At 36.4% G+C, this 72,089-nt stretch overlaps 2 protein-coding genes, 1 non-coding gene and 1 pseudogene across 3 annotated transcripts; 3 read left to right on the forward strand and 1 right to left on the reverse strand.

Annotated features, from left to right (window-relative positions):
• Positions 1-630: 630 nt before the first annotated feature.
• On the reverse strand, positions 631-6,236 carry LOC148550810 (uncharacterized; annotated as a pseudogene).
• An 8,455-nt stretch (positions 6,237-14,691) lies between these two features.
• LOC107610072 (protein DETOXIFICATION 48-like) lies at positions 14,692-17,015 on the forward strand. Its single transcript, XM_016312143.3, has 3 exons — positions 14,692-14,951; positions 15,035-15,587; positions 15,914-17,015. The coding sequence occupies exons 1-3, from the start codon at positions 14,817-14,819 to the stop codon at positions 16,897-16,899; spliced, it is 1,674 nt and encodes a 557-aa protein (XP_016167629.1). The 5' UTR covers positions 14,692-14,816; the 3' UTR covers positions 16,900-17,015.
• A 14,685-nt stretch (positions 17,016-31,700) lies between these two features.
• Positions 31,701-32,498, forward strand: LOC148550811 (uncharacterized). The gene has a single exon (XM_088494628.1). The coding sequence runs from the start codon at positions 31,701-31,703 to the stop codon at positions 32,496-32,498; it is 798 nt and encodes a 265-aa protein (XP_088350754.1).
• A 38,797-nt stretch (positions 32,499-71,295) lies between these two features.
• Positions 71,296-71,403, forward strand: LOC148550812 (small nucleolar RNA R71). Its single transcript, XR_015892951.1, has one exon. It is a non-coding gene; the product is annotated as a small nucleolar RNA R71 (small nucleolar RNA).
• Positions 71,404-72,089: the final 686 nt, after the last annotated feature.

The raw sequence follows: 72,089 nt of genomic DNA on the forward strand, positions 1-72,089 counted from the left end.
ATTAAAGGTGCGAATAGGGTAGGGTAGGATATACTCTAAACCCATATCTTACCTTATCTGCATGCAAATTTATATTCTATCCTACCCTACCTATAACAGATAAGATAAACAACCCTACTCGAACAGATTAGTCTGAATTAGATACCCATAAATATGATATATATTATCAGCCCTAATTATGCATGCATGGCGTGATCATAGCACAAGCAATGCAAACAATTCATGCCTTCCCAAAAGGAAAGGAAATAAAATAATATTCTCTCAATGGTTAGAGTTTAGAAGTGTTCGGCATCACTCTAGATAGGATTTCTCTCTATACTAAAACCACCATTTATAGGGCACTTATTACTTTTTAATTGATATCAATTAATTTTTTTAATTTTATTAATTTTAAATCCTAAATTTTAAGCTTTTAACTTTAAATTTTAAATTATAAATTTTAAAATAAAATTAACTAATATTATCTAACTAAAACTTAATCACTTATACTTTCTCTTTATTAAAAGTTTGTCACTAATATCAACCTTGTTCTACGATAATAGTGTTTCATGTTATGGAATATATATATATATTTTGGTGACTGAAATAAATTAAACAAAGAAAAACAAAACAAACAAAACAAGGAACTGCCTAAATAGAGGGACAGTCCCGTTCAAGACTACTCTTAAACTCCTCCCAAGGTGAAAGTAGCTCCACATGCGAAAGTTGTAACTTCATCGCCATCTTTGCCATAGTATCTGCCACCGTGTTTGCATCTCTCATAATCAAACGAAAGTCAACCCGCCAATTCCAATGCATGATATCTCTTATTTTGAGCACCAGTGGATCAATAAACCCAAAAGCATCTTGAGTAACAAGATTAAATGCTTCCACACAATCCGTCTCACAAATAACGTCTCGTTGACCCACATCCCAAGCTAAGAGATATCCTCTCCAAATAGCAAACAATTCTCCTTGAAGAATACTATTACTCTCAATCATTCCCAAACACCCCCTTTGCCAGCTCCCATTACAATCTCTAATAACACAAGCAAAACCAACACTATCACCCGAACCAAAATAACTAGCATCACAATTAATCTTAAAAGTACCAATAGATGGGGGATTCCAAAAACCATTTAGAGTAGAGGGAAGGGACATACGTTGTAATTCAAAAATATTCCTAAGCTCCTTTTCTGAAGTTAATGCCAGACAAATCACTTTTTCCGGAGGCCAAGTTTCATGGGAATTAAAGATGTCATTATTCCTTGCTCGCCATATCCACCAAAGTCCCGAAAAGAACTTGAACGGATGCTCTCTGCTATGATACAAGAACCAGTTCTTCAAATCCAAAGGATGACAAGAAATATCCAACCTATGCCAAACAAGCTGAGCTTTTGGACAATCCCGAATACAATGTAAAACCGATTCCTGGCTAGAAAGACATCTTGGACACCTATCCGATGACGACATCCCTCTTCTAAAGCGAAAACTTGCAGTAGGAAGAGCCTCCTTAAGACACAACCAAGCCAAAAACTTATGCTTTTCCGGAACAAGCTGATGCCAAAGCCAAAGCCAATTCTCCCGCTCCTCCCAACCAAACAGCTGCTTACACAACCACAAGTAACCATTGCGTGAGTCATAGACTTTGGCAGCAGACCCACTCCAATACCAACCCACTTCCGGACCTGCTTGTTCATCTGGATTGTAAGAGAGAATATTATCTTTCAGATTTTGAGATAAAGGAGAATAAAGAGTATCCAAATGCCACCTACCAACCGACCAAATATCCTGTATCCGGAGATTCGAATCAGAAATGTGAACATAATCCATCTCATTAGATAACCGTCCTTCTCTCCTCCAACTAGAAAACCAAAAATTCTGGTTCAAATCTCCAATATACCAAGCAAACCCATCCTTCAACACTTCCCAAGCCTTGCAAAGACACCTCCAAATGGGAGAGTCCTTGTTCTTAGGATAACTAAAACAGTCATATAGAGATGATCGGTATTTGGCATCCAACAATTGGACCCATAGCTTGTTTGGCTGCTGGAAAAAAGTCCAAACTAGCTTCCCAAGAAGAGCAATATTTACACAATAAGGATCTCTAATCCCCAAACCTCCATATTTTTTTGGAGTAACCAGTACCTTCCAACTAACAAGATTCAATCCTCTTCCATCAACTTGTCCTTTCCAAAGAAAATTTCTCATCATAGACTCCAATTTACTAATGATTTCTTTGGAAAAAATAGAGACCTGCATCTGGTACGTGGGAATAGCAGCAGCAACAGAATTAACCAAGCAGAGCCTACCAGCCCAATTGAGTAAACTTCCTTTCCAACTTGCTAGCCTACTCCGAATCTTATCCAGGACACCATTGAAAGCTGAACGAGTCACCCTAGAATGGCTAAGGGTAACTCCAAGATACTTGCCCAAGTCCTGGACAAATCTGATAGAGGATACCCCAGTGAAGACCTCTTTCCTTGTTGCAGAGACATTCTTAGAGCAAAGCGCTTTAGACTTCTCGACATTAATCTTCATCCCAGATGCTTTACAAAAAGTCTCTAAAATCAACATCACATTTTGCACTTGTCTCTTTGTAGCTTTACAGAACAGAAGCAAGTCATCTGCAAACATTAAGTGGGATATTCTTGGTCCCCCTCTAGAAATAGCAATCGGCTCCCACAAGCCCAAATCAACCTGATGACTAATAAAGCATGCCAATCGCTCCATACACAACACAAAAAGATAGGCTGACATAGGGTCTCCTTGTCTAAGACCTCGGCTAGGAGTAAAGCCATTCAGACGACTCCCATTCCAAAGAATAGATAAGGAAGAAGCAGTGACACAATTCATAATCAAATTAAGTGTAGGAATAGGAAAACCAAAGCTTTTAAGGGTATGAGCTAAAAACCTCCAGTCAACTCTGTCATAAGCTTTCTCCAGATCAATCTTAAAGGCCAGTGTGCCTTTCTTTGATTTAGTCTTCTTCATAAAGTGGAGGACTTCTTGAGCAATAATGATGTTGTCAGGAGTTCCTCGTCCCGGAATAAATCCTCTTTGAAGCGGGCCAACAATCTCCGCAAGATGAGGACGAAGCCTATTAACAAGGACCTTCGTAATGATCTTGTAAACTACATTGCAGAGACTAATCGGCCTGAAATCTTTCATAGATACCGGTGATTCAACCTTTGGAATGAGAACCAGTAAAGTCTCCAACATTCTCGGATCAAAAGGAACACCGGAGAATGCCTGCTTAACCATCTTCCAAACATCAAGACCAATGATCTCCCAATATTCTTTGAAGAAGAAAGCTTGAAACCCATCAGGACCCGGAGCTTTAAAAGAGTTCATGTGAAAAACAGCTGCTTTGACTTCCTCTATAGTAACTGGTGCCGTAAGGTTATTGCAAGCTTCCTCATTCAGAGAAGGAAGAGGCACATCACCAAGGCAACCCAAATCAACATCATCCAAATGACAGAATAAGCTTTTATAGAAAGACTCTGCTTCTTGACTCAGAACCTCTGGATCAGTTTCCCACACTCCATCCTTGAGAAAAAGGCCATGAATCTTATTATGCTTCCTTCGCGCAAGAGTTTGAATATGAAAGAATCTTGTATTCCTATCCCCGAACCTTACCCACTGCTCTCTGGACTTTTGGAACCATAGGAGCTCTTCTTGCACTAGAGTATTATTATAATCATCAAGCAACTGTTGCTCTTTCTGACGCAAATAAATACTATCCACCACTTCCAAACGCTTTTGTAAATAATTAATCTGATGTTCTAATTCACATTTCTTAACAAAAATGTTACCAAATACCTTCGAGTTAAACTCTAGCGAATTCTTCTATACTTCCGAAAGCTTGCCATGAATTCCTCTATTACCAGACCACCATGATTGGTTCACAATATCCCTATACCCAGGATGAGTAGCCCAAGCAGCAACAAATCGAAAATGTCGATTCCCTTTAGGCTGAGGACGACCTTTACAACGCACCAGAATAGGGCAATGATCAGACTGAAGCCTATTTAAAACTTCTGCATAAGCCTCTGGAAAGATAGATAACCAACTACTATTTATACAGACTCGATCAAGCTTTTTTGCCACGTTAACATAATTTTTCACCCTCCTGTACCAAGAAAACTGTCTCCCAATAGTCTTCAAATCAAACAAACCACTATCCCCTAATGAAGTAGCAAACATGTCGACTCTTTGATGAGAAAATTGACAGCCCTTAGTTTCATGAGAAAATTTGACTTCATTAAAATCACCAAGAACAATCCAAGGTCCTTGAAAAACCATGGATTGTGCAACAAGATAATCCCAAAGGAGAACCCTTTTATTAAATTGAGGACTGCCATAAATACCACTACACCTCCAAATTAAATTATCAAAGTGAACCTCAACAGTAACACCCTGATCAAAAGCATCAATGAACTTACAACAAACACCCTTCATAGAGGATAGAAACCAAATACCTCCCTTATGCCCCTCTGCTTCTACTATACCAACAGAGTGATATCCCAACCTTTCCCAAAATAATTTTAAATGCTGAAAAGGGGAGTGAGTTTCAACCACAATAAAGAAAACAGGTCTAAATTTCCTAACAAGTTCCTTACAATGCACCCGGGCTAACTTACTAGAAGCATCCCTAATATTCCAAACAATCATATTTAAACTATCCATAAATAATAGGGACAGAATAAATAAGAACATAAACTCTAAACAGAATCACCAACCTCAATAGGTGGTTTGTCCTGCAGTACTGGCACACTCTGATCCTCAATAATTGTCACCTTTGGACCTCCTGACACTGCACCTGCCATGCTTCTATCTACTAAGGTTTTCTCCGTTGTGCCACCATTTTTATCAACTGGCGAGTTCTGCAAGGAGGAAGGCCGAGGACGCTTCCGTAGAGAAATTCCACGACGTGCAGGAGTTCTGCGCGATGGAGATGGCGCAATTTCATGTTTTTCTCGCTTCCCCATCCTAATGCCAATTGATTTGCCTCCATCACCATGCAAATTGGGCCTTGGAACCCTTCTCGAACCAAACTTGTGCTGCTTTCCATCTTGGTCCTTCAAACCTGATGACTGGCCCATTGTGAATTTTCCCTTACGCAGCACTTGTTGCCAGCCCTCTCCATCATCTATGCATGCCTCATTAACATGACCATCAGGCACGTGAGGAGCCAATAATTCCGTAACTACATCCTTCCCTTTAACAACTCCTAATTTCTCACCCAAATTACGAGGATTCTTACCCAAATCACGAGCTTCTGATTCAGCCTCTTGTTGAATCTCATGATTGTTGTGTGGCACTAATGTCGGGGCTTCATTATTTTTTTCATCACCAAAGAAATTTCCGTTTCCTTCCAAGGACTCCTTCTCCATGCACAACGATTTATCATGCCCATACCGTGCACAAGTAGCACAAATCAACTGTAAACTCTCGTACTCCACTTCATAAGTCACACCCTCCACTATAATATGTTTGATTATAGGCAACTCAAGATTAATTTGAACACAAGCTCGGGCATATTTTCCTCTTTCTGCAAGCTTAGTAGCCAAATCTACTTTCACCGGAATCCCTATTGCAGAAGCAATTTGCAGCATTGCTTGTTCCTGGTAGCACCAAATTGGAAGTCCCGAGACTCGAATCCATACCAGCGTTGATCCAAAGGATTTTTCGCATGGCCTAAAATCCACATCCCATGGCTTTACTGCAACATAGTGACCGTCTATCAACCACGGGCCACCAAGAATGACTTTCTCACGATCCGCAGCAATATCAAATTTAACCAAAAAATATCCAAATCCCACATCCAACAAATCAAACCCTCCTTTGATGCGCCATACTATCCGAAGCTTATGCATGAGAGCCGTGTAGCCATAATGCTTATCCAGCACCTTGATCACGATGGCTTCCTTATAAGGTTCAGCTAGACAGCTCTTTGCCACCTTGGTAAAACTTACACTTGGTGGACGAGAATCACCCTGCTTACCTGTCACCGTCGCGATACCATCCCCAGATAAAGACCCTACTAATGCAAAGGCCTTAGACTTTGCTGCACCAATGACTTTATCTCTGAAAGAGACCTTGGATGGCTTTTCTAACCCCTCTCGAGAAGAACCCTCTTTAACACCGGATACACACCCACCCACGCTCTCCCTCTTATCTCTTCCGATGGCATGGCCATCTTCCTCACCGTGTTTCACCCTCAACCGCTCACCCCCGCTCTCTCCTTCTCTCATTCTCCTTGAGTACGTACTCTTTCTCTGTTAGAATTTTTTTTCTGTAGTTAATTATATATATATATATATATATAAAGATAGAGTCTGGTGGTTATAAAATTTTTGCAATATTTAAAAAAATGATGTTAACGCGTTTAAAATAATAAAAAAATTTTAACCAATCAAACTAGTATAATTTTTTAGCTGTTATTAATTCGTTTTAAATAATAAATTTTGAATAGAGTATGATTTTTTTTAAAAGGAAATTTTAAGTTAAACTATATGCATTTTTTTATAGTAAATATTTATTTATAACAAGTAAATACACGGTTAAAGAATTTTAATATGAAATAAAGATGTGCATTTTTTTTAAAGATAAAAATTTTTAGGGTATATATAAGTGGTGAATATTGCCGAGATGCATAACCAACACACAGCTAACGTGTTTGATATTTGTCCAAAAAATCGCAAGCAACACAAAACATCTGTATTGACATGTGGTGTTAATCCGTTCAACACGTAAGATGTGTGATTCATACGTGGCAGCATGGCAAGCAAACAAGTGGGCCATCTATTTTTTTACAATCGTACCGTGATGCACAACACAATAATTTGTAAAGGTGCGCAAAACAAGCTATTCTCAATTGTAATTGTCGATCTGATCAAAATTCTGGAGCAGTGGTTGATATTTCGCGTGGCATCCGCGAAAAGGGTGGTACCCAACAGACAGAAGATGTGACACCTAACATAGCACTGAACAGACTCCCATGTGTCTAAAGGCTGTGTATCTCTAATATAGGGAACCCATGAAAATTTTATGTAGTTTTTGAAGGAACTGCTGACGGCGGTTCGCTGCCGAATATCGCAAGGCTCTGGGTGACTAAGAAGTCGTGACTGCTATCGGTCCAACCGGTCACAACCTCTCCATCAATCACTAGGCCGAATATGTGTAACACATCCTCAACGGTAACCTCACCCTCTGGCATTACAAACGTATGTGTCTTCGGCCACCACCTTTCCACAAGAGCAGATAGCATCACAAAATGTCCTTTGATCACTCCAACTCTTGAGAGCTAATAGAATCCGGTAGTTCGTAAGGCTTGGTCAACCGCCGGATGTCACGTCTTTGGCTGGTCAAGCTTACGGGACAGAAGATTCCTATTAGCCTCATAAAGTTCAATTACAAAAAAAATTAATTTAATAAATAGCAAAAAGAATAAATTAACAATAAAAAATAAAATAAATAATAATTACAAAAATTCAAATTTCTAATATTTACATTCATAATTTTTATTAATTTTATTAATAAAATCATTTTATTAATTAAAATATAACATGAAATAAAAATAATATTAAAACACAAAACAACATATAATTATATGTTATTCCATACCAAAGTATATCTTTATAATCATATTGATTATTAATTCTAAAATACTAATGTTGAAACAGAAAATAAAATAAATAATAACAACATAAAATTCAATTTTTTTTATAAATATTAATTATTTTTTAAATTAATAACTAAAACTATACATAACATAACAATAATAACTACAATATTATAATAGAAAATTAAAAAAAAATATATGTCTCTCATTTATTAATTTATATATATATATATATATATATATATATATATATATAATAATTATTTGTTAATTTTAACAATTGTCAGTAATATAAAATATCATATTATAATAAATAATAAAAAAAATATTATATACATACTAACAACACAAAAATAGAAAAAAAAGTCTAACATTAATTTAGAAAAAAATATTATTACTTATATTATTTATTCATATTAAGATTTAACAGTACATTTAGACAAAAATTATTCAAATAAATAATAACAAACTATTAAACTAATGTTAACCAAATAAATACTAATAAATTAATTGAAAATAATAAACTTACATAGTTAGTAGTTAGAATGTCCCAAATAGTTGATGATATAATTTTTTGTAAACGTATAATCACGTACCATTTTAGATATTTTAATCTTACTTTTAACTCTAAAGCTCACTAATCACTCCTAACACAATAAATAAAATAAAATAAAATAAAATAAAAAGCCATTGCTGCTAATGACTATGGCAATGGCTTGATGAGATGAGATTGTATGGTAATAGTGAAGGGGAAAACAAAAATGAAATGAAGCTAAACCCCACTCCTCCTCCGCTTTTATACAATCGAAACCAAACTTAACCATTATTGACACCAGTTCCTGGAGCAAGACTTGTTGATTGCATGGAAACAGCAGACAATACGTTACTTGCGTGCTGTTGCATGACGGACACGTGGAGCAAGGATCTTACCACACACCCTGCGTGTTAACCGGATGGTAACACGTGGCTTTCGCGTGTTTGGAGCAAAGGGTATCATCATGGATAGTGTGTATTGCTCTGCAGCTGCCACGTAGTAAATTTGTACTGTGAATTTCTGATAAAATTACCTAAAAAATTTGTGCAAAATCTCTGCTATGTTAATACAGTACCTGCGTGTTACCTAAGATAGAACACAACACATGGCGAGTCTCTTTTATAATGGGAATCTCTGCTACACTAACACGGAATGTGCGTGTTGAACAATATTTTTAATACTTCCACAATTCTATAAAACATTTTAAACACTAATATTTAACTAAAACATCGCTTTTTTTTCATATCTAAAATAATTTCTAAAATAATTTCTGTGAATATACACTATATTTTGATTATGGAAAAGTATAGGATACTAACATATTATCTGTCAACTTATTGCCAACAATAATTAATTATTATATTTTAAATACATATATAAAGAGACACATCTAGAAAATATATCTATAAAGACACTTTTATTAAATACAACCATAAAAAAGACATTTTTAGTAGACACATTCATAAAGATACTTCTATTAAATACAATTATAAATAAGAGTTGACAGAAGTTAGTAGAAATGTTATTGATAACGTAGCGGGATTGTTTGATTATTCATTACATTAATGATTTGATAGTTTGTTACAATCCTATTGACTGACACTGTTATTACATGAAATTAATATGCTCATTCCATTTCAAAACCCAAAAGTAGTATTCCATGTCACATCAAGCAACGAGGATAAGAATAATCATAATAGTTTTTATTTAAAATAAAACAAACTTGTTATATTAAACCATCATATTTTTTTAAAAATTAAATTATGACAAGTGTTGCTAATGACAATTATTAACGGTCAAAATTAAAATAGCAACAAGCCTATAATTCATTATAGTTTATTTCTTTTCTCACAGTTAGTATCATTTAACTAACTACCCACGTCACCACAAAAAGAAGAAAAAGAAGAAAAAGTAATTATTAAACTCAATCCTTCATCATAACAATCGTTAACAAGCTCTAAAATAATAAAATGAGAGTAGTTGTTGATATTACATGTCAACAAAGGGTTTGTTTATTAGTTTAACAAAATAATTTTTATTTTTATATTTAGTATTTTTTATTTTTATATTATATAAAAACACTTAAAACAAAAAATTTTATTTTTTTATTTTTTATAATATCCCAAAAATAAAAAATAAAAAATACAAGCTCCTAAGGTTATCTTCTATATATCCACTTGTCATTTCCAATTTAAGAATTAAAGTTGCATTAAACAGAAATTTACAAAAGATAGTAGCAATTAAAATAATAGATTTATTACACATATAAGTAATATTGTCATCTAAATCTAACTAAATAGATCCAACATCAACAACAACTATTCTCATTAAAAAGAGCGTGATTATACGCGTACACATTATTCTTTCAACTAAGTTATTTACGTTCACGCGCTATGTTATTGTCGGCATCGTCTTCTTCTTTGCATTTCTCCTCTTTCTTCTCCTCCTGCTTCTGCTCTTGTTCCTTCTCTTTCTCCTTCTCCTTCTCCTTCTCCTTCTCCTTCTCCTCTTCCTTCTTCTTCGCGTGTTTTCTTCTCGTCGTCATTCTTTTGTTGCTGTTATTATTAGGGTTGTACATGGTTTAGTTAATCCAAAAATCAAACATGCTTTTGGATTAGCCAAAAATATAATTTGGTTAATTAACCAAATTGATTTTATATGATAAAACTAGTTATTAACTGGTTAAAAAATTCAAAACTTAGTTTTTAACCGATTATTAAAAAATCAATTTTTCAAAAAAAGAAACGGTTTTTACATAGAAAAATTAGATTTTTTAGAAATCAAAATTAAAAACCGGTTTTTAATTGGTTAAAAACTGATTTTTACACAAAAAAAATTGGTTAACCAATTTGATCACAAGAATTGCATAAATTTTGGTTTTGGTTAACCACTTTTTAATAATATGGATATGGTTTTTAAAATTATTTTATCAAATTGGTTAACCAAAATGTGGTTATAATTTTTTAACCGGTTAACCACAATTTGATTATTTTATGTACACCCCTAGCTATTATTGTTGTTATTGCAGTAGAATGTGAGGAGAAAGAGTTTTGAATTGTGTCGGACAACGAGTCCAAATGCACCTTAATTCACTCAGAAATGAATCGAAATTACATAATTGATTGCAATACAATTAACTCATAAATGAACCGAAACTGCATAATGATTGTGACACAATTAACTCAGAAAGAAAGAGAAACAGAAAATAATAGTAAAAAAATCTGCAAGTTTGAGAAGCAATATATGTTAATAATAAAAGATTTTCAACATGAACTTAGAGATTTTTGCATGTGGATTTCAAGTTCAACTGAGGAGAATTTAGTTACAATAAAGGAATTTTTTTTTTAAAAAAAGGCATTTTAGAGAAAAAGGGTATATTCATAATATCTTATATTAAATTCATAATTCATATCAGAACTGTTTGGGAGATTTCATTTTTTGGAGTTATGAAGGTTGATGAAATGCTTTTTTCTTTGCCTTTGTAGAATACTTGAAAAATATTCATTGTATTCATTATTTTTTGTTATGTTTTTTTCTATTTAATTTTACTAGTTTTCTAAGGTCTTGTTCAAGAGCTAAACTCAAATTTAACACATAAACTCAGAAATTATGTTAAATTTGAGTAAATTAAGAATAAATTTGAGAAAATGAAATACGGAGAAGAAAAAGATGAAAAAGAAGAAGAAGAAGCAGTAGAAGATGAGGGAAAAGAGGTGAAAGAATTTTGAATTGTGCAGGTCAACGAATCCAAATGCAATTTAATTCACTCAGAAATGAACCGAAACTATATAATGATTGCGACACAATTAATTCAGAAATGAACTAAAATTACATAATAGATTGCGACACAATTAACTCACAAATAAACTGAAATTACATAACAATTACAACACAATTAACTCAAAAATGAACCGAAATTTACCATAATGATTACAACACATAAAATCAGTTTGAAAACAAGCACACAAATAAGACTGAATCATGAACAAAAACACATCCAAAATCAATTGTGGATCAGACAATATCATAAATATGTTTCTTCTTCTTTTTTGTTTGATATTTTTTTCTTTTTTTCTTGGTTTTATTCCTCTCAAGAGAGTAAATAAAAAAATTTGAGAAAATAAAATAAGAAGGTGAAAATGAAGAAGAAAAAGATGAAAAAGAAGAAAAAGAAGCAGTAGAAGCAGTAGAAGATGAGGAGAAGGAGGAGAAAGAGTTTTGAATTGTGCAGGACAATGAGTTCAAATGTATAGATTCACTCAGAAATGAACCGAAATTACATAATGATTGCGACACAATTAACTCAGAAATAAACTGAAATTACATAACAATTACGATACAAACAAGATTGAATCATGAACGAAAATGCATCAAAAATCAATTTTGGATCAGATAACATCATCAACATGGAAAAAATTCAACAATAACAATAACAATAATGATGATGACGATAACGATAACGACGATAACTATAAGAAGAAGATAATGATAACGATAACGATAACGACGATAACTATAAGAAGAAGATAATGATAACGATAACGATGGTGATTATGATAATGTTGATGGAGGAGGAGGAGAAGAAAAAGGAAGGAGAAAAAGAAATTCAAAGGAAAAAAGAAAGAGGATATGATGAGGTGGTGGTAGTGTTGGTGATGACAATAACGAAAAAGAAGAAAAAGCGACGGCATGCGCACGTAAATTTGAAATACTTGGTTGGACTTAGTTAGGATTATAATTTGGATATAGAATTTTATTGTTAAAATTATAACATTAAAATAGACAAAAAAATAATTAATTTAAATAGTTTAAATTTATCTTATTTAATATTTATTTATTATATAATATATTAAACAAAATTAAAAATAATAAATTTTAAAATCTTTCAACTAATATTTTTAATTATTAAATATTTTTGTAATTAAAAATATTATCCACTTCCCATTAATAAGCAAGCTAGTTAAAAGCCACTATTGAGTGGCATCATTATCATTAATGAAGACTTGTCATCGTTTTAATTTGACGGCTGAATCAAACCATTAAAGAGAATAAATGCACTATGTCTTTCTCCTTTTTTATATATGTAATTACACCGCCAAAAAGATAAGATTGACCTCTTGCCTCATCACTCATGCTTCCCATCGGCACTCAAAGTTTCAAAAAAAGCTTCATTAACTCAAAATACTCTTCGGATGCTACACATACCCAAATTGTTTTTCACTTTCTATTAAACATAATTAAATTAATGCATGAAGAATGTTAGGGGTAATAAATTTTGTGATGTATAATTATTAATTATTTATTATTGATGTTTTTAATATTGTGAGATTTTATCTAATAGTGTGAGATTACTCACTTTTTTTTACTGGTTAAGTGCTGCCAGATTTTATGGAATTGTTTGGTAATCAAAGAAAATTAGTAAAAAATAGCCATAATTTGCCTTATTTAGTATTTATTAATTGTTACAACAATTAATGAATATTAAATAAGGCAAGTTCTGGTTGTATTTTTTATCTCTCTAACATTACCCAAAGTTTAATAAAACTACTGCGTCTTAAACTTTCTCTTAATACATATTCTTTCGTAAAAGCCCGTCAAGATTGTGTTTTGATAGTTAAAATGAATTAAATGATTTGAGATATTTGATTAAATTAATAATTTTATATGAAAATAATTATAATTTTTGTCTTATTTAAATTTTTGGAATAGATTATTAGAAATATAATTATTTATGTGTCTTTTTGTATCTATTTAAATTTGTGGAAGAAATAGTTTTATGAAATGGTATTAAAATTTCTATGATCAAAATATTTAGAATTTAATCATTGTTATCTCTCAAAAGAGAACAAAAAAATAGTATAAAATAAATAAAAAAAATCTATAAAAAAATTCAAACAAATTCAAAAAAACTCTTATTTAAAAGACGTGTTAAAAATATAATCATTTATATGTGTTCTCCTATTCGTTTAAATTTTTGGGAGAATTGTTTTACGACATAAACAAAAAATTTGATATATTTATATATGGAGCATAATTTTTGTGTTTTTTTTCTCTTTTAAATGAATTTTTCTTCCTATGTTTATATTTCAATCTTTAAAATAAAATTTAACATTACCAAAAAGACTAATAAACATTTAGTTTAATATTAAGAACAAGAAGTTATAACAAGAAGTTTTATTGATTCGAAAAAGATTTATTATTTTTTTGCCTAATTAGGGAGTTAATCTTTTTTGTCAGTAATAATTCAACAAAAAGTTGAAACCCAATTTTTCTTGAAACCAAAAAAAAAAAAATAGAAATAAAAAAGAATGAAAAAATTTGCTAAATATTATTGAAAAAACTTAACTCTTAAAACTTTTTTTTATCGTTGTCATTGTATAATATAATCCTGTTCGATTTATGTAAGACTATTATAGTTTGTCTGGTAAAATTTTTAATAAATCAAAATGATTATGTATTTACATTGTCATATTTTAAAAGTTAAAGTACATTTTTAAATTAAATTATTATTATTAAAATTAAAAAGTCTAATATAATTTTATCTATTAATAAATATCTAATTATATTTATGTTTATCATAGTCTAATTAAATTTTAAAAATTATTTTTTATTTTGATTTACCAAATATAAATATATTTTAGAACGTTATCCTTCAAAAACCAATTTTGATAAATTATTTTTAAAAAACAATAGTTTTACTAAACTCACCCTATATTATCTGATAAGAGAATATTTGGGATTTTGAAAAAAAAAAAAAAGCAAAAAAGCAAAAAACAAAAACTATAATTTCACAAGAGAAAAAATTAACAAGGTCGGTTAACCCAGCACTTCATACAGGCATTTGTTTCGTTTAAGTTTGATCTTTCTTTTACATTTATTTTTTTGAAAACTTTAGCCTTTCCTTATTATTTTATACTCTAAAATTGTATAGCAATGTCGTTCAACACATTTTATGAGTGACACATTCCAAATTCAACAGTAGGGGCCCAAACTTTTCATGCATAAATACCCACTAACTCTTCACCCTCTTCCCCCCAAAATTATACAACACATTACCTTTGTTATTATTGTTTCTCCCCAACACAAACATTATATAGACTTAATAGTTAATACATACATATATAACATAAATCACCTTTTTGATTCTCCTTTGTACCCAACAACTATCTTATAATCATGTGTAATCCCAAGCCATCTTCAGCATCCACATTTCTCTGTCCCACAAAAACAACCATCCTCATCACTCCCCATTCCAAAGTTGTCGATCATCTTCCAAGCAATGATCTTCATAGATGGCCAACTCCTAACGAGGTAAATTAAATTGAATACAAAGTTAAGAAAAACAGTAATGTAATGAACTTTAATAAGCATTTATATATTTTTGTGTGCATCAGGCTTTAGAAGAAATCAAAGAGATAGGAAAAATATCTGGACCAACAACAATGACAGGATTACTCTTATATTCAAGAGCTATGATCTCCATGGTTTTCCTTGGATACCTTGGAGAAATGGAGCTTGCAGGAGGCTCTCTGTCCATAGGCTTCGCCAACATCACCGGCTACTCTGTCATCTCCGGCTTAGCCATGGGCATGGAACCCATTTGCGGCCAAGCCTACGGCGCCAAGCAATGGAAGATTCTCGGCTTAACGCTTCAGCGCACGGTGCTCCTCCTCCTCTCAACTTCGCTTCCAATTTCATTCATGTGGATAAACATGAACAGGATCCTCTTGTGGTTTGGTCAAGATCATGAGATTTCTTCAATGGCGCAAAGATTCATTCTTTTTTGCATACCGGATCTCTTCTTGCTCTCACTTCTTCATCCATTGAGAATCTACCTCAGGACTCAGAGCATTACAATGCCCGTTACTTATTGCTCCGCCATCAGTGTTCTTCTCCATCTTCCTCTCAACTTCCTCCTTGTCGTTCACCTCAACATGGGTATTGCAGGTGCGCTCGCTACAAAACACCATAATTTATTGTTTTTGACTAATATTTTTAATTATTAATTCAATTTTTTTGTCGATATTTTTAAATATTATTGACTAATTATTGACCAAAATTTATATGAATAACTGATATAGTGATTGATTTTTTATATATACATTATTACCAAAAAAAAAATTTCAAGTCATATTAATACTAATAAAAAGTTTTAATATATATTTTGTATTTTGACGTAAATTTTATAAGAATAAATAATTTAGTGGGTAATTGCAGAAAGATTAAACTTTAGAATCATACAAGAACATTGAATACTAACCAAAATTCGACAGGGGTGGCGACGGCGATGGTCTTAACGAATCTGAACCTCATTCTGTTCCTATCATCCTTCATCTACTTCTCCGGCGTGCATAGAGAGTCATGGGTGCGGCCAAGCATGGAGAGCCTAAAAGGCTGGTCTTCGCTGCTGGCGATGGCGATCCCGAGCTGCGCCTCTGTTTGCCTGGAATGGTGGTGGTACGAATTCATGATTATGCTGTGCGGCCACTTGGCTAACCCAAAAGCCACCATCGCCTCCATGGGAATCCTCATCCAAACAACATCACTCGTATATGTGTTCCCATCTTCTCTCAGCCTCGCCGTCTCCACCAGAGTTGGCAACGAGTTAGGCGCCAACCGGCCCCACAAGGCTCGCATTTGCATGTTGGTGTCCCTCTTCTGCGCCGCCGCCCTCGGCCTGGCCGCCATGGTTTTCAACTCCCTCATGAGACACCAGTGGGGAAGATTCTTCACTAATGACCCTCAGATTTTAGAGCTCACTTCCATAGTGCTGCCAATCGCGGGGCTTTGCGAACTTGGGAACTGTCCGCAGACCACTGGCTGCGGAGTTCTCAGGGGAAGCGCAAGGCCCTCAATTGGCGCAAACATTAACTTAGGATCATTTTATTTGGTCGGTATGCCTGTGGCTATTTTTTTCGGATTTGTTGCTAAAATGGGATTTGCTGGCTTGTGGCTTGGGTTACTTGCTGCGCAAGGCTCCTGTGTCGTTCTCATGATGCTTGTTCTGTATAGAACAGATTGGAATGTTGAAGTGCAAAGAGCCAAAGAACTCACAACCAAATCAGATTCAGAGTCTATTAATAATAATAACACCATCAACAACAACAACAAGAGTTGTTGTAGTGGTCATGGTGATGCTTGTCTTGAGGAGATTGTTATAACTAAAATTGATGATGATGGTGCTGATGATTTTCCAAAGATTTGTTCACTTGAAACAGATCCACTGCTCAGAACCACTACAAAACATACTGTGAATTAGTAAACTAGCTTTTTTTCTTTTTTATTTTAATTTTATTTGACCCACATTTTTTCTGTCTTCATTTAATGAAATGTACTGTGGTTTAGAAAAAAGAATTCCCTATTTTTCCTTTGTTCTTTTCTCCTTTATTATTTCTCTTTTTTTTTCCCACATTGTCCTAATAATAATAATAATACAATTGAGAGTGAAGGAGAGGACAAAAATGATTTGCTACCTAACTATGGTGATGTTCTTCTATAAGAGGGGAGAAAAAGGATTTTAAAAATTTCCAACCTTAAAGTGGAAAATTAATCTCATGTACCATGAGTTGTTTGTTTGCCTATAAAATTTAAGGGTTTATGTTTAAAGTTTTCAGTCATATTAAATTATAAATATTAGACTAAACTACCAAAAATATTTACGATAGATTGATTTGCTGACAATAATAATTATAGAAGATCATAACAACTAAAATGTCTATAATTCTTGAGTGTCGTTTGTCAAATATGACCAAATATTAGAAAAGTTTGTTAAACTATGTGATGTGTTCATGACCATTCTAATGTGGCAAAAAGATTTTTTTTAGGTGGACTATTTTATATTTTTTTAAAAATAATATTTATTTAATTAATTAAAAGAAAATTACTTACTCTTTCAAATTGCAATTAAATGAAGAATAAGAAGTGCACCCCCTTTTGAGTGCGAAATTCAACCATGTCCTAACAGAACAGTTTTTGACATTTTTCTTCTCTAGTGTATTCTATTTTTCTCTGATTTATTTCTGCAACGACATTAATCTCGAGTATTGTCTTCAAAGTGACATTGGAGAGGGAGGTCACTACTACCCTTTCTCAGACTGTGTTCAGAGGCAAGCTCTGCCACACTTGAAGGCTTTCGAGAGGTAATATCTTCATAAACAAAGTGATTCAATGACTGTAACCTTTAAGTTAGAAGAGTTCTTCAATATGAAAAAATTAGGTTAGTTGTTGTTAATAAATTTACGACAAGATTTAGTTTTGTAATAACTCCATGATAAGCTTACTTACAATTATGTTTAATTTAATTGTAGGTAAAATCACATATAAAATCTAAATTTGTTAATTGCTCAAACATATTCAAGTTATTAAGTTTACTTAAAATTATGTTCAATTTAATTTTAAGTTATTATCACATTGGATCCATCTCCTAATGTGCCAGTTACACTACAAGTGCCGCCACTAGTTAGGATACTAACCACCATAAAAAAGACAACGAAGAGATCCGCTAAAAAGCCTCCTCCATTACAACCCACCAACATTAGGCCACCATCGAGCACTCAGACCCCTTTGTCTCGGACTCCAACTTTGAACTTCTCAGCCATCCAATGCATCTATCAGATCATATATTGTGTCTCCACATACAACGCAAGGAGTTAGTGCAGGCATAATTTTCATGTTCGCATAGGTTTATGCCAATATCAAGATCACAACTTATACCAAGGTGGCTAGTTTCTGGATTGGTTAAGTATAATTTTGGTCTCTAAGGTAGGGGCTGAAAATTTTTTCATCCCCGGCCTTTTTTGCCTACAAAATGGTCCCTAAAATTTAACTTAGTTTCAAAATCGTCCTTCGGACGAAAATACCCTCCCCTTCTTCTCCAAAATCAACAGAAACATAACTAGAAGCTGAAGCGAACCCAAAAGTTGAAGCAGAAGCAGAAACAGAAGAAACACCAATGAAACAACAACAACCAGAAGCACAACAACAACAACAATAATGGATAATGGAATAAAAAAAATAACAACAACAACAAAAGCAACTAGAAGAAGAAGAACAACAACAATAATGAATAATGAAAATATTAAGAAGAAACATAAAAAAATCATCATCATCATCGTCAAGAACCCAGAAAACAAGAACTCAGATGTAGAACTCAGAACTCAGATTTCACACACGACCACCACCACCTCCTCTTCGATGACGACGAACACGAGGACGCGGGCTAGACGAAGGCGAGAGCCAAACGAGGGAATAAAAGGCCGAGGACGAAAAAAATTTTCAACCCCTATCTTAGGGACCAAAATCGTACTTAACCCTTTCTGAATTCAAACCACTCGGAACATTTACTACTGTGCAAGGCACAGCCAATAGGTTATCTAGTAGGAGCAGCAACTCAAAATCAAACTAAAATGAGCATTAATAGTCATTATCATGTTTTTTTTATTCCATATTTCTATAATTTACCTGAATACTTTACTAATTAGTATTAGGTATGTTTAACTATTTTTCTTTTAGATAATCATGTCATTTTGGTATGCTACATATACTATTTAAACTCCTATTGACGTAGCTTCTAAAAACTTTATGAATGCTTATGGTTGTTTTCATTATTTGGTAAATTTTTATGAATGCTTATGTAGATTTTTTAATACATATTATATTCTGACATTGATGTTCTCATGATTAACATTACTTTATGTTTAATGAATGTTGTCAAAAAAAAAAAAAAACAGTTGGTGGAATACAAATGCAATAAAAAGCAAATAATTCATTCCATTTAAACATAAATTACATTGTTTTTCACTAGTAAAAAATTCTTAGATCCTACACCCAAACTATTTTCTATGTATAAACTTTGCACTCAAACTTTTCAATCACTTCTAATCAAAGACCTTGTTAACCCTTGCCATCCCTATCAATTTTATCAACCCAAACAAAGTAATTGTAATCTCGACTCTACAAAAAAAAAAAAAAAAAATCAGAGATGCAGAGAACTTTACACTTGTCTAATTGTCATAAATAATGTTTCATACCTTTCAAAAGGGGCAGCGAATGAACCATCTTCCAAGATTAGCAATCGTCAAAAATTTCAACAAGACAACATACTCATCACAATGACATCTTCCAACCAGAATTTTTTTCTTCTTTATCTTTTGATGTGAAGCTCCTGAAAAGCTACTGCTTTCGCTTGTAATTACTTTTTTTCTTTGACAATGCTCAATTTCTTTCAAGTATATTCTTGTGGAGTAGCTCGGAATGATAGATGGTTGTACTCCGTTATGATTTCATTCTGTGAAGATTGGGTTCCAACGAAGAATGAAAAATTAGGGTTCATATTGTCTCTAAATGGTGCTTAGCAACACGTGTCATTCTGAAAGAAAACTGACCATATAAGCTACTCTGTTAAGACTACATCATGTTTAGTTAATTTTGTACTGAGATTAAACTTTTATGAATATATTGAGTTATGATCTTTTATGATTATTCTTGTTAACGAATCAATTTTTATATAAATATTGTTAATAGTTTAGTCTAAATATTATATTTTTGTTTTAGTTTCGTATTCTTAATCAATAAAAAAGTTAATAATTTAAATTTTAAAACACTAAAATAACTTGAAATTTACTAACTAAAAATTTGTCCGACAAACATTTATTGACGCTTTGATCTTCAATAAAATTAATTACCGACGCTTTTACTATCAGGAAAACCATCGGCAATATCGAATTTTAGTGCTTGTAAATAAATTGTGTGTTTATGAGCATCTTATTCTTCTTATTCTCCATTCATTCCATTTTGTTACAGAAAAGCCAATGAAACTATATAATATTTATTATCTAAGTCATGCATGGAAAGGGAAAAAGAAGGAAAGAAAACTCCTCCTCATTCCTAAATCCTAACTTCACATAATCATTGGATGGAAAACGTTATACATTATCTAATTATAGTTTTTCCTTGTTTCACATAGCGCTCGCACATGCACATGCACATGCATATGCAGTAGCAGAGTGGAGAAGAGTGTAATAATGGCAATGGCATTGGGTACAAAGCCAAAGTTGATTGGTACAATGAGTAATAGACGACTTTGATATTTTATTAAAAAAAAGGTAAACTACTTATCTTTTATAATAAAAGAATTAAATATAATAAACATTTTCAATAAATAGAAAAAAAATTCATCCACCAAATCTACCAGTCACATATTTTTGTAAATTTATTCATATTATTTTATATATTTTTATTAAAACAATCAGCTATCAGAATATTCAAACATTTTACAATAAAAAATTAATTTTTTATAGCAATATCTTCAAATTTTTTCATAAATACCAAATATATATTCATGTATATTGACTCACTGTTATGTGACATTTTGTATTCATACAGTATAGTTATCTCTATAAATACTTAAAGAATAAATATATTTTCTAATATAGTAAGATCACAAGATATTTTTTACGAAAATAAAACTGCATTTAGATTTTTTTATAAGAAATTTTTAAATTTTTGGTTTAAAAAGAGAAATTGAATAAACCCAAAAATGTCTGTACGGTAAGAAAAAAAATAGAAAGTGCTTGGAAATAGAGAGACAGAGACAAATGCACACAAAAACAGAGGCATGATGAAAACAGAGAAAAAGGGGCAGAGAATAGTCACAATAATTGGTTATTAAGAGAAGTATCTAATAAAAGGAAAAGGTGTGTTATGGGAAAGGGGGGCCTGGCTTAAAACTGTTGGAGCAAACAAATCCTTCTATTATTGCATATGTGTACTTCTCATAAAACAACAAAAATAAATTGCTTCAGTTCAGTGCCCTCTCTGCAATTTTGCATTATCAACTCAATTGGCCCTCCACCTCAGGCTACCCTCCAATTCTTTTTTTCTTCATATCACTATTACCAAACACCACTTCAAATGACTTTTGTGACCATTATATTCAACTTATAATAACAAGTATTTATTAAACAAAAAACTCTTGAAAGCTTCTTATGTACAAAATTGATTAAATATTTTTTTCAACTTTTTAATTTTTCTACAACTTTTTATAATGAAGTATCTTTAATGCCCTTAATAGAATATTTATTTTAATGAATTTAATCTCTGACTAAAATTTACCTTTGAACATATTAGTCTTTTAGCATATGATAATGTATTACATATTTTCAAATAAAAAATAGAGAATTAATTTTTAAGTAGTCAATTTTGACTAATTCTTTTTATTATAAATTTATTTTTTTTATTTTTAGAGAATTTAAAATTTAGGATATAAATTTAATATTTAGAATTGAAAATTTAAAATTAAAAAAATTGACTGATATTAATTATAAAAAATAACTCTCTACTTAAATTCTTTTATCATTTGAAAAATTTGTCCTACATGGTTTTGGTCAAAGGCAAAACTAGGGTTACACTTTTATCATTTTTTATATATAAAAATGTAAGTAATTTTGGCACAAATTAAAAAGAATCTTTTCAATTTTTTTAATTAATATTGTAATTTTTCATCGTACCATCTTTAAGTAAAATAAAAAATATAAAAATATTAAATAATAAAAAATTACACTTAACATCATTAATTGGAGAAAAGAATTTTGAGAGATCCATTCCCACCAATCATATCCTACTAAAGTTAACTCCTTTACAAATATAATTACATCGTCACACACGAAAATAACCTTCATATCAACTAGGAAAATCACACCGAGGTCTTCATAGATTTCACATCCAAACCTAATTGTGTCAGCTATGTTTTGTCCTTTTATTTTATTTTGTTTTATTTTTTTTTGTTTGGTCTTTTTATTCTTTTAATTTCTCTACACATCTTCTACAACATATATGAGAAGGTAGAGGGCCCATCTTAGCGGTTTAGACTTTAGACTTTGCAAGTTTTGTCCTCTTCTTTTGCTCTCTACATAACATAGTGCTTCAATTCAAACCACTTTTCATCTCTCACCTTATCTTCTATTTTTCAACTTGTATAAAATAATATCTCCATCTTTGTCTTAGCCATCCATCCCATATATTACTTCATATCTTTGCAATTGTGGCTAAAGTATTGTCTTTATAATGGGTGGTACGGCATTAGCATTTCCTATATACATATATAATAATATTTCTTAGCTAGTGGGTGTCACATACAGTTTTGGCTTCAATAACCAACACCAATTGTGTGTATATGTGGATATAAGGATCTTATCATTCCTTGCCTTCTTTTCTTACTATATACCACGTATACAAATCTCATATACTACCCTTTCAACTGTTGTTAATTAATTCTACGTGGTAACTATTTTTTTAACCATATCTTTTAGATTGACAGATCAATAATTAATCTGTCACGATTTAAATTTTAATCTATTGCTAGTTAATAAATTATTATATACATAAAATAAAATTTAAATTTCTCAATATTTATTTAAACAATCAAATGATAAATTAATAATTTGACCCATCCAAATTACTAAATTAGTGATAGTTTGACTATATGCGTGCTTTCTCTATATACAGACACATAAACTTACACCATGCTGGCATGGTGCTATTAAAAGGCAACATGCATTAACACTGGCTATTTAATAGTAAAACCATGTTGTTTTCTCAGTTTATTAATCATGTTGGACGAAGCACTTATGATGAGCCAACGTTTATATATATATATTGACGATAACTACTAGTGTCTCTAGACCCTAGGGTTGGATATAAAAAGGAAAATTTTTTTATTGAAAATAAAAATAAAAAAATATAAGATACTAATATATTATCTCTAACTTTTTGTAAATAATAATTAATTATTATATTTTAATAATAGTTAACATTAAAATGTATAAAGAGACACATTCATAAAGACACTTTTATTAAATACCGTCAAAAAAAAGATATTTTTATTAGATATATTTACAAAAATACTTTTATTAAATACAGCAGCTATAAATAAGAGTTGAGAGAAGTATTGATTACGTAGTGAGATTAAATAAAAATACAAGAGTTCGTCAAAGCATTTAATATCATGGAAAATTTGAAACTTTTACTTTTTATTTTTTAATAAAAACTTATCTTTCTATATCCTTCATTCAAAAGTATCGTTAGAATATTCATTAGCGAAATTCTATAATTGAAGAAAACCTTTGATCTCTCGACTCTTTTGTCAATTTTGCTTTTGATTTTCGTAAAAAAATTTATTTAGAATCATAGTTAATGACATTTCATTCCTTCGAGAAACATTTTATCAAAAATTAAAATCTTTTGAAGTACCAAAATTTTAATTTACTCTTTGTTGTTCCGCTTGTTTCCTCGGTATGTAGGTCCATATATATGGAAATTAAAAGGATAATGTTCGTTTATTTTTTTTGTGTGTGAGAGAGGGGGTATATCTCAGAATGATGTGAGAAGAGATGAGTTTTTCGCTGTTGTGGTTTTCATTTTTTAAACCAACAATTACAAATCGAACCGTTTGATTTATGTTTTTGAAAATAAAAAAAATTTTAATGTTAAAATCAAACCGTCCGATTTTTATTTTTAAAAATAAAAAAATAAAAAATGCAAATTGAACCCTTCGATTTTTAGTTTATTTTTTTCTTTAAATAAATCGAACCGTCCGATTTGAATAATGTTAATAAAAAAATACCATATAAAAAAAAATACCTCATCTTCCAATAACAATGTATTACACATATATTTAATCAATATAAAAAAAATTAACCGCTAATGTTCACTGGAAATTTTTTTTAAGTCAATTAAAATAATTCTTTATTTTCCAAAACATATAAAAACATCTTTAATTATTTTTTAGCCGGAAAGCAAATTGCCACATGCTTAGGAGATCAGAGGATGAAACACGCAGATCAGCAAGGGCCCACCCAATCTGAGCGTGGTCTGCCTTTATCAAAGGCAATCTTTTATTCCTCTCTTATACCATATTTATTTTTAGGTGAGTTCTATGGTGCCTTTGTTATGGTGCCTAAATTGCCTAACTTTTTTTTTAAAGTAAAAAATAAAATATTTAAAATAAAAAGTAAATCATATAAAATTTATTAAATATTATTCATTTACTCTTTTTAGTAACTTAGGTACAAAGTGATAGGCACCATAGCATTCACCTTATTTTTATTCTTTTATTTTATATCATATTTAAATAGTTTAATTTATTATAATTTGATTTTATATTTATAATAATATCATCTAAATTAAAATTATATTAACTAAAGTAAAATTTAAAATACTCTAAATACAAAATTAAATTATAATAACTTAAAATATTTAAATTATATTATACTTTACTAAATTACAACAATCCACTTATGTACTAATGTATATATAAAATAAAATAACATAATGCTAAATGAATAAGGGAAGAAAAAATAACAAAACGATGAAGAAAAACTTACCTAGGGTAGCCGCTGCTGGAAGAGAAAAGAAGAGTGCTGGTAATGGTGACAAGAGTAGAAAAGAAGGGTAAATATGGCGTAAAGGTAAATATGATAGAAAATGAAAGAGTTAAAAATAAATGAAAAATAATTATTTATACTCATAAATTTTATGAAATACTGGCAAAAATATCAATCAAAGAAAAAAATTAATATTGTATCCATTAAAGATAGATTTTATACAATAAAAATATTTAAATTTTTATTTTTATTAATTTTTTAATAAAATTTTTAAATTGCTCTCGCCTTCTATTTTCAACCTCACCTCTATTCTTTCTCTTCTTTCCTAAATCCAATGTTTTCTAGCACCTCCATCATCGCTTTCATCAAATTTTGCAGTCCAAACACCCCGCTTTCATTATATTATTCACCATTACAAGATTTTCCATTCCTCTTTCCTTTTCCCTAACTCTCCTTTGTTCAAATTTCTTTTCTTTCTCATTCTCACACCTGCCACCGACCCTCTCAAACCTGCAACAAGCCAACAACTCATCATTTATTTTTTGAATCGTTCAGTTAAATATTCTTTTTAGTTATAGATTTGGAATTTTAAGATTTTTTTACCTTTTTAAAACCATCTCAACCTATGAAGCACGGACACTTCGTTGAGTTGTCGTATTCGCGTGTCGGACCCATTTTGGATACGACACTCATCGACACTTGTCCGACACACGTGTCTGTTGTGTCCAACTGTATCTTAATAAAAAGTAAAAAATTCTTCTCTAGACACGTTTGGACACAACTAAATACCATCACGTGTCAGCGTGTCCAGTCTTATTTTTAACATATATTGTTAAAATAAATTTAGATATAGTATTTATTAAACTAAAAAATATTTTAAATACTTGATATAATTAAATAAGACATTAAAAATAATTTATATTTTAATATCAATAAAATATCAAAATATAATTATGATTTATTTAAAAAATACTTTATATTTTATATGTATGCGTGTTCCGTGTCTTATAAGATTTAAAAATTCGCCAGTCGATGTGTCTTGTGTCGTGTTGTGTCCCGTGTCAGTGTCAGTGTCCATGCATTATAGATCTCAACCTATGCAAAGACTAAAAGCACGTATACTTTACCAAGCATACCAAAAAACTTGGTTTGAGAGTAGGCCGGAGGACAATCTTCTACCTTGAAAATGTTAAAAGTGTGGATTCTACATCCTCAAATAGATGAAGCTTCAAATAAGCTTCTGCTTTACAAGCAACAAGCTAAGTAGTAATCTAACAAGTTCGAAAGTATGAGCGGCACTGGTGAGGCAAGGCCTTTGACGACGGCATTCGATTTAACAATGATGTCATTTTCGGGAGAGTTGTGGAATAGTGGAGAGCCATTTCGAAGGACAATAGCAGAAGATTGTAAGCAAAAGAGACAGATAAAAGAGTATTGGGAGTGTCAGATGTAGAAGAGGGTAGAATTCCAGAGGTGGTAGGAATATTTGGGTGGTAATTGTTGTGAAAGTTTGGAATTTAAAAAAGAATAAGTGATGGTAAAGTTGAGGTTGAAGATAAAGAGTAAAAGTAATTTGAGAATTTTATTAAAAAGTTAACAAAAAATTAGAATTTAAGTACTTTTGTCGTACGGAACTTATCTTTAATAGTACAACGTTAGTTTCTTTTTTTAATGGGTATTTTTATCAATGTTTGTAATATTCATGAATACAAATAGTTGTTTTTTCAAAAAAAAAATTATAGGCTAAAATTACGTCTAAATCGAATAGATTCTTAAACATGTACATGTTTCACCCTTTGATCGCTCAGGTCTACAGCGGTTTGCGTTACAGCTAAAAAAAATTATGTAATTAAAAGTGTTTTTATTTATTTTAAAAAATAAAATAATTATTTTAATTGATTTCATAGAATTTTCCATCGTTTCTCTAACATTCCTAATCTTCACTCTATGAGAATGAAAGTTCACATTTTAAACATGTTTATGGTTAAAAGCATTAGCCATTAGCTAAAGACTTATATTCAAACACTTTTAGTTAGCGTTTGTTTTGAGATATTGGGATAGAGACTGGGAGACTGAGATTCAGTATCATGTTTGTTGGTTCAGAGACTGGTATTAAAATTTTTGTCTTTATCTCCAAAATTTTATTACCTCCAAAAAGTAGTGACACATGGGACTGAAATTTTTAGAGACAGAGACTTAAATTTTAATAACATTTTATACCTAAAATATCCTCATTTCAATTAATTAATTTTAATTTATTTCTTTGTACAAATTAAATTAGAATTTTATTCTTATTTTAATTTCTGTCTCTCACTTTGCACCAAATAAAATATTGAGATTTATTTCAATTTTCGTCTTTTAGTCTATGTCTCTTAGTATCTGTCTTTCCGTCTCTATCTCACTACCAAACACTACTTTATAGATGATTTCATAAATGTTTCACACCAAAGTATTTAGTTGTACAAGTCATAAAATTTTACGGCGAATCGATGGGGTTTCATGAAAATAAAATAAATTTTTTATTAAATATTCTAAAAATTTTTTTAAGAATATTATAAGTAAAAGAATTTAATGATAAATATATAAATTTTTATATATTTAATTTTTTTCCTTTTTAACCAATACCATTAGTCATTCTTTAGCGAAACTCAAACAAAATTTATCCAAGTATCAAGTTATCTGAATATTATAATTATAGTTTGGATTTAATTTCCACTTACTTGAATTAGTGTAAAGAGGCATGGCCATTAATTTTTGAAAAAGAAATTTGAGTAAACTATCATTTTTATCTATAAAAGTTGAAAATACTAATATATTTATTTATAAAAGATAAAAATTATCATTTGTACCCATAAAAAATGACTTTTACAAGTAAAATTATCCAATCCCTAAAATATTAAATAAAATTCTTAAATTACCCTTCTCTCTACCACTACTACTATAGTCTCTCCCTCCCCCCTTTCTCTCTCTTAATATTCTCCGTTACTCCAATTCCAAATTCTACCACAACTTTTTTTCCTAACTACCACCATCATTGCTGTCATTACCATCACCACCACCGCCATCACCACCCTTCATCCTCCTTCCACTTCTTCGACTTCGATCTCAATCGCAGGCTCCGCTTCCCCTTCACCTTCCACCTCTTCCAAAACTCCAATCCTGTCGCCTCCTCCCCTACTACCTTTGAAAAGAGCTGGAAGAGCTTGAAGGAAACCATTAACCAGCAAAGACCAAGTCACTACAAACTTCAAGCAATTAGTGTAAGAAGAAGACCCATCACCTTTCTTATCCACCTCATCACCATTCACATTCACATTTCCATTGCCACTCACTGAGTTATGTGAGAAAAAATCCAAGAAAGCCTTCAAGAGAACGTTCATTGACAACCTTCTCTTCTTCTTTACATCACAGATATGAAATTCACCACCTTGCTTCACCTGGGCCTTCAAACAAACACCTTTCGTATCCGTATTCTTGTGCCTTGACAGAAAGCAGTGCTCAACATCCTTTGCAGCTTTTTGAATACCCACTTCCAAAGGGGACAGCGATTCCTTCACAACCTGAACGGAATTGAAGAAGGACTCAATTGAGTCGTTTCTAGACACCATTTTTCGATCAACCATTGAAAAAGTCGCAGCCTTTGAGTGTGTGTGCAGATTCGAATCCGGTTCTCTGGAACCCGATCCGAGTCATGGAATGGTGGAAGCAAAGATGCGTAATGCAAAAGCCTCTTCACATGCTCTATGGATTCTGTTAAGGTATTGAATTCCGAGGCCAGACAGTTAAGCTTGATGGTGATGGAAGATGGCGACTATTGGCGAGGATAATGAAGTTAACTATAGTGATGGTTTACCTATCCCAACAGATCGCTCACACTGTTCGCAGCATCCTTAGATCTAGAGGCTGAGCTTGTGTTAGATGATTATGTTGGTGATAGTGGTGCTGAGTCGCGACCGACACCGATGGAGGAGTATGTGGAGAAGGGGTTAGGGTGACGATTGAGGAGGAGAGCGAGGCGGTGGTATTGAGCGGCAATGTGGTCGATGTTGGGATTGGGTCGCTGAGAACATTGAGAGAGAGGGAGGGGGGAGACGATGGTAGTAGTGGTGGAGAAAAGAGTAATTTAGGAATTTTATTTAATAGTTTAGAGTTTGGATAATTTTGCTTACAAAAGCCATTTTTATGGATACAAATGATAATTTTCGTTTTTTATGGATAAATATGTTAGCATTTTCAACTTTCATGGATAGAAATGATAGTTTTTTGTTTTAAAATTTAAAACAAAGATTAGATCTTATTGATAAATATAAACGACATAATTTTATTGATATATTTTATTTTTAAAATTAATCTACGACATAACCATCAATATACAAAGATCAAATCATATTGATATATTTTATTTTTAAATTAATCTAATTTTATTTATATAATTTAAAATTTAAATAAATATAATTTAAATTAACGATTTAATTTAATTTGATAAAAATAAGGGCAATGTACTTATATAAAATAAAAGAGAGAAAGCTTTACCTGAATGCAACATTTGCAAAGTTCTTACGTTGATGTCCTTTTTTATTATTATGTAAACCATGGGAGCTAACCACGGTTTCAAATTTGCATGTAAACCGTTGCAACCTGGCACGATTTATGAGTGAATCAGAATGAACATAAAACGTGGTAGGTAACCACGGTTTAGGAAGGAAGAAATATGACCATAAAACCTTCTAACCTGGCACGGTTTATGAAGGGTTTTTTAAATGCATAAACTTTTGTAGGCTGCCACAGTTTATGAGGAGAAGAATTCTATATATATATGAGTGAGGTTCAAGCTGCTGAAGAGATCATTATCACACAATGGCAAGTGAGGAAGAGCGTTTTCTTGTCTTAGTGAATTACTCTGGAAAAATTAAAAGAAGCAAAAAATATAGTGTGAAGTTCACTAACAGAGAACCATTGAATGTATTCATCAGTTCATCAAGCACTTTGTCAGATGTAAAGAACAACATCTTGCAGAAGCTTGGGGTACTTGGGAGCAAGTGGATGAAGAAGCTATTCTACAAAATTTTCATCGCAGTTGTCTCGACCGGTGTTAAGTATGATACATTTGTGCTAGCGGCTGATAAAGATATTAGGGTTCTGTTTCATTGTGTTAGGAGCTTTCCGGAGGTCAGAATACACGAGCTGTATGCGAAGTGGAGGTTGGTGTCGATAGTTCTGGGGCATTAGCTCCAGTTCATAGCTCGACTGCCGCAGGCAGTGCGTCTAGTTCAATGCCTGCGGCCAGACCATCTGTTCCGCAGGTCGCATCCCCTTCCTTCGCGGATGATTTAGATTGAACGGAGGTAGTTGATTCTGTACCATTGGAGAATCCTGGGGTCTGGCAGCAGGCATTTGAGGCGGATACCGGTGGTGGCATGATTCATGATGTTCAAGGCTTTGGGGAACCTGATCGAGTAGAGAATACAATGCGGGACGATGACTCTGACTAGGAGCCTGTAGATATCATTGGGGACAACGATGATGCCACAGGTGCCAATCCACATACACAGCACGGGCCTTCAAGTTCTGGCACACAACAGTATCCTCCACACTTCTCCACTCTAAACTTGGAGGCTTTGGGTCAATAGGCAGACGGAGGTGCTACAATTGGGAGTTCTTCTACAGAATTTCAGATTGGGCAATCATTTTAGAATAAAGATGAAGCTGTTCTGAGTGTGAAGGACTATAGCATCCGTCGAGGTGTTGAGTACAGAGTCTTGGAATCAGATCATCTGAAGTATCATGGAAAATGCAAGGAGTTCGGTAAGGGTTGCAGTTGGTTGATTCGCATATCGCTTCGTGCATGAAAGGGCACTTGGGAGGTTAGGAGGTACAACGGTCCGCACACTTGCTTGGCCACCTCTATTTCCAGTGATCACCATCAGCTTGATTATCACGTTATCTGTGCAAGGATTTTTTCGTTGGTTAGGGCGGATACTGCGGTTATGGTAAAGGTCTTGCAACAAGCAACGGAAGCTGATTACGGGTTCAGGCCTAGTTACAGGAAGGTTTTGATGGCAAAACAGAAGGAAGTAGCACAAATATATGGAGATTGGGAAGATTCGTATGCCGAGTTGCCACGTTGGATGCTAAGGGTACAGTCGACCATGGTTAGGACAGTCACTGTGTTGAAGACCTCTCCTGTTCGACTTGGGGATCAGGTCGATGAGTCAACAGTGTACTTTCATCGTCTTTTCTGGACATTTCCACCCTGCATCGAGGCCTTCCGGCATTGCAAGCCCTTCGTGAGTATTGACGGTACCCACTTGTATGGCAAGTATGGAGGCACGTTACTGTTGGCGATAACACAGGATGGGAACTCGAACATCCTCCCGATAGCCTTCGCCCTTGTGGAGGGAGAAAATGCGGAGTCATGGTCATTCTTCTTGTCCAACCTACGAGCGCATGTCACGCCACAGGAGGGTATCCTTGTTATCTCTGACAGGCATAATGGCATCAAGGCTGCACTTGAGGCCCCCGAGAATGGTTGCTGCCTCCACGTGCTTTTCGAGCGTATTGTATTCGTCATGTGGCAGCAAATTTTAGCCTTAATTTCAAAGGTAAAGATGCAAGGAGGATGGTGGTGAATGCTGCCTATGCAAAAACTGAGGCAGAGTTTTATTACTGGTTTGACATCATGCGGACTGAGAATCCGGCCATGTGTGACTGGGCCAACCGGATGGAGTATGACAAGTGGACCCAACACGAGGATAGCAGTAGACGGTTTGGGCACATGACAACCAACATTAGTGAATGTGTGAATTCTGTGTTAAAGGGAACTCGTAACCTCCCGGTCACTTCGTTAGTTAAGTCAACTTACGGGAGGCTTGCTGAGCTATTCGTGGTCTACGGACAGACGGCAGAGGCACAACTTGGATCTGGGCATGAATTTTGTCAGGCGTTGGTGAAGGCTATTGATCAGAACATAAGAGACTCCAGGTGCTTCACCGTCACGTTATACGACAGGCACCAATCGGAGTACACGGTGACTGAGATGACACCGACCAAAAATTTCTCGCTAGGTAGCTATCGAGTTTCCCTTAAGGATCACACATGCGATTGTGGCCACTTTCAGGCGCTCCATTATCCATGTTGTCACGCCATTGTATGTTGCGCCCACTCGCGTCTGAATTGGGCGTCATATGTTCACGAGGTGTATCGTATGACTGAGGTGTTCAACGTGTACAAGCATGGGCTTGTTCCGCCTATCCCAGAAGGCCTATGCCCCCCATATGCTGGACCAACAGTCATTCCTGATCCTAACATGAGTCGTGCAAGGGAAAGACGTCCGAAGGCAACCAGGATCCGCGGTAGCATAGATCAGTCTGTTGAGAACCACCCGAAGCACTGTGGTCTCTGCCGTCAACTTGGTTATACGCGGGGGAACTGTGACCAGCGAAGATATACTGCTGCCGGGGATGGTTATATGTTATGATGTTTATGATCTCGTTGCTGTTATCTAAGTTGTATTAGGAATTCTTAATTTGAGTAATGTTAGGTATTGAGTCATAAAACTAATCGAATAATAGTTCCCACCATATGTAAAAACAACACAAAACTAATAAGACACATACATGTCAAATAATATACAACAACAATCTGAAACATAAAACCCTAAAGATGATGCTAAGAAGATAATCATACATAGTTCCCACCATATGTAAAAATAACACAAAACTAATCAGAATCCTCGATGGTGTCACTGTCATCATCGTCGAAATGACCAAGCAGGTGACCTCCGGTGCCATACAAAGGAGGACGCCGCATCCTCCTCGGTCGCTGATCCGCCTCTGCTACGGATGTCTGTGGTGGAATGTTGCTGAATGCTAATGCTGGGGTCCCTCCTAACACGAACCATGGGTCAGATGGAGAAGCTGCAGGCTCATTGAGGTCAACCGGCAACTGAGGCTAAACATCGTGACTCGGTGGCTGGTACTCGGCAAACTGGGAATGAACCTCAGGCATCTATGGCCTATAATGGATCGCATCGTCATCCCTCAGCATGTCTGCTATATCCCTAAAGAACTCTGACTGACTAACAGGATCATCGATGTCCATGGCGACGGCCGCGGTAGTAAAGTTAGCGAATCCCTGTGGCCCAACACTCCCGAACAGCTGAGAGCTACCCCCTACATCGTAGGTGGGCTGATCCATCCATGTGTCCAAACCTCCAACATCAACGGTGGTACGTGTGCCTATACGTCGACGCCGATCCACTCGCCTGTTGTCCGGTTTGTCGGGAACCTGCACCCTGGGAGGTGCCTACGACGATCCTCTGCGAGCCTCCTTGGTCAAAACAATCGGTCTAGGATCATGAAATGCAACATCTGGGGATAGGAATCTGTGGGCCACACGGCACCACCAGTCCAAGTACTCAGCTGATGGACCGGGGTCAGCTACTCGATCGATCGGTATGACTGAATCAACCCGGTTCTCCCAATGCAAATGCCACTCCTGATAATATCTGGGGAACCATCGATCTCCACCACTTCCATCCTTCACATGGAGCCAATCTATGTTCAGAGCCAAATGAGGGAGATGCTGAATACCCGAACTACGGTACCACCCTATCCACCTGATGCCACTCAATTGCAGCAAAATATATCAGGCTAGTGACCACCGTCCATAGCCTACGGTGCTGGTCAACTAGTATCTCTGGATGAACAATAGTAGCAACCTCGGGAGAAGAATAAAGCTCCCATACAAACTGTATCGGAGAAGGTAATGTTAGGTAAGACCATAAGAGTAAACATGAACGACTACTTGTGAGAGCAATAACTAAACGACTCACATCACGGACACACAATCTATCCAAAGAAAGGCGTGCAGATACCACTCTTTGATCTCCTGCATCGTTTCTCGGTAGATATATAGCCCACCTACAAGTTTCATTGAAAGCATGTCATAACGAACAACAACACATGAAATTGAACAAGTTATGGACTGAAAATAATAAACCGTACCTGGATGCAAGCGGAAACCCGAACACATCAAAACCACTAGGTCTCAAACTGGAAAACCTCTAGAAAACCCAAGACTGTAGAAGCTGTAGTGACCCGGCCAAGTTAACAACGTTTCTGTTTGTCTCACGATAAAGACATCTATACAACCAGGCCAGTGCAGCCGAGCCCCAGCTATATCTACCCAAGTCGTCCATCGATGCCAAATAAGGCAACCAGCGAAGGTGAACCCGGTTTGCGTTCTTGTCCGCAAACAGTTGAGAGGACAACAACATCAGAATATAAGCACACGCGTATATACGCACGGTCTCTTCACTCACGTCTGCTGGGAGAACTCGAAACCTCTCATGGAACCATGTGTAGCATACCGTCATCTACTTGACTTTATTCTGTGGTGGTAACTCGCCAAATAACTCACGAAACCACACCCATGCTGGTCTTCTGTTCTCCATCAGATTCTCAAAGTCAGTTAGGCACCCACTAACGGCCTCCCCATCGATGGGCAAACCCAGCTGATATGCCACATCTTGCAAAGTGATGGTGCACTCCCCAAACGGCATGTGAAAGGTGTGGGTTTCAGGACGCCACCTCTCAACGAATGCGCTAAGTAGAGGCTCATCAACCCAGAACCACTGACGATTGAATTTTTGACGGTTTAGAATTTCACAAATGAAATCTCGTTGAAGTATAGTCTCTAAACCAACAATAATCCTTTCATGCAAAAATTTGTTTGTCACAAGTACAAACCCCTAAAATCTATAAACCGAAGTATTTAAACCTCGGGTCGTCTCTCAAAGGACTTGCAGGGTAGTGTTCTTGTTATTGGTTATGGACTTGTTTATTTTGGGGTTTTGGATGAGGAATGTGAATAGTAAATGGTAGGGAAACTTTATTCACAAAATGGTCTTGGCAAGGTTTGGTTGTCAAGGGTCTTCATCATTATCACTAGCCACAAGTATGGTAGTTGCAAGGATTAATCCCACTTAGTCATCCTTAAATCGATTAACAAAGGAAAGTCAAGTGAGTTAAATCAATCCTAGTCCATAAGTCCTAGCTTTCCACTAATTGGATTAATGAAGGCTAGAGTTAATGGCTATCAACTATCAATCAATTGGACACTAGTGACTCAAAAAATCCTAAGTTACCTTCTCAAGCCAAGAACATAAAATTCTAGTCTAACATTCTTCCAAGCATTTAATCAAACACTTGGAAGGCACAAAAGAAAAGTATAGTCAATCACAACAAGAATGAATTCTAACTACAATTGAATGTAAAGGATTAACAACAACAATCAAGGAAATCACAATTATCATGAATTACCTCAAATTGCATTTATTGAAAGAAAATAAAGAGAACAAGAGTATCATGATTACAAAACCTAGAAACAAAATAAGAGAAATTACAACAAGAGAATAGGGAGAGAGAGAAGAACCAAAGTGTAGCAATCATCAATTGAAGGTAGAAGTAGAAGGAGACTTGAATTAAACCTAGAGCTATGAGATCCTAATCTAACCCTAATTCCTAATCCTAATTCTAGAGAGAAGAGAGAGCTTCTCTCTCTAAAACTCTAAACTAAAAGTGATTATTCGTCAAAAAGTGATGATAATGATGCCTTTCCCTTAATCCTTCATCCTTTTATTCCTTTCCCTTAGCAATTTGGCGCCAAAAATGGGTTCAGAAACCCTCTCAAATCGCCAGGCACGTGTTGCATTAGTGAGGTCATGTGCCCTCATCGACGCGTGCGCGCACGGTACGCGTGCGCGTCCCTGGCTAATTCTGCGATGTGCGCGCGAGCGCCTTGTGCGCGTGTGCGTGCATGGCTGACTTTGCTTCTTTGCCTTTTTATGCTTCTCTCCACTTGTATGCTTCCTTCCTTGCTTCCTTTGATCCATGCCTAGCCTATTTCAATCCTGGAATTACTAGTAAACACATCAAGGCATCTTATGGAATCAAAGAAGAACTAGAATTCATCAAAATAGGGCTTAAAAAGCATGTTTTTACACTTAAGCACAAATATGGGAGAGATAACAAAATCATGCTAATTCCTAGGTTAAATGTGACAAAAGGTTATCAAAATACTCTAAATTCAATGCAAAACAAACCGTCAAATTGGGGTTTGTCAACCTCCCCACACTTAAGCCTTAGCATGTCCTCATGCTAAAATAAGAAGGAACTAAGGGTTATGACATTTATTGAATGCAACTAAACTATATGAGTCCTATCTAAATGCAATTATCTAAAGCAATTGGAAATGCTTAGTTCAAACAAATCAATTCTCAAGAGAGCATGTGTAAGCACAAGAGCTAGGCAATAAGGACTAAGTCCAAACCACAATTGTATTGAATTGTCAAAAAGAGTTCAAACTTGCAAGAATATAGATAATATGGGTGAACACATGTGATTGAACTTTTGACCCCTCACCGGATGTGTATCCGCTCTATTCACTCAAGTGTTTAAGGGTTAATTCACTCAATTCTCTTCTAATCATGTTTTCCAAAATTTGATTTTCTTCTAACAATCAACATTTATTCAATGCATGCATACATTCATCATGAGGTCTTTCATTTAGGTTGTAATGGGGTTAGGGTCAAGGTAGGATCATTTATGGTCAAGTGGACTAGGATTTGAGTCTTTGATTAGCATAGACTTTCCCACCTAACCTATTTAATGACCTATACAAATGCAAGCTATTCTAACTACCCATTCTTCACTTTTTCTTACATACTCATGCATTCTTATTTGATTCATAATACTTATGCATTGATCCCCTTTTTATTGACTTCACTTTGGGGCATTCTGTCCCTTCTTTATTGTATTATTTTTTTTTCTTTTTCATCATCATCATTTTTTTTTCTTTCATTTTTCTTTTCTTTTCATCATGTTTTTTTTTCTTTTCTTCATATATATTTTTTTTCTTTTTCTTCTTTCAAACTAGATACAAGAACATTAATGCATAAGGTCTCTACATTTAATCAATACATGAATATGTGCCCATATCCTAAACATAAAAGTGTACTGCCCTTTTTATCCCATCCAATGTTCCCAAGCCTCACCAACTTTGAATAGTAAAACACTCTCACTAGCCTAGGTCAATCAAAGATCCAAACAAGGACTTTTCATTGGTTTTCCGCCTTAGGCTTGTAATGTGCTAAAATAAGAATAAGTTGGTTAAGCATAGGCTCAAAATTGGCTAACAATGGAGAGTAAAAGGTTGGCTATTTGGGTAAGTGGCTAATGAAAGAATGGCCTCAATCATATAAATGCACAAACACAAGAAATAAACGGATATATAGAATCAAGCAAATCAAGGATCACAATCATGGAAAGAGAACAATTTCACACAAGAATGGAAAATAAGTGGTTATAAAATGTAACCACATCAATAGGCTCAAGTCTCACAAGCTTGTGTTCTCAATTCAATACATGCTTCACAAGGTATGAAATTCAAGCAAGTTTCAAAAAAATTCTCTTTCAATCAATTGGGTTAATGTCCTATATTTAAACTTCTTGAAAAATCTAAATGTTTGACTAAGCATTGTTGTGATTGAAAAGTTCAAAAATTTTCTTAGTTCACCCTTTTCTTTTTCACTTAGAACCAATATATTATGCAAAAAGGGTGACTAAATATTTGCAATCCAAAGTATGATTTCTAATCACAACTACAAACTAAAAACAAAGATAAACAAAATGTATAAAGAAGAGTCCAACTAAAAGTACGGAATCTATCATCCAAAACATCTAAAAATATCCATAAGCATCAAAATATCTAAAATCCAAAATAAGCAATAAAAGTATCCAAAGCAAACTAGAAATGCATCAAAATATATACAAAGATGTGCAAAATGAAATAACTAGGCCGAAAAGTTCACTGGTTCCCAAATAGTGCTACCGCTGCCCTCCCCACACTTAAAACCAAGCATCGTCCTCGATGCTAAACCGGAGGATCAGTGGGAGGTACAACGATAGGCTCTGGCTCTGACTGTGGCTGAGGCTGTGGGACCGGCTCCTCCTGAGTCTGTGGCGGCTCTGTAGTGTCAGGGGCATCCTGCTGAGCCGGTGCCTCCGCGTCCTCCTCCTGATGATCCTGCTCATTGGAGGTCGGAGAGTCTGGGAGCGGAGGTAACTCAGCGCCAAGGGAGATGAGTGCCTGATCCATCCGATCCAGTCGGCGTCTGACATGAAGCCTCTCGCGCTCCAAGAACCGAAACAGACGCTGAACCAGTAGGTAAGTGGGCTCGGGTGCTGAAGGAGGTGGGGCTGCAGTCGAAGGAGATGGTATAGCTGCCTCGACTGCTGCTCTAGCTCGAGAACGGCGGCTGGTCGGGGGCCTCTCGTGCACCCACACACCCCAGGGAATAGTAACTTCCTTGTCGTCGTCATCTGGAGGTGGTGGTGTCACGTCATTGTCCTCCCACGGGACATCAGCTAGCTCAGCTAAGCTAGTAACCAGTGTGGGAAACGGTAACAAGCCGCGAATATGAGCTCTCCACATGCTATGCCTAATCAGTCGGGGAAAATATACTTCCCTCCCCTCCATGACACACCCAATCAGGACTAGCATATCCATCGGAATCTCTGAAAAGTGAGTGGTAGGGAAGACATAGTGGGCAAATATTTGTTGCCAAGTCCTAGCCTCCCTAGTCAGATGTGCAAATAGCATGCCCTTGGGCTTTGTGTTGCTCGAATCCATCACCCAAGAAGCATCTGGTGTACCAATCACGCGCCTAAGTGCCTCATAGTCGAAAGTCATGGAAAGGAGAGCTACCTCTGCCTGCTGGTAGGCACAAGTCTCAGGAGTGCCAACTCTGCAGAGCAGTGCATCCCTCAAGGCATCCTCAGTGATCATGATCTCTCTACCCCTCAAAAATACTGAATCCAAGCCCGGTCGAAAGAAATTGCAGTAAAATTCCTTGACCCACGAGATGTTAATCCGTCCCAAGTCCCTATCGACGAAATCCAAGCCCAGCTCAGAAATACGGGCGTTTATGGCACGCCTCACATCATTGGGAAGATTCAGCTTCTTCTCAATATTCAGATTCTTCTTTGCATAACGGGAAAGGCGGAGCTCGCAGTAGAGATTTGGAAATTTGGTTGGATCAGTGGACGGGAGTAACTGATTTTCTTTCTCCTCCTCATTCAGCGGATTCCTCGCATAGTTAGCAGATGGTGGGGGTGTAGAGGTCTTGGAGCGCTTCCTTTTTTTGGAAGCAGAGGCTATAGCTTTTCCTCTATCCGACATCCTGAAAAAAATATGATAGAATATATAAAACATTTAGCATGTAACAAAGAAGGCATGTTCAGGAGACAAATATCAAAGAGCAATCATGATGTTGCACTGAATACGTAAAAGGGAACAAGTAAGCATAAGTGAATGAACCAAGACTGTAATCTTCATTAAAGGCAACATCTCATATTCAAAAGGCAATAATATCATCATATTTTTGAAAGAATTGTTAAAGAGGGTTAAAAGTGAGTGGAAGTAAAACGGTTAAAGAAATTAGTAAGTTAGAAAAGTGGATTAGCGATACGATGATATATAGGCTCAACTGAACGAGAAGTTGCGGTTCATGTTCACAATGATTGTGCGAATCCGGGAAGTCAAAAAGGAAACAGAAATTTGCCCAAAACTGAAATAAAGATCAAAATGAAACTAATATCCTTGAAAATCGGGCAGCATTCCGGCTTAAAATTGGGCGTTCCCGGATAGCAAAATAGCACAATTAGCACAAAAAAATAACATCAATCATGCACAGCAGCAAACAGATATTATCTGGCAACACATATTGCATGGAATATCAACCCAAAACCAACACACCGAACCCAAGGAAGCAAGCAGCAGATATGCACATACGGAGCAATTATCAGGCCTAGAATCCTCTATCCAGCCCTAGCTACCTAACAGTAATTATATCTAGCTATCCTAACATACAAAATTTGAATTTAGCTAACTAATATGCAATTCCAGGAACTAACGTAAATGAACAAATAAAAAGGAAAAAAAAAGAAAAAGAAATAACAGAAATGGAGCAAGAACCTGGGAGCCGGAAAAAACTGAGAATGGAAAGGGGGACGACGATAAGGCAGGGGCAGCAGAGACAGGAACTGGCACCGCCGTGAACGGTGGCGGTGAGGACGGCTGGCGCGGTGGTTTGGCCGGAGGGATGAGAAACTGAGGGGAGGAGGGAGGGTGATGGTGAGAGAGGAGAAGGATAGGAGGATGTGCAGGAAGAACAGAGAGGGGGGAAGCCGCCGGCAGTGATGACGGGGTGGCGGCGGAGGGAAGGGTGAGATGGGTGAGAGGAGTGAGAGGGAGAGAGAGAGAACGGGTGGTGGTGAGAGGGAAAGGGAATTGATGGCCAAGGACGGTGACGGAGGTAGGTCTTGCGGCGGCGACCGGCGCTGCTGCTGCGACGGCAGTTGGGGGAGAGAAGAAGAAGAAGAGGGTGGAGGTTGGGGAAAGGGTTGCGCGACTGCGCAGTGTGCTTTGCGAGCTAGGGTTATCCCTATTTTTGAATCGGCGCGCGCGCGCACCTTGCGCGTCCGCGTCCATTGAGAGGACGTGGACCCTACGCGTGCGCGTACAACGCGCTCAAGCGGGGATGAGCAAAATAGGAAAGGACGCGTGCGCGTACCGTGCGCGCACGCGTGCATGGAGTTGGGCTAGGGGCTTAGAGTTGGCCCAACTCAGGCCTAACTCTCTGGAGACTGGCCTGGGAGTCGCGCACCAGACCTGCGCGCACGCGGCATGTACGCGTCCGCGCGCATTGGGGGAAAGGGAGATTCATGCGTGAGCGTGCAGTGCGCGCTAACGTGGGGTGGCATATTAGGCAGGGGCGCGTGCGCGTACGGTGCGCGCACGCGTACATGAGATTGCGCCTGAGGCTTAGAATGGGCTTGAGGCACGCCCGACTCTCGGGTTCGTGGCCTAGATTGGTGGCAACACGCAGGGACGCGCGCACGGTAAATGCGCGTCCGCGTACATTGACGAATTGTGAAATGGCGCGCCGGCGCGATGCATGCGCTCGCGCAGATCGGGTTGGGCCTGGGGCCTAAAGCTAGCCCAGAAATGGCTTAACTCTCTGGGGTTTGGCTCAATCATTTGCAGCAGCAAATCGGCGCGGACGCGGCAGGTGCGCGTCCGCGCGAACTTCCATGTTCTAATAGTCGGCGCGCCCGCACGTAGTGCGCGTCTGCGTGGGTCAGGTTGGGCTCAAGGCACAATGTTTGCCCAAGAGAGGCCCAACTCTCGGGAGTGTGGCTCGTGGTGCATGCGCACCAGGACGCGTACGCGTACGTTGTGCGCGCGCGTCCATGCCCTCTTCTTTCTCTCGTTTTTTTTTTTTTTTTTTTCAGAAAAAACTTGCTGGTTGCTCCCCTTAGTGTTCACAACTCTTATTCACTCAACCATCATACAATTCACAAAAATGCAATTTTTGGTATTATTCATCTACTACTAAACACAACATGCATGTGACTAAGCTAACAATTAAGTTGTACAAACAAATTTGTATGAAACATCTACCTACAATGGTAACTCAAATCACTTATTATACAAAACCAAAAGAGAATGGAAAGAGGTTACCATGGTGGGGTGTCTCCCACCTAGCACTTTTAGTTTAAGTCCTTAAGTTGGACATTTGAGGGGCTCATTGTCATGGTGGCTTATGTTTGTGCTCATCCTTGAATCTCCAAGGATCTTTGCCTCTCAATTGGTTTTCACCAAGCTTGGGCAAAGTTCAACCCAAGATATGAGTCCCCATAGTTGGTCTTCATATAGCGAACCGGGATCCCATATCTTATCTTCACACCCATCTTCGATTTGATCTTCATACTTTTTCTTTCCGGGTGGTTGACATATAGAATTCTCTTTAACATACCAAACCTTCTGTTGAGACCCATGCAATGTGATATTCTTCCAATCATCGTTCCTATGCCTTGAAATTTTGACCTTAATGAGCCTACTTCCTAACTTGCAACCACTACACAACTTATTCTTGCTTTTAATTCCACAAAGAGCTCTAAGTTGTCCATCCGTTTCAATCAAACCATATTCAAGCGAGAAAGTGAAGCTTATGGATAAGAATTTTACCCACTTGAATGTTGTGTTGGATGGTGACTCGGGAAGGGAGACCTCCCCACACTTAGACAATGCAAGGTCTACTTCCTTGTGCTCTCCTTTAGTTGTTTCCACCTCTTTGCGAGCTTCCTTGATTTTAACCTTTCCCCTTTTATCACATAGCTTGGTGTTGTCTTCAAGAACTTTGATTTCTTGCCTAATGGGAGGTGGTTCAATTTTGGATAGAAATTCATTGATGAATAGATCCATTTCTTGGTCAACCTCTTCATATTCTTCAATTTCGATATACACCATGCCAACATTTTCCTCTTGGTAGCTCTCTTTCTCATTGCTCACCAAGGGTATGGGAGGTTGTGCACACTCTTTTATACTTTCAACTCTATGTCCAATGGAAGAGGATTCCATTATAGAGAGAAATTCATCCATGATTGAATCCATTTCTGGATAAACCTCTTCCAAGTTTCCAGCGATGATATGTCTTGGAGATTGCGCACCTTCTTCAACTTCAATATCAAGCTCCTTGGAAGAGTGCTCCATGAGACTACATTCCCTTGGACTTTCAACATCTCCTAAATCTTCAACCACTTCTTCCTTTTCTTCAATGATTATAGGTTCCTCTAGTTGTTCCAATACAAAATTTGACTCCTCATTCTCCACCGAATTTTCCAATTTCACCTTCATACTTTGCTCTTCTTTTGACTTTTTACATGTGGTCACGGAAGTACCTTGAGTATTCAAGCATTGATGGGCTAAAGTGTGTACTACCTTAGTCAAGTTGGTCACGAACTCAAGTGTATCCCGTTTCATGGCCTCTTGTCCTTGAAGTAACAAAGTGAGAGAATCGTCCATTGGGGCTTGTGGTGGGTAGGAAGGTTCGTTGTATTGGAGAGAGAGTTCATAATAGGAAGGTGGTTCTTTTTGGTAAGGTTGTGGAGATTGCGTGTATTGAGGTGGTTCTTGGTAGTGATCTTGATAGGGTGGTGGTTCTAAGGGTTCTTGCTCATAATGATCACAAGGATGTGGTATGGGTGATTGGTTATATGATGGATAAGGGTCACATAAAGGTACTTGGTAGAAAGGGGCTTGTGAGTATGGTTGAGCATCATGTTGAGGATAAGATTCATAGGCATATGGTGGTGGTTGATTGTCATAAAAGGAGTCACCATAGCCATTGAATTGACATGCATTAGGATGAGAATTATACCTATAAGTGTCCGGAGGTTGATGCCAATAGGAGTGATCAATTCCTTGAGGCTCCTCCCATCTTGGAGTGTTCCATCCTTGGTACATGTTAGCATTGAAGTTCACATTCCCTACAACACAATTAGAGCCAAACTCATAGCCAAAGTGAGAATTCATTATGGAAGAACAAAATAAGACTAACAAAATCTAGTAAACAAGCAAAAGACAAACTATTTACACTATTCACATATGTACAATAACCAATAACATAACACCATTGCAAATCCCCGGCAACGGCGCCATTTTGACGATTGAATTTTTGACGGTTTAGAATTTCACAAATGAAATCTCGTTGAAGTATAGTCTCTAAACCAACAATAATCCTTTCATGCAAAAATTTGTTTGTCACAAGTACAAACCCCTAAAATCTATAAACCGAAGTATTTAAACCTCGGGTCGTCTCTCAAAGGACTTGCAGGGTAGTGTTCTTGTTATTGGTTATGGACTTGTTTATTTTGGGGTTTTGGATGAGGAATGTGAATAGTAAATGGTAGGGAAACTTTATTCACAAAATGGTCTTGGCAAGGTTTGGTTGTCAAGGGTCTTCATCATTATCACTAGCCACAAGTATGGTAGTTGCAAGGATTAATCCCACTTAGTCATCCTTAAATCGATTAACAAAGGAAAGTCAAGTGAGTTATATCAATCCTAGTCCATAAGTCCTAGCTTTCCACTAATTGGATTAATGAAGGCTAGAGTTAATGGCTATCAACTATCAATCAATTGGACACTAGTGACTCAAAAAATCCTAAGTTACCTTCTCAAGCCAAGAACATAAAATTCTAGTCTAACATTCTTCCAAGCATTTAATCAAACACTTGGAAGGCACAAAAGAAAAGTATAGTCAATCACAACAAGAATGAATTCTAACTACAATTGAATGTAAAGGATTAACAACAACAATCAAGGAAATCACAATTATCATGAATTACCTCAAATTGCATTTATTGAAAGAAAATAAAGAGAACAAGAGTATCATGATTACAAAACCTAGAAACAAAATAAGAGAAATTACAACAAGAGAATAGGGAGAGAGAGAAGAACCAAAGTGTAGCAATCATCAATTGAAGGTAGAAGTAGAAGGAGACTTGAATTAAACCTAGAGCTATGAGATCCTAATCTAACCCTAATTCCTAATCCTAATTCTAGAGAGAAGAGAGAGCTTCTCTCTCTAAAACTCTAAACTAAAAGTGATTATTCGTCAAAAAGTGATGATAATGATGCCTTTCCCTTAATCCTTCATCCTTTTATTCCTTTCCCTTAGCAATTTGGCGCCAAAAATGGGTTCAGAAACCCTCTCAAATCGCCAGGCACGTGTTGCATTAGTAAGGTCATGTGCCCTCATCGACGCGTGCGCGCACGGTATGCGTGCGCGTCCCTGGCTAATTCTGCGATGTGCGCGCGAGCGCCTTGTGCGCGTGCGCGTGCATGGCTGACTTTGCTTCTTTGCCTTTTTATGCTTCTCTCCACTTGTATGCTTCCTTCCTTGCTTCCTTTGATCCATGCCTAGCCTATTTCAATCCTGGAATTACTAGTAAACACATCAAGGCATCTTATGGAATCAAAGAAGAACTAGAATTCATCAAAATAGGGCTTAAAAAGCATGTTTTTACACTTAAGCACAAATATGGGAGAGATAACAAAATCATGCTAATTCCTAGGTTAAATGTGACAAAAGGTTATCAAAATACTCTAAATTCAATGCAAAACAAACCGTCAAATTGGGGTTTGTCAACCTCCCCACACTTAAGCCTTAGCATGTCCTCATGCTAAAATAAGAAGGAACTAAGGGTTATGACATTTATTGAATGCAACTAAACTATATGAGTCCTATCTAAATGCAATTATCTAAAGCAATTGGAAATGCTTAGTTCAAACAAATCAATTCTCAAGAGAGCATGTGTAAGCACAAGAGCTAGGCAATAAGGACTAAGTCCAAACCACAATTGTATTGAATTGTCAAAAAGAGTTCAAACTTGCAAGAATATAGATAATATGGGTGAACACATGTGATTGAACTTTTGACCCCTCACCGGATGTGTATCCGCTCTATTCACTCAAGTGTTTAAGGGTTAATTCACTCAATTCTCTTCTAATCATGTTTTCCAAAATTTGATTTTCTTCTAACAATCAACATTTATTCAATGCATGCATACATTCATCATGAGGTCTTTCATTTAGGTTGTAATGGGGTTAGGGTCAAGGTAGGATCATTTATGGTCAAGTGGACTAGGATTTGAGTCTTTGATTAGCATAGACTTTCCCACCTAACCTATTTAATGACCTATACAAATGCAAGCTATTCTAACTACCCATTCTTCACTTTTTCTTACATACTCATGCATTCTTATTTGATTCATAATACTTATGCATTGATCCCCTTTTTATTGACTTCACTTTGGGGCATTCTGTCCCTTCTTTATTGTATTATTTTTTTTTCTTTTTCATCATCATCATTTTTTTTCTTTCATTTTTCTTTTCTTTTCATCATGTTTTTTTTTCTTTTCTTCATATATATATTTTTTTCTTTTTCTTCTTTCAAACTAGATACAAGAACATTAATGCATAAGGTCTCTACATTTAATCAATACATGAATATGTGCCCAATTCCTAAACATAAAAGTGTACTGCCCTTTTTATCCCATCCAATGTTCCCAAGCCTCACCAACTTTGAATAGTAAAACACTCTCACTAGCCTAGGTCAATCAAAGATCCAAACAAGGACTTTTCATTGGTTTTCCGCCTTAGGCTTGTAATGTGCTAAAATAAGAATAAGTTGGTTAAGCATAGGCTCAAAATTGGCTAACAATGGAGAGTAAAAGGTTGGCTATTTGGGTAAGTGGCTAATGAAAGAATGGCCTCAATCATATAAATGCACAAACACAAGAAATAAACGGATATATAGAATCAAGCAAATCAAGGATCACAATCATGGAAAGAGAACAATTTCACACAAGAATGGAAAATAAGTGGTTATAAAATGTAACCACATCAATAGGCTCAAGTCTCACAAGCTTGTGTTCTCAATTCAATACATGCTTCACAAGGTATGAAATTCAAGCAAGTTTCAAAAAAATTCTCTTTCAATCAATTGGGTTAATGTCCTATATTTAAACTTCTTGAAAAATCTAAATGTTTGACTAAGCATTGTTGTGATTGAAAAGTTCAAAAATTTTCTTAGTTCACCCTTTTCTTTTTCACTTAGAACCAATATATTATGCAAAAAGGGTGACTAAATATTTGCAATCCAAAGTATGATTTCTAATCACAACTACAAACTAAAAACAAAGATAAACAAAATGTATAAAGAAGAGTCCAACTAAAAGTACGGAATCTATCATCCAAAACATCTAAAAATATCCATAAGCATCAAAATATCTAAAATCCAAAATAAGCAATAAAAGTATCCAAAGCAAACTAGAAATGCATCAAAATATATACAAAGATGTGCAAAATGAAATAACTAGGCCGAAAAGTTCACTGGTTCCCAAATAGTGCTACCGGTGCCCTCCCCACACTTAAAACCAAGCATCGTCCTCGATGCTAAACCGGAGGATCAGTGGGAGGTACAACGATAGGCTCTGGCTCTGACTGTGGCTGAGGCTGTGGGACCGGCTCCTCCTGAGTCTGTGGCGGCTCTGTAGTGTCAGGGGCATCCTGCTGAGCCGGTGCCTCCGCGTCCTCCTCCTGATGATCCTGCTCATCGGAGGTCGGAGAGTCTGGGAGCGGAGGTAACTCAGCGCCAAGGGAGATGAGTGCCTGATCCATCCGATCCAGTCGGCGTCTGACATGAAGCCTCTCGCGCTCCAAGAACCGAAACAGACGCTGAACCAGTAGGTAAGTGGGCTCGGGTGCTGAAGGAGGTGGGGCTGCTGTCGAAGGAGATGGTATAGCTGCCTCGACTGCTACTCTAGCTCGAGAACGGCGGCTGGTCGGGGGCCTCTCGTGCACCCACACACCCCAGGGAATAGTAACTTCCTTGTCGTCGTCATCTGGAGGTGGTGGTGTCACGTCATTGTCCTCCCACGGGACATCAGCTAGCTCAGCTAAGCTAGTAACCAGTGTGGGAAACGGTAACAAGCCGCGAATATGAGCTCTCCACATGCTATGCCTAATCAGTCGGGGAAAATATACTTCCCTCCCCTCCATGACACACCCAATCAGGACTAGCATATCCATCGGAATCTCTGAAAAGTGAGTGGTAGGGAAGACATAGTGGGCAAATATTTGTTGCCAAGTCCTAGCCTCCCTAGTCAGATGTGCAAATAGCATGCCCTTGGGCTTTGTGTTGCTCGAATCCATCACCCAAGAAGCATCTGGTGTACCAATCACGCGCCTAAGTGCCTCATAGTCGAAAGTCATGGAGAGGAGAGCTACCTCTGCCTGCTGGTAGGCACAAGTCTCAGGAGTGCCAACTCTGCAGAGCAGTGCATCCCTCAAGGCATCCTCAGTGATCATGATCTCTCTACCCCTCAAGAATACTGAATCCAAGCCCGGTTGAAAGAAATTGCAGTAAAATTCCTTGACCCACGAGATGTTAATCCGTCCCAAGTCCCTATCGACGAAATCCAAGCCCAGCTCAGAAATACGGGCGTTTATGGCACGCCTCACATCATTGGGAAGATTCAGCTTCTTCTCAATATTCAGATTCTTCTTTGCATAACGGGAAAGGCGGAGCTCGCAGTAGAGATTTGGAAATTTGGTTTGATCAGTGGACGGGAGTAACTGATTTTCTTTCTCCTCCTCATTCAGCGGATTCCTCGCATAGTTAGCAGATGGTGGGGGTGTAGAGGTCTTGGAGCGCTTCCTTTTTTTGGAAGCAGAGGCTATAGCTTTTCCTCTATCCGACATCCTGAAAAAAATATGATAGAATATATAAAACATTTAGCATGTAACAAAGAAGGCATGTTCAGGAGACAAATATCAAAGAGCAATCATGATGTTGCACTGAATACGTAAAAGGGAACAAGTAAGCATAAGTGAATGAACCAAGACTGTAATCTTCATTAAAGGCAACATCTCATATTCAAAAGGCAATAATATCATCATATTTTTGAAAGAATTGTTAAAGAGGGTTAAAAGTGAGTGGAAGTAAAACGGTTAAAGAAATTAGTAAGTTAGAAAAGTGGATTAGCGATACGATGATATATAGGCTCAATTGAACGAGAAGTTGCGGTTCATGTTCACAATGATTGTGCGAATCCGGGAAGTCAAAAAGGAAACAGAAATTTGCCCAAAACTGAAATAAAGATCAAAATGAAACTAATATCCTTGAAAATCGGGCAGCATTCCGGCTTAAAATTGGGCGTTCCTGGATAGCAAAATAGCACAATTAGCACAAAAAAATAACATCAATCATGCACAGCAGCAAACAGATATTATCTGGCAACACATATTGCATGGAATATCAACCCAAAACCAACACACCGAACCCAAGGAAGCAAGCAGCAGATATGCACATACGGAGCAATTATCAGGCCTAGAATCCTCTATCCAGCCCTAGCTACCTAACAGCAATTATATCTAGCTATCCTAACATACAAAATTTGAATTTAGCTAACTAACATGCAATTCCAGGAACTAACGTAAATGAACAAATAAAAAGGAAAAAAAAAAGAAAAAGAAATAACAGAAATGGAGCAGGAACCTGGGAGCCGGGAAAAACTGAGAATGGAAAGGGGGACGACGATAAGGCAGGGGCAGCAGAGACAGGAACTGGCACCGCCGTGAACGGTGGCGGTGAGGACGGCTGGCGCGGTGGTTTGGCCGGAGGGATGAGAAACTGAGGGGAGGAGGGAGGGTGATGGTGAGAGAGGAGAAGGATAGGAGGATGTGCAGGAAGAACAGAGAGGGGGGAAGCCGCCGGCAGTGATGACGGGGTGGCGGCGGAGGGAAGGGTGAGATGGGTGAGAGGAGTGAGAGGGAGAGAGAGAGAACGGGTGGTGGTGAGAGGGAAAGGGAATTGATGGCCAAGGACGGTGACGGAGGTAGGTCTTGCGGCGGCGACCGGCGCTGCTGCTGCGACGGCAGTTGGGGGAGAGAAGAAGAAGAAGAGGGTGGAGGTTGGGGAAAGGGTTGCGCGACTGCGCAGTGTGCTTCGCGAGCTAGGGTTATCCCTATTTTTGAATCGGCGCGCGCGCGCACCTTGCGCGTCCGCGTCCATTGAGAGGACGTGGACCCTATGCGTGCGCGTACAACGCGCTCAAGCGGGGATGAGCAAAATAGAAAAGGACGCGTGCGCGTACCGTGCGCGCACGCGTGCATGGAGTTGGGCTAGGGGCTTAGAGTTGGCCCAACTCAGGCCTAACTCTCTGGAGACTGGCCTGGGAGTCGCGCACCAGACCTGCGCGCACGCGGCATGTACGCGTCCGCGCGCATTGGGGGAAAGGGAGATTCATGCGTGAGCGTGCAGTGCGCGCTAACGTGGGGTGGCATATTAGGCAGGGGCGCGTGCGCGTACGGTGCGCGCACGCGTACATGAGATTGCGCCTGAGGCTTAGAATGGGCTTGAGGCACGCCCGACTCTCGGGTTCGTGGCCTAGATTGGTGGCAACACGCAGGGACGCGCGCGCGGTAAATGCGCGTCCGCGTACATTGACGAATTGTGAAATGGCGCGCCGGCGCGATGCATGCGCTCGCGCAGATCGGGTTGGGCCTGGGGCCTAAAGCTAGCCCAGAAATGGCTTAACTCTCTGGGGTTTGGCTCAATCATTTGCAGCAGCAAATCGGCGCGGACGCGGCAGGTGCGCGTCCGCGCGAACTTCCATGTTCTAATAGTCGGCGCGCCCGCACGTAGTGCGCGTCTGCGTGGGTCAGGTTGGGCTCAAGGCACAATGTTTGCCCAAGAGAGGCCCAACTCTCGGGAGTGTGGCTCGTGGTGCATGCGCACCAGGACGCGTACGCGTACGTTGTGCGCGCGCGTCCATGCCCTCTTCTTTCTCTCGTTTTTTTTTTTTTTTTTTTCAGAAAAAACTTGCTGGTTGCTCCCCTTAGTGTTCACAACTCTTATTCACTCAACCATCATACAATTCACAAAAATGCAATTTTTGGTATTATTCATCTACTACTAAACACAACATGCATGTGACTAAGCTAACAATTAAGTTGTACAAACAAATTTGTATGAAACATCTACCTACAATGGTAACTCAAATCACTTATTATACAAAACCAAAAGAGAATGGAAAGAGGTTACCATGGTGGGGTGTCTCCCACCTAGCACTTTTAGTTTAAGTCCTTAAGTTGGACATTTGAGGGGCTCATTGTCATGGTGGCTTATGTTTGTGCTCATCCTTGAATCTCCAAGGATCTTTGCCTCTCAATTGGTTTTCACCAAGCTTGGGCAAAGTTCAACCCAAGATATGAGTCCCCATAGTTGGTCTTCATATAGCGAACCGGGATCCCATATCTTATCTTCACACCCATCTTCGATTTGATCTTCATACTTTTTCTTTCCGGGTGGTTGACATATAGAATTCTCTTTAACATACCAAACCTTCTGTTGAGACCCATGCAATGTGATATTCTTCCAATCATCGTTCCTATGCCTTGAAATTTTGACCTTAATGAGCCTACTTCCTAACTTGCAACCACTACACAACTTATTCTTGCTTTTAATTCCACAAAGAGCTCTAAGTTGTCCATCCGTTTCAATCAAACCATATTCAAGCGAGAAAGTGAAGCTTATGGATAAGAATTTTACCCACTTGAATGTTGTGTTGGATGGTGACTCGGGAAGGGAGACCTCCCCACACTTAGACAATGCAAGGTCTACTTCCTTGTGCTCTCCTTTAGTTGTTTCCACTAATTGGATTATGTCAATCCTAGTCCATAAGTCCTAGCTTTCCACTAATTGGATTAATGAAGGCTAGAGTTAATGGCTATCAACTAGTATAAAAATAATGTAGGTTGTGTTTGGGTTTGTTTTTTTCAAGGTGATTCTAAGAAAAGAAATGAAAGATGTTTCGATGATATTATCTAAAATTACTAAAAAGGTAAATGAAAGTTTAAGATTAATATACCATTTCTTAATATAAAAAAATTAAAATAAGTATAACTAAAATCTTATGTCTTATTATTATTTTAACATAATTCTCAGGTAAAAAACAAAAAATATACTTTTACCAAAAATAGATTTAGAGTAAAGCTCAATCCATATTAAATGAGTTAACAAAATATAACATGTTAAATATATTCATTCAAGACCATCTTAATGGCATTTAAGAAGACCAAATTAAATAATCTCTTACAACAATTTAAAGAGAAAAAACAAGTACTCTAATGAAACAAATAATTATTAAATATTTGAAAATACGATAAAAAATAAGATAAATGGTAAAAGTTTTTTCTATCAGCAAATGATTTGATAAGATATTTTGTGAAAATATTTTAATAACTATTAGAAAATCAATCTCTAGATCTTTTATTATTTTAAAAAATTGGCATCTACAAAAAGATTTGCAAAAAAATTTCCTTACCGCAAAATTATTAAATTTTAAGAAATATCTAAATCTTTTATTCATATTTGTAAACAATTACATCAAAATACGATTTTGAAATTAAAGTATTTTTAAAAATATATATTTAACAATTGGATAATTTTATTATATTTTAAAATATTTTAAAGATATTTTTTTCGTTAATAAATTTAAAAAGTACTTTTGTAAATAATTTAATCATTTAAAGTTATTTTCTGTCAATTTATTCGCTGAGAAAAAAACAAATAACAATTAAATTTTCCAAAATTTTGTACGTGATATCCGGCGTTAGTCCAACACGTATGTGGTTGAAGGGACAGCATTGGCCGCTAGTATAAAAATACAACGTTTTCTAAGGATTTGATCATGGATATAAATGGTTTGAGTTCTGATCATTTTTTTACCTTTCTTTTTCTTTTTTCTATTTCTGTTATTGATGGTACTAATAAAGAGGGTTTGAGAAAGGAAAATTTTTTTTTAAAAAAAAGGAAGATTTTTGAGTTTAATTGGGATTTCCATGTCTTTTGGGGTACTTCCGAAATACCAGTGGAGTTCAATGAATTTAATTGTTGAATTACACGCTTGAAAGAAATGTTTAACAATTGAGAGCTATTGATCATTAAAGCATGTGGTTGCGTTTTATCCTTAATTATATCTGATTTGTTTCTTATTATGTATTACAAACAACTGTAGTGTTATAAATGAAAAAAAAATTGATGCCGATAAAGATAAGAATAATTGATATTTTCAAGGAATAAAATTCTAGAGTTGCTTATAACTCATTGGTACTTATGATGATGAATGGATATTTATTTTAACTAACAGATGTTTTTATGTTATTAACTTGTTTTTGGAAATAATAAAAATATTTCTCATATTATAAAAAAATGTTTAAAAATAAAAGATATTTTATAATTACATTAATCATAAATTTAAACTATAATAATCAATTTTATTTAGTAGTTAATTCACTCAAATAAATGTTAGAATTTAAATTTCGTATTGTACATACAATAATCTATATATTTGTCACATTAAAAAATACGATAAAATTTTTTTAATTACATCAAAATGTAAAATAACTTTTATTTATTGAATAGATATTTAAAATAAAATATTCAAAAAAAAAACATTTAGAGAATTCGAATTGAGCCCTCAATATATTTTTATTTATCAGGACCAGTATAATTCTTCAACAAATTAAATAAAGTATAATTTAAATAAAACATATTATTGTATGGCAACATATTCTAGATTTGTTTATTTTATACTTTAAAAAAAAAGTGATTTTACAGATTTTGTTTTTTCTAATACTTGTTTTGATTAGTTTATTTTAGTGGAAAAATATTTTTTTAAAATATTACACATTAACATATTTGAATACATACATCTCTTAAAAAGTATTTTATTAAAAATTATTTATTTTTTTAGAAGCCAACACATATTATTTTTAGAAAAATAGAAGCAAAAAAAATTATTTTCTTGATCAAAATATTATTATTATTATTATTATTATTATTATTATTATACTTTTATATATTCTTTTCAAAAGTTAATATTCAATCATCATTATTATTCAATTCTTTGATACGAATTTGTATTAAGTATAGAGAGAATTAAAGATAATCATAGAGAATATAAGATAAATTTCTAGAATTAGGACTTATTCTATATTATTATATCATACTCCTATTTATAGTATAATTTTTTAATTAGACTAGTCCAATACTAATAGTATCATCCTAATTAATTCTATATATATACACTTATACTTTGAGCCTCTCTAATACTTAATTTTAGTTTAGTTTTATTTTAAATCCCATAAAATATCATATAAATATTTATGAGATTATTTATCATAAAAATGAATTTATTACTTAATGTAAGATGTGTTATTTCAATATTTGATTTTATTTTAATTTTAATTTTAAATTATTTTAAATAATTTTAATTATTTTGTAAAAATTTAACTAAAATAAAAAAATTATAAAATTAAGAATTATATAATATATTTAAAAAATATTACATACTTAATGTGAGACTTTTTTTTTTATTTGAATGGAGAAAAAATTAAAATTTTGTAAATAATTAAAAAAAAACTTACGTCAAATTGATTTGAATCTATTTTCTACCAAATTAATAAAAAGATAATAAAAATAAAATAAAAAATACATAATACAACTGAGTACATCTTATTTATTTAAGTATATTTTAATTGAATCTTTCTCACAACATTATAATATCAACGTTATAATAAAATATTGTGATATTCATGACTTCGTTTAACGAATTTAATGAATTATACAAATGATAGTATTTTATTAGTCTTTATTTAAAAAGATACTTTCTTTGTTTATTAATATCAATATTATTTTAAAAATTACACCCAATAAAAATTTTAATTTTAAATCGATTAAATTATTATAAAAATCAAAATTATTTCTCAAAAAATATTCTATTAGAATTCCTCTGATGTATTTTCTTCAAATATAATTTTCTATCGCTATCATTTAATATTTAATATTAATGTACACTTTCAGCCCCCATGTAAAACATTTTCTTTTTTCTTTTCAAATTTGATTCTCATACTTTACTTTAAAATTGTTTATGATGAGTTTTGGTTTCAAAAGCCAATTCCTTTATTTTTGTCAACGTAACTTTTGTTTGTCAAAGTTTGTCAACGTAACTTGTTCACCTATCATATTTGTATATGACAATCTATATATAATATGTAGTATTTGATTTGTCAATATATATCATATGCTACTTTTTTTTTCTTTTATTAGTTATGGATTATGTGTTGTATGTACGTAACGTTTCTATGTATATTGATCTATTTTTCATATATTCATTTATTAAAGATAGGGAGACTCAAACCCACGACCTCTTAGGTGAGTATGGAGAAACTATGCCATTTGAGCTATAATTTATTGGCTAATAATATTATTAATTAAATCATATCTTCTTATTCCCTTATATTAAATAAACATAAGGATTAACCACCAAAAACTCCTTCAAAATGTTTTGATGCTGACATAAATAATTTTTATTTTTGTTAACACGAAAAATACGCTTAATAATATTAAAAACGTCCCAAAAATACCTATCTATAAAGAGAGACATGTTCTGTTAACAGAATTAGTTAACGTGGCAAACAAAACTCAATTATAAATCGTAATCCTAATTGAATCCTAGTAAAAAATCCTAATTCCTAAAAATTACTTTTTTCTCAACCTCTAATCCTCCACCACTGTAGTCACCATTGCTGCAAGAACTTCGTCTTCTTCTCTTTCCAACACCATTATCATCTTCTTCTCCTCCTCTCTAATCCGTGTTATCGTTCTCTCCTTCTCTTGGTGTCACTGTCTTTCTCTTCTCCTCCCTGCATCAAAGTCACCGTCGCTGCCACGGCTACCAAAAATTAGAAACTACTACATAACAACCACAACATAGAAACCCTCACAATAACCATCAATAAAAAGATAAAAACACAATAAAAATAAAAAGAAAAAGACTACCGAAACTAGAATGCGAGCACGATAGATTTGGAATGTGACAGTCGGAAGAATAAAAAAACCACCATGGCTGGAATTGAAAGGCGAACACGATGACAACGACAAAGCTTTGGAAAACTGGGTGAAATCATGGCTTCAAGTTCATGGAGAAGAAGAATGACGGCACAGACAGTTGGAAAATGGGTTGAACCGGAGAAGACAAGGATGATGGCTTCGTTCATTATTATAATTTAGGATTTCAAATTAGAAAAATTAGAGAAATTGAGAATTAGTAGGGTTTCTTAACAGGAGTTTCATAAAATGGATGCCACATTGGCATTTTCGTTTGCCACCTTAGCCAATTCTGTTAATAGAATACGTCTCTCTTTACGGATGGATACTTTTGGCACGTTTAATACTATTAAGGGTATTTTTGTTGTTAACAAAAGTGGAGGTTATTTATGTCAGCGTCAAAATATTTTCGGGAGCTTTTTGGTGGTTAGTCCAATATAAACATAAATCATATCTGTAACACCCTAACTATCAGAAAGTCATGCTTCCGGCTGCGCCACTCTTATAATTCGAGTATTACGACGACTCTTATAATATTTAATACTAAAATATGAGCCTGTTTAAAACTTAAATCGTATTACTGCTCGAAAGACTTTTTAATAGATAACATACATTCATACAAAACTCAATACTTACAGAGGATACATATCTATATACATCTTATTAATTTTACAAGCATTACATAATCAGAATCCTATCCCTCTTATAAAAACTTGTAAAGATAAAGGCAAGGAAAAAAGTAACTAATACAACACAATATCATTAAAACAGAAAAGGAGAAAAAAGTAAATAAGCTCTTCCAAACTTCGTCACCCATAACCTGAAAGAGAAAGGACCTGTAGGGGAGTGAGAACATCGTCCTCGCAGGTTCTCACTATGAGGTTAGAGAATTACTATAATAGGATACGTGAAGATAAAACTCTTTTTAAAGCATAGTGATTAATAACCGTCTCATGCAACCTTTTAAAACCCAAAAATTTACCATTAAAGCTCTGAAATCTTTTCTGAAAGAGGTAACTATTTATTTCTTCAAAATTCAAAAGCCTTTCAAAAGGTTTTTCCTAATAGCATGAATGACCAACCTGTTCCAAGTATAGGTTCATTAAGTCTATGCTGAACCAGTTTAGTTTTTCATACTTTTCTAAACCAGAAACACAAACCAAACATAGCCTTCTACCCATCTCATAACCAACCACAGCCCTAGGCCCAAATAATTCAAACAACAGTCAATCCAACTAATTTTCAATCACAAACACAAGTAAGAATGTCCAAGCACACTTAAGTAGTTACATCAAGTAGAGCAATTAGCAATTAAACATAATTATTCACATAGGCAAACCAAGTACAATAGATGTAAATGATGAATCATGCCCTATAGCTGATGAGTCTCATCTGTCGGTTATTGGTGCGTGGCAGAAGTTAGACCAATTAAGAGATTGTAATGTAATAACAACATTGCGAGTATAGCTCTTAACCAGCTAAAGTCCGCCTCACCAATTTAGAAAGGTGTCAAAAAAATTTAGAATAAAAATACTGGGAGTATAAGTCCCAGGTCGTCTCCCAACGAGTTGCAAGAAAGGGTGCTATTTTATTAATCAGGAATTTTCAAGAGAGTTTGAGTTTGGATAACGAGTAATTAAATAATTGTAAATTAAAGCAATAAAAACTAAGAATGATTATTAATATTCTAGATAAAAAGTCTTGACCGGGGGAATAATTAATTGGAAGTTCTATCCTTGTTGGGGTCTCTTAAGTGTAGTATCAAAAAGGTTGTTGTTTTCACTTAGTTAACCCTTACTAAATAAAGGAAAGTCAAGTGATTGAGCTAACTCTTATTCGCAAATCCTAGTCCTCTCCCTTGAAAAGGTCTAGCGTTAGTAAATACAGAACTAGCCAACAACTTCCAGTTTAATCAGCACTTAAGCCTTCCAACTCAAGTGTCTCCTTTTAATCAACCCCCATGTCAAGTATGGAGTCTACTCCATTGACATGAATATAATGCTCATAAAAATATAAGAAGAAGACATGATAATTTAAATAAAATAGGGATTCAAAATTAATTAAAAATAAAAGTAATCCTTTGCATTAACAATTCATGAAAATAATCCACTTACTACTTTAAACAAGAATTAAGAATATGGAATAAATAAAAGAGTAAGTAAGGAAACAAACTAGAGTAGTATCTTCAATGGAGGTAATGACTCTTCAATATCCAAAAGCAAAAGCAATAAACTGGAAATGTAAAGAGAACCTAGAGGAAGAGTAATCCTCTCTAAATTCAGATCTAAAAACCTAAAAACTATCCTAATGAGAATGTATCAATGTGTCTAAAGTTGTGTAAAAAGGTGTGTTGAGTCTCTGCATGTTCCCTGGCCTTATTCTATATTTCTGGGCCGAAAATTGGGTCAAAACGCGGCCCGAAATCGCCCCTAGCGTTTTTTGTTAATTCTGCAGATCGCGCAGGTCACGCGTACGCGTCGTCCACGCGTTTGCGTCATTTGTGCAGACTCCAATCCACGCGTAGCCGTCAGGCATGCGCACGCATCAGGCACGCGCACGCGTCGCTGCAATTTTTTCTATTCCGCGCGCTTGCGTGAGCCATGCGCGCTCGTCGGTGTTCGCTGGTCATCTCCTTAGTTTCTTGTGTTCCTTCCATTTTTGCAAGCTTCCTCTCCATTCTCTAAGCCATTCCTGCCCTATAAATCCTGAAACACTTAACACACGGATCACGGCATCGAATGGTATAAAGGAGAATTAAAATATACTAACTAAAGATCTCTAGGAAGCAAGTTTTCAACCATAGAATAAAACTAGGAAGGAAAATATAAAATCATGCAATTAGTATGAATAAGTGGGTGATGACTTGATGAAACCACTCAATAAAACACAAGATAAACCATAAAATAGTGGTTTATCAACCTCCCTACACTTAAACATTAGCATGTCTTCATGCTCAGCTTAAGGAGATAAAACAAATAAGTAGGGAAAAGTAAGACTCATGCAATGCAACCTATGTATATGAATGCAACTATATGATAAAATGATTTTGTCTACTTAGTTAAAAATAAATAAGTTCTTTTAAGACAAAAATAAATCGAATTCCACTAATTTAAATTGTATAGTAAAAATGAGTAAACTTGTAGGAAGACAGCTCATGAAAGCAGGGGACATAGAATTAAGCATTTGAACCCTAACTGATGGTGTATGTGCACTCTAGTCTCTCTAGTGTATAGGGTAATCACTCTACTCTTCTCTAATCATGCTTTCTAAACTTTGTTCTTCATCTAACCAATCAACAAGTATTTACTGTACCAATGCAAATAACATGAGGTCTTTTCAAGGTTGTAATGGGGCCAAGGTAAAGGTGACGGTATATATATGGCTAAGTAAGCTATAAATTGAATCCTTGATTATCCTAAGCTATCACCTAACATACATACTCTATTTTCTTCTTAAATCATCCTTAGCTACCCAAAATTTTCCCACTTTTGTTTTACATACTCATGCATCAACTTTTCTCTTAACTTGTATCACATATGCATTGATTTTTATTGAACTTAACTTAGCATTGGAGAAATTTTGTCCCCTTATTCATTTATCTAATTACTTATTTATTTGAATTTTTTTTAATTAACGTAAAAGTAACAGTAAACATAGCTTATCAATGCACATGAATTTATAATTTTTCTAATTTCACATGAGTAGGTGCCCAAATTCCCAACATTTTATCATAACACATTCCCTTATTAACCAATGTTCCCACAGTTTCCCATACTTAATTGATACAGTATTACTTGTTTTTCTTCTTAAGGCTAGTAATGTGGTAAAATATAGAACAATTGGGATTAAAAGGCTCAAAGTGGCTAACAAAGGTAAATGGAAGGGTAGGCTATTTGGGGTAAGTGAGTTAATAAAATAATGGCCTCAATCATATGCATGCATATAATACATTAAATACTGGACATATAGGATGTAACAAAATATAGATTACAATCATAGAGAAGCAAACACACAAGAATAAAATTTTACGGTTAAATATTGTAACCATGTCATTAAGCTCAAGTCTCACAAGTTGTGTGTTCTAGCTTTTAACTATGTTCCAATTACAACTTCCAAACAAGTTTAGCATAAGAGTTTTGATTTAAATTAGTGAAATTTTAAAAAAAATAGGATCTTAAAAAGAAACTTATTATTTTTCAACCAATTAGAACATGCATGCAAATAACCTATTATTATGCAATTTATCCTATCCTAAACATAAGAAAAATTAACTAAATATCCTATTCTATTGGTGTTTAAGAAAGAGAAATTACTTCCGGAAGTCAGGTACTGACCGACCTCCCTACACTTAAAGCTTGGCACCGTCCTCAGTGCCATCAGTCAGGAACAAAGGGGGGGCTAGTAGCAGCATCTCCACAATCGGGACCGTCATGGCTCTCTGTGCTGGTAAATAAAGTGGAGTCCGGAGTGTCTGGGTCTTCTTTAGGTGGGTGGTGACCAACAAGCAGCTCCTTGAGGTATGTAAATCGGCGCTTGTTATGACGCTCCCTTTGCTTTCCTTTCCGGTCAAGCCGGTCCAATTTCTCAAGTATCTGATAGAGCAGTTGGTTTGTTGAAGGTGCTTGTGATGTGGTAAAAGAAGGGATATCTTTCGTTGGTTCTGTGCTCTGGTTGATAGTGGTTGCTGGAGGTCTGATATACTTCCCGTTAGGGACGTACTGATCATCTCGTGGAATTATGACTTTGGTGTTCCCAGCTCTGTAGGAGACTCCGGCTGCTGAGACTAGATCTGAAACCAAGGCGGGAAAAGGTAGGTTGCCCACAATCTGTACGTGTCCCATAGCATGCCGAATGTGTCTTGGTAAATTGGGGTGCTGGTCTGTAAGGATACACCAGAGTAGAACAGCCATGTCTGCAGTAAAGGAGGACTCGTGAGTGCTCGGAAAGACGTAATGAGACATGATCTGTGCCCATACTCGAGCCTCCAATGTGAGTGCTGAAGCCAATATGCTCTTAGGTCGAGATCGATGGTATCCATAGATCCATCTGCTGTCAGGTTGTGCTATAACTCTGAGAACTGCATCCCAGTTAAATTGGTATGTATGGCATTTGAATGAGACTTCTTGGAATGCGTCCAATCCTTCTGGAGCAAGGGGAAGATCTAAAGCTCGTTGAATGGCCTCTTCTGTTATGGGGACTTGCTTCTGACGGACATAGACAGTGTGCATGGCCTAGGAACGAACGGACTTTCCTCACGGAGGAGGGGTAAGGTAAACTAGAAATGACATCTACCTTTGCTGGATCTACTGAAATACCAGTTTTGGAGACAACATGTCCTAGAACAATCCCTTGTTTTACCATAAAATGACATTTTTCAAAATTTGATACAAGGTTTAAACTAACACACCTGTCTAGTACTCTAGCTAAACTATCCAAGTAAAGGTCAAATGAATCGCCATATATGCTAAAATCATCCATAAATACTTCCATACAGTTCTCAATAAGATCTGAAAAGATACTTATCATGCATCTTTGGAAAGTAGCCGGTGCATTACATAAGCCAAAAGGCATCCTTTTGTATGCATACGTTCCAAAGGGACATGTAAAAGTGGTATTCTCCTGATCTTCAGGAGCTATATGAATTTAAAAGTAACCTGTATAACCATCTAAAAAGCAATAATGGGATTTACCTGACAGGCGATCGAGCATCTGATCAATAAATGGCAAGGGGTAATGATCCTTGCGAGTAGCTTGGTTGAGACGCCTATAGTCAATGCAAACCCTCCATGAATTCTGCACTCTAGTTGTCAGGAGCTCTCCATGCTCATTCTTTATTGTTGTGACTCCAGACTTCTTGGGCACCACTTGTACTGGACTGACCCATTCACTATTTGAGATGGGGTAAATGATATCTTCTTCAAGTAGCCTAGTTACTTCTTTCTTGACAACTTCTAAGATGGTGGGATTCAATCTACTTTGGGGTTGATGGACAGGTTTTGATTCCTCTTCTAAATATATTCTGTGCTCACAAATTTGAGGACTGATGCCTGCTATATTCGCCAAGCTCCACCCAATTGCTTTCTTGTGCTTTTTCAGCACACTAAGCAGTTGCTCCTCCTGTTGAGAAGTGAGTTCCCTTGCAATGATGATTGGAAACTTCTGATAATCCTTAAGGTAAGCATACTTGAGGTGTGGAGGAAGGGGCTTCAATTCCAATTTCTGCTCATGGCTAGGTTTTGGATCATCCGGGGGCTAGTGGTAATGGTAAGGTGTCTTCATCATGTTTAGAGGGTATCCCCACACTTGGACCTTCCTCCATGTGTTTCTCTTCTATTTTTTCTTGGTGAACTTCAGCCACAGTTTCATCAATGATGTCGCACTGGAAGATAGAATGATCTTTCGGAGGGTGCTTCATAGCTTTATTTAAACTGAAACTCACTGTTCTGCCATCTATCTCAAAGTAGTAAGTTCCTGAGAATGCATCCAGCTTGAACTTTGAAGTCTTCAGGAATGGTCTTCCAAGCAGGATTGATGATGGTCTTCCTGAGTCATTAGGAGGCATTTCCAGGATATAGAAGTCAATGAGAAATGTGAGCCCCTTAATACTCACTAATACATCTTCAGCAATTCTAACTACTGTAATAATGCTTTTATCTGCTAACACAAAATGAGCTGCCGACCTTTTTAAGGGATGGAGCCTTAGAGTATCATATATAGACAATGGCATTATACTAACACATGCTCCTAAGTCACACATGCAATCAGAAAATATTACACCTATAATGGTACAGTTTACAATGCATGGACCTGGATCACTACATTTTTCAGGTATACCTCCCATTAAAGCAGATATAGAACTACCTAAAGGGATAGTTTTTAATTCATTAATTTTATCTTTGTGTATGCATAAATCCTTTAGAAACTTTGCATATTTAGGTACTTGCTGAATAACATCAAAAAGGGGAACAGTTACCTCAACCTTTTTGAAAATTTCTACCATTTTGGGATCAAGTTTCATCTGCTTTCTGGACTTCCTTGCAAGATGTGGAAATGGGATAGGAATGGCGCTACTTGCAGCTTCTGCATCTTTTGGTGCTTCATTCCTTTGCTGTGCTACTTCTTCCTCAACAATGTCTTGCACTTCCTCTTCCTCTTCAGCATCTTCCACTTCTATTACATCTTCAGCTGGGGCGTGTACCTGTGGGCTTGGCTCTTCTTGGTTCCTCTCCTGCAATGTGGTTCCAGACCTCAAAGTGATAGCATTGATGTCACCGGGAGCTTGGGTAAGGGTTGAGAAGGAATTCCACTGGAGTTTAAAGGTTGGTTAGTGGAAGTAGGTAATGAATCTATCCGGGCGGCGAGAGCTTGTAAAGTGGCATTCAGACCATTTATAGTAGAGTTCAGTGTAGTCTGCATGTCTTGTTGTCCTTGTGCAAGAGAACGAAGCATCTCGTCATTTGATGAGGAAGTGGGATAAGTGATCTGAGGGACCTGTTGTTGGTTGTGCTGGGGTCCTTGTGATTGCCTTAGGTGAGGAGCTCTGTAAGGTTGGTTTTGATTCTGCTGTCTGTTGTTGTTATTCTACCTCTGATTTCCATTGTTGTCTCTGTCTCCTCTGTTATAGTTGTCCCTCCAGCCATGGTTGGAATTATCCCTCCAACCTTGGTTGGAGTTGTCCTGCCATCCTTGGTTATAGTTCCCACCTTGGTTGTAGTTGCCGCCATGTTGATTGTATCCTTGATTCGGGCGGTCATAAAAGTTATGAGTAGCTGCCACAATATTGTCTTCTTGTTGGAGCTGCGGGCATTCATCAGTATAATGACTATAATCAGCACATATTCCGCATACTCGTTAGGGAACAACTGTTGGCTTTGTTGTGGTGGGGAAGGCTGAGCTTGTTGTTGTTGGTTCAACTTTAATTGCTTCAGTAGGTTGGTCATTTCACATATACTCTGTGTAAGAGCAGTTGTCTTAGTACTAGAGGAAATTTCTGCAACAACTTTCGAGTGGTTATTCCTGTGCCTGTGATTCCTGGTGGACTCAGCTAAGTCGCTGATTTGTTGCCATGCTTCATCTGTGGTCTTGTACTTTTTCAGAGAACCATTACTAGCACCATCTAGTGTAGTTTTATCCTGAGGCTTCATGCATTGAGTGAAATAGCTGATCAACACTAGCCTGTCAATCATGTGATGGGGGCATGCGTCTAGAAGGTTCTTAAAATGCTTCCAGTACTCATAGAGAGTTTCTGATTCACCTTGAACAATGCATGAGATCTCTTTCCTTAGTCTGTCGTAACTTCAGCTGGAAAGTATTTTTCCAAAAATTCTCTTCTAAGCGTATCCCAGTTAGTAACAGTCGCTTCAGGTTGGGGGTAGTACCACTCCCTCGCCTTTTCCTCAAGAGAAAACGGGAAGGCAGTTAACAGAATAGAAGTTTCATTCGCACCCTGACGCCTAACAGTAGAACAGGCTATCTGAAAATTCCTGAGGTGCTTGATGGGCTCCTGAGCAGGTAAGCCATGAAACTTGGGCATTAAGTTGATTAGTGCAGTCTTTAGTTCAAAATTTGCAGCCAGAGTTGGATGATGCACTTGATACGGCTGCATTGTAAAATCTGGGGCTCCATCTTCCTGGAGAGTAATCCTCCTAGGTTCTGCCATTCTATCTGCACGTAAATTAACTGAATCAGTAGTAAAGGAGCTTGTTTTGCTCTCAGATGGTGGTTCAGATTTGCCCTCAGATGAGACTGGTGAATCGATAACAATCACTTCACCGCCCTCAGAGGCTAACCGACATCGAGCTCACCTAATACGTGAAATAGTTCTTTCAATTTCAGGCTCAAATGTGGCTAAGCTCGGATCAGAAAGTGAACGCGTCATTCAATGAAAGAAACATATAGTTCATGGTAAAAATAAAAATAAAATATACAAATAAAAAAATAAAAAAATAAAAATATGTACACTAATTAATAACTTAGCACACAATTGCAACTCCCCGGTAACGGCGCCAAAAGCTGGTGCGTGGCAGAAGTTAGACTAATTACGAGATTGTAATGTAATAACAACGTTGCGAGTATAGCTCTTAACCAGCTAAAGTCTGCCTCACCAATTTAGAAAGGTGTCACAAAAATTTAGAATAAAAATACTGGGAGTATGAGTCCCAGGTCGTCTCCCAACGAGTTGCAAGAAAGGGTGCTATTTTATTAATAAGGAATTTCCAAGAGAGTTTGAGTTTGGATAACGAGTAATTAAATAATTGTAAATTAAAGCAATAAAAACTAAAAATTATTATTAATATTCTAGATAAAAAGCCTTGACTGGGGGAATAATTAATTGGAAGTTCTATCCTTGTTGGGGTCTCTTAAGTGTAGTATCAAAAAGGTTGTTGTTTTCACTTAGTTAACCCTTACTAAATAAAAGAAAGTCAAGTGATTGAGCTAACTCTTATTCGCAAATCCTAGTCCTCTCCCTTGGGAAGGTCTAGTGTTAGTAAATACAGAACTAGCCAACAACTTCCAGTTTAATCAGCACTTAAGCCTTCCAACTCAAGTGTCTCCTTTTAATCAACCCCCATGTCAAGTATGGAGTCTACTCCATTGACATGAATATAACGCTCATAAAAATATAAGAAGAAGACATGATAATTTAAATAAAATAGGGATTCAAAATTAATTAAAAATAAAAGTAATCCTTTGCATTAACAATTCATGAAAATAATCCACTTACTACTTTAAACAAGAATTAAGAATTTGGAATAAATAAAAGAGTAAGTAAGGAAACAAACTAGAGTAGTATCTTCAATGGAGGTAATGACTCTTCAATATCCAAAAGCAAAAGCAATAAACTGGGAATGTAAAGAGAACAGAGAGGAAGAGTAATCCTCTCTAAATTCAGATCTAAAAACCTAAAAACAATCCTAATGAGAATGTATCAATGTGTGTAAAGTTGTGTAAAAAGGTGTGTTGAGTCTCTGCATGTTCCCTGGCTTTATTCTGTGTTTCTGGGCCAAAAAACTGGGTCAAAATGCGGCCCGAAATCGCCCCCAGCATTTTCTGTTAATTCTGCAGATCGCGCAGGTCACGCGTACGCGTCATCTACTCGTGCGCGTCATTCAGCAATTTTCTTTGTCACGCGTACGCGTCAGGCACGCGCACGCGTCGCTGCAATTTTCTCCATTCTGCGCGCTCGCGTGAGCCATGCGCGTGTCAGTGTTCGCTGGTCATCTCCTTAGTTCCTTGTGTTCCTTTGGTATGCGAAATTGTTACTTAGGTTGTAAAATTTGTTGTTCATTTTCTCCCTGGCAATGGCGCCAACAAACTGGTGCACAATACCATGGTCCAAACATAACTTCACAACTTCGCACAACTAACCAGCAAGTGCACTGAGTCGTCCAAGTAATAAAACCTTATGTGAGTAAGGGTCGATCCCACGGAGATTGTTGGTATGAAGCAAGCTATGGTCACCTTGTAAATCTCAGTCAGGCGGATATCAAATGGTTATAGTATTTTCGAATAATAATAATAAATAAACAGAAAATAAAGATAGAAATACTTATTTAAATCATTGGTGAGAATTTCAGATAAGCATATAGAGATGCTTTCGTTCCTCTGAACCTCTGCTTTCCTGCTGTCTTCATCCAATCAGTCCTACTCCTTTCCATGGCTGGCTTTATGTAAGGGCATCACCGTTGTCAATGGCTACATCCCATCCTCTCTGTGAAAATGGTCCGATGCACTGTCACTGCATGGCTAATCGTCTGGAGGTTCTCGATCATACTGGAATATGATTTACTATCCTTTTGCGTTTGTCACTACGCCCAGCACTCGCGAGTTTGAAGTTCGTCATAGTCATTCAATCCCTGAATCCTACTCGGAATACCACATACAAGGTTTAGACTTTCCGGATTCTCATGAATGCTGCCATCAATCTAGCTTATACCACGAAGATTCTGATTAAGAGATCCAAGAGATATTCATTCAATCTAAGGTGGAACGGAAGTGATTGTCAGGCACGCATTCGTAGGGGAATGATGATGATTGTCACGTTCATCACATTCATATTGAAGTGCGAATGAATATCTTAGAAGAGAAATAAGTTGAATTGAATAGAAAAACAGTAGTACTTTGCATTAATTCGTGAGGAACATCAGAGCTCCACACCTTAATCTATGGAGTGCAGAAACTCTACTGTTGAAAATACATAAGTGATGATGGTCCAGGCATGGCCGAATGGCCAGCCCCCAAACGTGATCAATATGATCCAAAGATGAACTAAAAATCATAAGATGATCCAAAGATGTCTAATACAATAGTAAAAAGTCCTATTTATACTAAACTAGTTACTAGGGTTTACAGAAGTAAGTAATTGATGCATAAATCCACTTCCGGGACCCACTTGGTGTGTGCTTGGGCTGAGCTTGAAGTTTACACGTGGAGAGGTCATTCTTGGAGTTGAACGCCAATTTGTAACGTGTTTCTGGCGTTCAACTCTGGTTTGTGACGTGTTTCTGGCGTTTAACTACAGACTGCAGCATAGAACTGGCGTTCAACGCCCTTTTGCGTCATCTAAACTCTGCCAAAGTATGGACTATTATATATTGCTGAAAAGCCCTGGATGTCTACTTTCCAACGCAATTAGAAGCACGCCAATTTGAGTTCTGTAGCTCCAGAAAATTCACTTTGAGTGCAGGGAGGTCAGAATCCAACAGCATCAGCAGTCCTTCTTCTACATCTGAATATGATTTTTGCTCAAGTCCCTCAATTTCAGCCAGAAAATCTTGAAATCACAGAAAAACACACAAACTCATAGTAAAGTCCAGAAATGTGAATTTAACATAAAAACTAATGAAAACATCCCTAAAAGTAACTAGATTCTACTAAAAACATACTAAAAATAATGCCAAAAAGCGTATAAATTATCCGCTCATCACAACACCAAACTTAAATTGTTGCTTGTCCCCAAGCAATTGAAAATTAAATAGGATAAAAAGAAGAGAATATACTATAAATTCCAAACTATCAATGAAACATAGCTCCAATCAGATGAGCGGTACTTGTAGCTTTTTGCCTCTTGAATAGTTTTGGCATCTCACTTTATCTATTGAGGTTCAGAATGATTGGCATCTATAGGAACTCAGAGTTCAGATGGTGTTATTGATTCTCCTAATTCAGTATGTTGATTCTTGAACACAGTTACTTTTTGAGTCTTGGCCGTGGCCCTAAGCACTTTGTTTTCCAGTATTACCACCGGATACATAAATGCCACAGACACATAATTGGGTGAACCTTTTCAGATTGTGACTCAGCTTTGCTAAAGTCCCTAATTAGAGGTGTCCAGGGTTCTTAAGCACACTCTTCTTTTACTTTGGACCTTGACTTTAACCGCTCAGTCTCAAGTTTTCACTTGACACCTTCACGCCACAAGCACATGGTTAGGGACAGCTTGGTTTAGCCGCTTAGGCCAGGATTTTATTCCTTTAGGCCCTCCTATCCACTGATGCTCAAAGCCTTGGGGTCCTTTTTATTTACCCTTGCCTTTTGGTTTTAAGGGTTATTGGCTTTTTGCTCTTGCCTTTTGGTTTTAAGAGCTTTTGGCTTTTTCTGCTTGCTTTTTCTTTTTCTTTTTTTTTTTCACCATTTTTTTTCTGCAAGCTTTGTATTCACTGCTTTTTCTTGCTTCAAGAATCATTTTTATGATTTTTTAGATTATCAAATAACATATCTCCTTGTCATCATTCTTTCAAGAGCCAACATATTTAACATTCATAAACAACAACTTCAAAAGACATATGCACTGTTCAAGCATTCATTCAGAAAATAAAAAGTATTGTCTCTACATCAAAATAATTAAACTAAGTTCAAGGATAAATTCGAAACTCATGTACTTCTTGTTCTTTTGAATTAAAAACATTTTTCATTTAAGAGAGGTGATGGATTCATATTCACTACTTTAAGGCATAGACACTTAGACACTAATGATCATGTAATAAAGACACAAACATAGATAAATATTTAACATAAGAAAATGAAAAACAGAAAATTTAAGAACAAGGAATGAGTCCACCTTAGTGATGGGGGCGTTTCCTTCTTGAGGAACCAATGATGTCCTTGAGCTCTTCTATGTCTCTTCCTTGTCTTTGTTGCTCCTCCCTCATTGCTCTTTGATCTTTTCTAATTTCATGGAGGGTGATGGAGTGCTCTTGATGTTCCACCCTTTGTTGCTCCCAATAATTGTGTGGAGGAAAATGTATCCCCTGAGGTATCTCAGGGATTTCTTGATTTGCAGTCAAATGTTCTACCACTGAGCTATAGATCCTTGAGATAAATCTTTCCATCTCCCATGACTCGGAGGTGAAAGCTTTTGTCTTCCCTTTCCCTTTTCTAGAGTTTTCTCTGGTCTTAGGTGCCATCAATGGTAATGGAAAAACAAAAAACTTATGCTTTTACCACACACCAAACTTAGAATGTTGCTCGCCCTCGAGCAAAAGAAGAAAGAATAGAAGAAGAAGAAGAAGAGATGGAGGTGAGTTGATAGTTTGAATTTGAGTGGGTGGGTGTAGGTGGGTTGTATGATAGTTTTAGGGGAGTAATAGATGTGAATGGTGAATGGAAAACAGAAGGGATGACTGTGAATGGAGAGAGAGAGGGTGATATAGGATTATGAGGAGGTAAGGTAAGTAGAGGTATGTGGGGATCCTGTGGGATCCACAGATCCTGAGGTGTCAAGGATTTACATCCCTACACCAATTAGACATGTAAAATGCCTTTGCATGAAATTATGGCGTTTAAACGCCAAATTGATGCTTGTTCTGGGCGTTCAGCGCCCAGATGCAGCATGTTTCTGGCGTTGAACGCCAGTTCTATGCTTGTTTCTGGCGTTCAGCGCCAGCTTTCCTCAGTGTGCATTCCTGGCGTCTGAACGCCAGGATGCTGCTTGTTTTGGGCGTTCAACGCCAGATCCATGCTCTGTTCTGGCGTTGAACGCCAGCCAGATGCTCCTTACTGGCGTTTAAACGCAAGTAAGCCCTTCCTCCAGGGTGTGATTTTTCTTCTGCTATTTTTGATTCTGTTTTTGATTTTTCTATTTATTTTGTGACTCCACATGATCATGAACCTAATAAAACATGAACGAACAATAAAAATTAGATAAATAAGAATTGGGTTGCCTCCCAACAAGCACTTCTTTAATGTCAATAGCTTGACAGTGGGCTCTCATGGAGCCACACAGGTGATCAGGTCAATTCTATAGACTCCCAACACCAAACTTAGAGTTTGAATATGGGAGTTCAACACCAAACTTAGAGTTTGGCTGAGGCCTCCCAACACCAAACTTAGAGTTTGACTGTGGGGGCTTTAGTTGACTCTGTACTGAGAGAAGCTTACTGTGCCTCTTTTCCATGTTTACAGAAGGATGTCCTTGAGTTTTAAACACAAGGGAGTCCTCATTCAATGGAAGGACTAGTTCACCTCTGTCAACATCAATAACAGCTCTTGCTGTGGCTAGGAAGGGTCTTCCAAGGATGATGGATTCATCCTCATCCTTCCCAGTATCTAGGATTATGAAATCAGCAGGGATGTAAAGGTCTTCAACCTTTACTAATATATCCTCTACTTGTCCATAAGCCTGTTTTCTTGAGTTGTCTGCCATCTCTAATGAGATTTTAGCAGCTTGTACCTCAAAGATTCCCAATTTCTCCATTACAGAGAGTGGCATGAGGTTTATTCCTGACCCAAGGTCACATAGAGCCTTCGCAAAGGTCATGGTGCCTATGGTGCAAGGTATTAGGAACTTTCCAGGATCCTGCTTCTTCTGAGGCAATCTCAGTTGATCCAATGCATTTAGTTCATTGGTGAACAGGGGAGGTTCATCTCCCCAAGTCTCATTACCAAATAAATTGGCATTCAGCTTCATGATTGCACCAAGGAACTTGGCAACTTGCTCTTCAGTAACATCCTCATTCTCTTCAGAAGAAGAATACTCATCAGAGCTCATGAAGGGCGTAAGGAGGTTTAATGGAATCTCAATAGTCTCTAAATGAGCCTCAGATTCCTTTGGTTCCTCAGAGGGAAACTCCTTATTGATCACTGGACGTCCCAGGAGGTCTTCCTCCTTGGGATTCACGTCCTTCCCTTCCTCCTTGGATTCGGCCATGATGGTGATATCAATGGCCTTGCACTCTCCTTTTGGATTTTTTTCTGTATTGCTTGGGAGAGTACTAGGAGGGATTTCAGTGATTCTTTTACTCAGCTGGCCCACTTGTGCTTCCAAATTTCTAATGGAGGACCTTGTTTCATTCATGAAACTCACAGTGGCCTTAGATAGATCAGAGACTAAGTTTGCTAAATTAGAGGTATTTTGTTCAGAGTTCTCTGTCTGTTGCTAAGTGGATGATGGAAAAGGCTTGCTATTGCTAAACCTGTTTCTTCCACCATTATTAAAGCCTTGTTGAGGCTTTTGTTGATCCTTCCATGAGAGATTTGGGTGATTTCTCCATGAGGGATTATAGGTGTTTCCATATGGTTCACCCATGTAATTCACCTCTGCTATTGTAGGATTCTCAGGATCATAAGCTTCTTCTTCAGAAGATGCCTCTTGAGTACTGTTGGATGCAGCTTGCATTCCATTCAGACTCTGAGAAATCATATTGACTTGCTAAGTTAATATTTTGTTTTGAAACAAAAAGGCATTCAGAGTATCAATTTCAAGAATTCCCTTCTTCTGAGGCGTCCCATTACTCACAGGATTCCTCTCAGAAGTGTACATGAACTGATTATTAGCAACCATGTCAATGAGTTCTTGAGCTTCTGCAGGCGTTTTCTTTAGGTGAATGGATCCACCTGCAGAAGTATCCAATGACATTTTAGCTAATTCAGACAGACCATCATAGAATATATCCAGGATGGTCCATTCTGAAAGCATGTCAGAAGGACACTTTTTGGTCAGTTCCTTGTATCTCTCCCAAGCTTCATAGAGGGATTCACCTTCTTTCTTTCTGAAGGTTTGAACATCCACTCTAAGCTTACTCAGCTTTTGAGGAGGAAAGAACTTGGCTAAGAAAGCCTTGACCAGCTTATCCCAAGAGTTCAGGCTATCTTTGGGTTGAGAGTCCAACCACACTCTAGCTCTGTCTCTTACAGCAAAAGGGAAAAGCATGAGCCTGTAGACTTCAGGATCTACTCCATTAGTCTTAACAGTATCACATATCTGCAAGAATTCAGTTAAGAACTGAAAAGGATCTTCAGATGGAAGTCCATGAAACTTGCAGTTTTGTTGCATTAGAGAAACTAATTGAGGTTTAAGCTCAAAATTGTTTGCTCCAATTGTAGGAATTCAGATGCTTCTTCCATGTAAATTGGAATTAGGTGTAGTGAAGTCACCAAGCATCCTCCTTGCATTATTATTATTTTCGACTGCCATCTCTTCTTCTTGTTCGAAAATTTCTGTAAGGTTATCTCTAGATTGTTGTATTTTAGCTTCTCTTACTTTCCTCTTCAGAGTCCTTTCAGGTTCAGGGTCTGCTTCAACAAGAATGTTATTGTCCTTGCTCCTGCTCATATGAAAAAGAAGGGAACAGAAAAATAATAATAGGGATCCTTTTTACCACAGTATAGAGGTTCCCTTGTTATTAGTAGAAGAAGAAAGGGAATAAGAGTGAAGAAGAATGGATAATCCAAACACAAGGGTGAGGATAGGAGCGGTAATTTGAG

This window comes from Arachis ipaensis, chromosome B7 (assembly GCF_059453495.1).
Source record: "Arachis ipaensis isolate K30076 ecotype BB chromosome B7, ASM5945349v1, whole genome shotgun sequence".
In the NCBI taxonomy this organism is placed as follows: Eukaryota; Viridiplantae; Streptophyta; class Magnoliopsida; order Fabales; family Fabaceae; genus Arachis; species Arachis ipaensis.

What these genes read in the sequence shown, in the direction of transcription:
- LOC107610072 (XM_016312143.3), top strand. Translation starts at nt 14,817, where the DNA reads ATGTGTAATCCCAAGCCATCTTCAGCATCCACATTTCTCTGTCCCACA. An exon ending in GATGGCCAACTCCTAACGAG is followed by an intron (nt 14,952 to 15,034) that starts GTAAATTAAATT and finishes TGTGTGCATCAG; the next exon opens with GCTTTAGAAGAAATCAAAGA. An exon ending in CCTCAACATGGGTATTGCAG is followed by an intron (nt 15,588 to 15,913) that starts GTGCGCTCGCTA and finishes AAAATTCGACAG; the next exon opens with GGGTGGCGACGGCGATGGTC.
- LOC148550811 (XM_088494628.1), top strand. Translation starts at nt 31,701, where the DNA reads ATGCGGACTGAGAATCCGGCCATGTGTGACTGGGCCAACCGGATGGAG.